At 41.4% G+C, this 72,089-nt stretch overlaps 1 protein-coding gene and 3 long non-coding RNA genes across 4 annotated transcripts; 2 read left to right on the top strand and 2 right to left on the bottom strand.

The window, feature by feature from the left end:
- Positions 1–12,051: 12,051 nt before the first annotated feature.
- On the bottom strand, positions 12,052–40,186 carry LOC125285982. Its single transcript, XM_048230613.1, has 5 exons — positions 39,651–40,186; positions 39,020–39,155; positions 38,638–38,929; positions 27,294–27,345; positions 12,052–12,543 (listed from the first exon to the last, which is right to left on the bottom strand). The coding sequence occupies exons 1-4, from the start codon at positions 39,845–39,847 to the stop codon at positions 27,332–27,334; spliced, it is 639 nt and encodes a 212-aa protein (XP_048086570.1). The 5' UTR covers positions 39,848–40,186; the 3' UTR covers positions 12,052–12,543; positions 27,294–27,331.
- A 5,316-nt stretch (positions 40,187–45,502) lies between these two features.
- LOC125286650 lies at positions 45,503–47,314 on the top strand. The gene is made up of 3 exons (XR_007192215.1): positions 45,503–45,923; positions 46,388–46,439; positions 47,023–47,314. It is a non-coding gene; the product is annotated as an uncharacterized LOC125286650 (long non-coding RNA).
- A 10,619-nt stretch (positions 47,315–57,933) lies between these two features.
- Positions 57,934–61,417, top strand: LOC125285997. The gene is made up of 4 exons (XR_007192113.1): positions 57,934–58,970; positions 59,292–59,392; positions 59,509–59,582; positions 60,507–61,417. It is a non-coding gene; the product is annotated as an uncharacterized LOC125285997 (long non-coding RNA).
- A 10,206-nt stretch (positions 61,418–71,623) lies between these two features.
- On the bottom strand, positions 71,624–72,089 carry LOC125286700. The gene is made up of 3 exons (XR_007192225.1): positions 72,000–72,089; positions 71,806–71,882; positions 71,624–71,711 (listed from the first exon to the last, which is right to left on the bottom strand). It is a non-coding gene; the product is annotated as an uncharacterized LOC125286700 (long non-coding RNA).

The raw sequence follows: 72,089 nt of genomic DNA, 5'->3' as shown, positions 1-72,089 counted from the left end.
GTAGATAATTGGAATGGATACATGAATAGATAAGAAAGAAAACTGACTAAAGGGTAGGCCTACTGAATAGTTCATGTATTTTGTTTGTTTTTGTTTGCATAGTACACTTTTCTTAAAAAAAAAGATTCATTGTGATAGTGTCTGTGTTGAGGCAAAGGCCAGGTATTTAGCAGATGTTTTTTTTTTCCAAACGACAGAAATTACAATGTTGTGGCACTTGCAGGGTAGCGTAGCAACAGTCTCTGGTTGACTAGCCTTGCTCAATTAGGTCATGTCTTCCTGGAGTGTATGCAAATAGGCACATAATAATTATCAACTGAATCAAGTCTAACATCACCAAATATCATGTAATCTTGTAATAATTTGTTGACAAACAACAAGGGACCTGTTCAAATGGGAACTGTAATTGTGTCTGAATGGGTGGGAAGAATGATGGAGGGAATATGCAGACATGCAGGTGAAGGAGGTGAAGAGAATAAAGACTATGGAGTGAAGGAGAGGACTGGCGAGATGGAGGTGGAGATAAGATTGTCAGGCCGCCTGAATATGTAGGTGAGGTGACCACTGAAAGATGGAGAACGACTAGAGTTGTATGGGAGGAGGACAAGGGCCGTATCCACAAATAATTTTAAGGCTAAAAGTAGCTCCTAAGTGGCGAATTTAAGAGCAACTCCTAAAAATAATGGGCGTGTCACTCCTAACTTTAGGACTCCTAATTTTTTTTCACTAGTAATTCACGAAGCATTTTAGACCTAAAAGTAGCACCTAAGTCTGGGACAGCTTAAAAGAAGTTGAGAGGACTCCTAACTCACTAAGCCTATTCACAAACAGCTTTTTATGGCATTTCACATTGCAATGTTTTGAAATGAGTCGCCTATGCGGCAACAGGAGCTTCCAATCGCAAGGTAACAATTTTGCATTCATAAAATGGATGCAATAACGCCACCAACAACAACCAAAACTACTCATTGTTAACATATAAATTAAATGTAACGTTTCATTGTGAATCAAATTAAAATGGTCTCCTCTTTGCAAACCTAGGCATAGCCTATGGTGACAGATTAATTTAATAATGTTGCAAAGATACTGCATCAATCCGTAGGCCTATGTTTCATTAGGCTACTAGGCTATTTGTTTTGCCTTACTCTTTATTCATTTAGGCTAGGCCTTTTTATTCAGTTATTCATCATCTTCCGTCCTTCGCACTACTTGTGTAGCGCACGCATTCTCAGACCTGTCACCTGTCACTCATCATCGTAAGCGAGGTGTTTGGAATCATTCCCGCGTTACACTCATCAGCCAATCAAGGTGGTCACTTCAGTCAAGCTCGTTCATGAGTAATGACGTCATCCATAGCAACAAAGACTCACTCTCTTTCCTTACTAAGAGTAGGTCTGAAAGGCTTTGTGAATAACTTTTAAGAGAAAACTCCTAGCTAAAATCTTTAGTGCGATTTAAGAGTACTCCTAGTGGTAAGATAAAAGGCTTTGTGAATACGGCCCCAGAAGTATAATGGTGGTCAACGAGTACAGAGCTCTGTCATTCCTCTGTGCTTTAAAAAAAGCATGCTGGCGATGACCACTGGTGGCAGCCATGGGCTTTGGTCTCCTCACTAACAAGCCCTCCTGTGCCTTACACACAACATAGGTTACATAAGCACACCCAATTAAATGGACCTGCCAGAGAGTGAGGGAAGAGAGAGAGAGAGAGAGAGAAAAAGGGATAGGAGAGAAAGTGAGAGAGGGATAGGAAAGAGAGAGAGGGATATGAGAGATAGAGATAGGAGAGAGAGAGAGAGAGGAGAAGAGAAGAGAGAGAGAGAGAGAAGAAATGTGGGAGAAGGAGCCAGACACAATTTAATATGCTGCCTGCACTCACAGTCAAGTAATTACACACTAGTTTACTTGAGAGTGAGGACATACTTCAAAAAGGCCCAAATTATAGCAACACTTCAAGATGGTGAATGTTCCTGCGGTCCATCACAACCATGTCAGAATCACTCAGTTGACATTCTGAAACCTTAATGTAAACAGAAAGTTTTAAAAAGCATATTACTGTGACTCCATCACAGAGAGTATGGTTCTACCTAACACCATGTTCTCTCCAACAGAGAGAGAAAAGAATTACACTTTTCCCCCATGACTTTCCCCTTAGTTTCCCTCCAGACTGATGAATTACATGCTGGCACAGAAAGTCACTTTGCGCTGTGTGCCGTAAAGACTGAAGACAAACAAACGTTTACAGCAGAGGGCAACATGGGCCGTATGAGTTCCGATTACAGCAGAGGGCAACATGGGCATGAGTTCCGATTACAGCAGAGGGCAACATGGGCCGTATGAGTTCTGAGTCACCCAGGGATGGGGGGGGGGGTGTTGATGAGGGGTGGGGGGGTGGGGCGGGTCTGTGGGGTAGGGTGCCATGGGGTGGGGAGGAGTGGGTCATTCATCCCAAAAGACAAATGACAGAGGGATAGCCAAAGCCAACACACCCGAGATATGTACACATATGCACACACACACACACACACACACACACACACACACACACACACACACACACTTCCTTCACATACTCATACAGTCCCCCAGTCCCTCCATGGCACTCCCAGGGGGAAGCTCGCCCATGATACACAAGGTGATGTACTTCATCTCATCTTTCATTGGGATTTTCTCATTAATTTCACCTCTCCATTCCAGCACGCTGCCCTTGACTTGGCTGGTGAAAGTGGGCAGCGTGACTTACAGACACACACACACGTACGCACGCACACACACACTCACACATACACGCACACACACACACACACACACACGCATGCACACACACAAACGCTCGCACACACACACTCACACATATGTGCACACACACACACATACACACGCACACACACACACACACACACACACACATCTAACCTTCATTAGCAGGGCTAGCTGATTAGTGGAGCTCCGTACTTCCTGTCCATCTGCTTGTGGGCCACCGGCTCGTTGTGTGTGTATGTGCAAGTGTGTCGATGACTGTGTGTGTGGCTATGTGTGACTATGCATGTGGTGGTTAGTGTGTGTGAGTGTGTGTGTGTGTGAGAGCATGGCCCAATGTGGCTGATTTGCATTCATGAGGTAAAGCTGAACATGCACTGTTGCTGAACAGTGGACTCCAGGAGAGAACGAGAGGGCTGATAAACACACACACACACACACACACACACACACACACACATTGAGTGTTGAGCGTTGAGTATTATAACTCAGCTGGAGCCCAATCTTTTGTTGTGACCTTGTGCAGCACTAGTTTGTCTCCCCCATCTTATCCATTAGCAGCTCACAGAACTAGACAAGAGCAATGGAGAGACAAAAGAATTCAGAAAAAAGAGGGAGAGATGGAGTGTTCGAGAGGGAGAGAGAGAGATAGAGAGAGAGAGAGAGAGAGAGAGAGAGATCATCACCATTCCACAAGGCATTAGCAGGCTGCTGTGAATTGTGCTGGGGAGAGGGGTTCCAGTATGCATATGAGTGTGTGGCGTGATGAATGACCACTGCATAAGAACAGGAAGGAAGGAGGGGAGTGTGTTTTGTGTGTGTGTGTGTGTTTGTGCATGTACATACATGTGTATGTATGCAAGTGTGTGTATGCGTTATGTTGGAATGCATGCATTTGTGTATGTGTGTAAGTGTGTGTATGTGTGCATGTGTGTGCATGTGTGTGTGTGTGCGTGTGTGTGTGTGCGTGTGTGTGTGTGTGCATGTATGTGTGTGTGTGTGTGTGTGTATTCGTGTTTGCATTCATGTGTGTGCATGTAAATGTGTTATTTGAGGATGTTTCAGTGGGGTAGTGGGGTAGATGAATTTCAAATCTAACAGAGATGCAACTTGCCTGGAGGTGGTTAAATATTGCTGCTGCTAAATGCTGTCTTGACACAATGAGCAGGAGGGAGAGAGGGAGAGAAGGAGAGAGAAGGAGAAAGAGAGTGAGAGGTAGAGAGAGAGAATGAAAGAGGGAAAGAACAAACCTGAGAGAAAGAGAGGCCCATAAACAGAGACAGATAGAGAGAAAAGAGAGCTTGTGTGTGTGTGTGTGTGTGTGTTTGTGTGTGTATTTGTGTGTGTGTATGTGAGAGAGAGAGAGGGAAAGAGTGTAAGGCAGGCTGTGAATCACCAGGCAATGGCTCACAGCTCCCTGAATCAATAACCATTTCTAGAAATGGAATGCAGCAGGAAAATTGAAGTGCTCATTAAAAGCAATGATGCTGGGGGCTTGTGGCAAAGTGCACACTCACAAACACATACAGACACACACCACTCTCTCTCTCTTCTCTCTCTCTCTCACACACACACACATACACAGGGAGTTGCTTTCCCTCTCACTGTTGTTTGACTTCAGGTAGGATAGGCCTCCCACATCTACTAGCTCACAGAGAGAGAGAGAGAGAGAGAGAGAGAGAGAGAGTCATAAACATATCCTAGATAATAAGTGACATCAGCATAGTAAATCACCCTCAGGCTACAAACCTCTGTCAGATAACACCTAATCACTCTCCCTCACATTGACACACAAGTCAAACACTCATACACACAAACACGCAACCACACACATATTTAGATGCAAGTGCCCAAGCATATGTACATATAGCACATGTATTTACACACATGCACACACACATACGAGTGAACACACACACACACACACACACACACACACACAAAACACACCCTTTCACCCATTCACTTGCTTCACATAGTCACTAATCCATGTTCTGTATGCCTTATCTTCGTGCCTGACTGCTGCTAGGCAACACCTTCCACAAGAAGGTAGGAGCAGTCCATTGTTTTCCACCATTCAGAGCTCCTGTCTTAAGCAACATGAAGAGAGAGAGAGAGAGAGAGAGAGAGAGAGAGAGAGAGAGAAAGAAAGAAAGAGATTCAGACTAAACTCAAAGCTCTTGAAGTATTTCCCTCCTGGTCTTACTCTTAGCTCATCTGATCTTCATTACACGAGTCTCTATTTTCATTTCACTGTTTTAAATGAATACATTCAATGAAGCGCCAGGCCTTTCTGGATAATGTATTCAGCTTAATAAATGATTTGACAATGACAGAAAATGCACTCGCTTTTTGGTTTGAATGGCATTTAGTTTTTATAAAAAATATATTATAAAAAATATATATTATAAAAAGTAATATTCACTGTGACTGTGTAGTAGTTGTTTTAGTTTAAAACATGAATGTGAAAATGAAAGTATGGTCCGGTGTTGCCTCCAGGCAACATAGCCTAATTTGGCTTGTTTAAATAAAATTAAACAACCATTTGATTGGATAATTATTCTGCAGGGGTGGTATCCCCAGTACTATCCAATGAAACTGCTAGAAAGAGGAGTAATGACTCACATTATTCATATTTTCCCTTGCGAAAATTACATTTCCCAGTCATTCTTCTAGTAAATCATTAAGAAATATGAGCAAGCTTTATTGATAATGCAATATAAGAATCATGATGGTGGGATACTCTATGGTTTAGCAATTTACCTTGAAAGTGCATTCATGACGACCCAAATCCTACAGCATTCTACTCAAGTACCCTTCAGATACGATAGTATCCGATTGGCCTCAGCATCATTAAACTAGTTCTGAGGCTCTGTAGTCGTGCATCTGTATCTTTAAATGGCATAGTGTCGTGTGGGTGTGCAGGCATTTCAATGTATGCTTATTCAGCTGAGGGCCTTCTCCCTGTAGCAACTCAAGGCCACAACGGTGACAGCCGGGAATCGAACCCATGACTTTTGAGGCTACTGCATGCTATACACCACACTATCACCGGCCATCAAGTGTTCTGAGACTGAGTAGCTGGGCCTCGGTATCTTTGTAAAGTTGTCCTGATATTCCCTCATCTGTGATGTGTGTACAGAAAGACTCTCAGGCTTCATGGGAAAGTGATAAGGCCAGCAAAGAACTCCTGCTGAGTATAATCAATTGCACACAGAAGACTTGAAACACATGTGTACACGTGTCTGCTCTCTGTCACATAGGCACACACACACACACACACACATGCATACACACACACACATGCATACACACATGCACACACACACAAATACACATGTACAAACACAACACACACACACAGATGCACACGCAAATACACATATACAAAGCAGCACACACACAGACACACAGACGCACACACAAATACACATGTACAAACAGCCACAACCCACAACACACACACACACACACACACACACACACACAGACACACAAATACACATGGACAGAAGAAAGAGAGAGAGAGAGTCTCAGTGATGTTGCAGAGAGATTTTCCTTTGATTTTCCGGCCATGGTAAAATTGCTTTGCTTGGGATAAGATTCCTCCGGCCTTATCTGCCTCAGAGCACCTCTTTAGCTGCTTCCAGCTCCAAATAAAAGCCAAGGCCTGGCCTGTCAGATAATAGAGTACTGTGTCAGCCACATTTCACAAAGACACACACACACACACACACACACACGCATACTGGCACACACACACAAACAACAACAGACATACACACAAAGGCTCCCACTCAAAAAATAAGAACATAAAAAACATGCACACACACATGCACACACATAAAAAGCAAAGACGCTGTCCACTCGCTCTATCAAAACCATGTGACCTGCTGGCAGCACACACACACACACACACACTCAATAAAATAAGAACACAATCCTTCCTCTGTGTTGTTGGAAAAAGATTAGAGAAACACTTGTATAAGAAAACAAAAAAATATAAGTGTCTCTTTCCTTCACAATAAGGTAATGAATGTGTGGTAAACTCTCAATTCTATTTGTACACTAGCTGTGTAGTACCTGTAAGTAGGATCCCCTACAGTCACTGCTGCTCAAAATAACACTGTTCCAACTCATCGTTTTGGGATTCATACTCATCGTTTTGGGATTCATTTAGCAATGGCTTTCTGTCTTATCTTTTATTAAAGTAAAACAATACCACTGTCTGAATAGTTAACAGGTGTCTTTTGATGTGTTTACACGGTTACACTTTACTTGACAGTATCGACATAAGAGTGACATGACACTGTCATGAACGTGTCATAAACAAGTCATAAACGTTTATGCACTCTAAAAAATGCTGGGTTATTTTTTCAACCCAAACGCTGGGGGTTTTCCTCATATTGGGTCATTTCTGTAACCCAGCTTGCTGGGTTGATAGTTTATCACTGCTGGGTTGATAGTTTAGGGCTGTGCCCTCCTGTCCCCCACCTGAAGTGGAGTACACTACCCAGCACCAGGGTGACTTCAACACAGCTGCATAGTTATTTGAAGGTTGAGAAAAAAAAATCGTCAAGCAGGCAGGCATATTCTTTCAACCGTCAAGTCCAGCAGCTGTCAAAATGCAATGGAAATCAGGTGATTTCGGAAGGTATGTATCTGCTTTTATTTATTTATTTATTTTTATCCAGACGGATTTTAAAAGTCCACCCAAAGACATACCCTTTGTGATATCAAGGAATATTCTGCCTTGCATTTCGTTCAGCTTCAAGCAGGTGTCATTTCCGCTAATATTAGCTATTGTTAATGTTAAATCTACTAAATCTACTAAATCTACTATTAAGTACAGACTCATAAAAACATAGTTCTGTATTCACTGGGTAGGAACTGTTGAACAGAAACAAAACGAACTTTTACAACGAACTACAATTAGCATACCAGCAGCTGGTACTGTAGGCAACGTTAGCAGACTTGGAAACTTTATGCTAATTAAATATGCTTCGTGGCTAACGTTTGTCAACTAGCTAACACAGTCGAAGTAGTCTCTTCACAACATGTAACTTACGAAAATAATCATGCTAAACAACATCTTATTAAATCATTCAGGGTAGCTTCATATTATAGCCATGTAACCTACTGGGTGGTTCTTGGTGTATAACATTAACTTGGATTCACTAACTGAATAATGTGTTACGTTAGCTAGCTAACGTAACACATAGCAACGTTAGAACTGCTGAACTTATGTTTGTCAGCCTAATGTTAGGCTAATGGTAATGTTAGTGTTATCAAGCTCATCTGACATAAACGCACGTTTTGTAGGCTATTACTGGTATTATGTTTAAAACAACTCTGTAATATTAGGTGGTCATGGTTTCCGAGTGTGTTGCACTAATAATGTGTCTCCTGGTGGATTTTTATGTCTGTCAATATAATTCACTCTTTTTTTCTTTGATTGACAGGACTGACCCCCAAAACGGACTTTGGAATCTGCCTGCCTTCGTGGAAGTGTCACATGCATTTTATACTAGGCTATCTATTCAAAAATAAAGACTTTCAAATGAATAATTGTGTCGAACTGTTGTATTTCATTGCATGGCTTTTGATGGCCATTTGATAGACTGTTTATACCATGCAAGCTGTTAACAGAAGGTGTTCTTTCAAGTAAGTAAACACAAACTTTGAGTTATTAAAAGTTTGTAACAACAGAGTATTTTAAAAATCAACCAGTAGTTTTTGGGGATTTGGTTACATAACCCAAACATTACGTAACTTTAACTAAACAGTTGTGTCAACATAACCCAACATATTGGTTAAATTTCAACCCAGTTGTTGGGTTAAATTTAGTAACCCAATTTGCTAGGTTAAGATAACCCAATGCTGTGTTGGACCCCATTTTACTCAGCGGCTGGGTTGAAAACAACCCAGTTTGGGTTGTTTTCAACCCAGCATTTTTTAGAATGTGCTTATGCGTAAACGCTTCTGTCATTAAGGGCTCTATCTTCCACCCCAGCGCAATTGACTTTGTATACTCATGCTTTTGTCTTTCCTATTTCGCATATTGGAATTTTCCCTCCACAGGTACATGTGCGCCCACGGGGGCGTTTCAGCGAAAAGAGGGGGCGTGTTCCGGGGCAAATGGTCCCTGTTGTTATTTTGCAGTTTCAGAAAACAATTCCGCCACAGACCAGGAACTTCCTGGTCTAAAGTCAGTGGCGCAAACTCAGATGCTATTTTATGGGCGCATGCATGGCCACAGGCCTGCAGGAATGAATGCTATGCACACCGATCTACAGACACCCTGTGCACAGATGGAAACATTCAAAGCCTTGATAATATTTGTCTCTCTTAGACGTATTTAAGAACACCAATAGACAAAAAAACTTTTCAGTTGATACGCAACACTTACCAGATAAGAACAAACCGATTGTTGTTTGTACTGTTTAGCTAACTCAGTCACAGCCGTGAAAATTCATCCAGCCAGCTAGCCTTTCGGAAGCGAAGCCTCTGCGTTGTGGAAAGGAGAAGGGGGCGGGTTTCACTTGACAAGGGGCGGTTTAACTCACTGAGTGGCAACTGAGTGGGCGTGCCTGACCGCGACTCTTCACTTTCACTGCGCATGCTTCAACCTTTTGCTTGCGCAGCCGCACTTCAAATTGGCTCCAAATTTTCCAAGATGGCGTCGCCTCGGCGGCTTCAATTCCATAGAACACTGTAGAATGCAGCCACACTGTCCAGTTCTATATATACAGTCTATGGTTGCAACAACTAGTAACGTTAGAACAACTACAACACCACACCAATCTAGCCAGACCGGAAACTAAACAATACGCACTGACGAATGGAATGGAACGTTGTATGTGCTGCATACACGCCCCCTTTTAGGGGGAAGATGACTGATATAATGGAAATCTATGCTGCATCAAAGTGGAGAGCAAAACGTGCTTATAGTAAACTTACTAAATCTTGAAACAAACATGAATAAAAGGCACAAAATAAGGTTGGTGTAAGAGTTATCTCTGTGTTTATGGGATTAATGTGACCATGTTCCTATGTTTTGCTCTCTCCAGTTTACTAACAGGAGTGTCACGAATGTATCGATAGGCACAGTCAAACGGCCCGTGGCTGACTAGCAAGCTTAACTTTACATGTCATAACATCAACTAAACATAAGTCACACATTCATTCTATCACTTGTAATATGAACGTAGCCTATTTCCTACAAGTAGGTGAGATAATTGGGCATGTTATACTGAAGTTCCACAGTTACAGTGTAGCTAGCTAGCAAGCTAACCGTTTTGCATGGGATATACCTGTATGGTAAGTGTACAGTTCATGCTAAATTTGTATAATACATGGGGTATTGCAAACGAATAAGGTTGGTAATGTACATCGTTTCGACATGAGTAAGTTACATAAACACAATTCTTCATAACTGCTGTGTTAGTAAAATGATTGAATGTCCTGTGAATTAATAACTAGATGTAACGTCAACGTGTGATTACTAGCTGTCTTTCAATTATATAATGTTAACATGTTTTCCGCTAAAATGGGGCGTGATGCAGATCAAATGTATCTTTATGATGATGCGCCGTTAGTAGGCTACGTAAAGGCATGCTGCACATACTTGGTTGGGCTAACGAGCCGCCAAAGAGTAGCCTAGGCTGACGCATTAGTTGTGTGCCGCCAAAGATTTTTTCACCGTCACTTGTTCTGTTATCAACATTCCTCTTTGGCTGCTACTATTTGCGATGCACTCTGCTTTCGACATTCATTTACATTAGATTCCATTATTTTCAATACAACTCCGCACACCAGCATCGCACTTTGCAGCCGTGTAAATCACGATTCAGTTATATTTGGTCGCAGCTCCATAAAATCCATTGTTCATCCAGTGTTTGCCTGTTAAAAACTTCGGCGTTGATGTGTGTGGCAAGTGACAGTGCACCATAGACTGTAGGCCTATAAAATGCCAATGCACTCATGTTGAAAAGTTCCTTATTTTCAACTGAACTCAAAGATAATGAATATAGTATGAATATAATATTTTCTGTTTGTTATGCCCTTTATAATGTGTGTAGGCCTACATTTTGTGCATGCACTTCTGCAGTAGCATTTATTTCAGTTTATATCAGCTATATTTCTGAAGAATATATTGTGTTGCCTCAGGTCTGCTGCACATCTTTTGAAATTTTATTTGAAATAATCAAATAGACCTATGTCTTAAAGTTCAGTTAATACAGTAAAGTAACTTGCTTTGCTTTCATTTGAATCCCAATCAAGATAAACAATAATTGTTTTATTGTTAATATGGACTCCTGGAAATTTCAGAAATGCAAAATAATAGAATTTTAATCATATGATAAAATATGTGATTAATCGTGATTAACTATAGGAATTCAGCGATTAATCGTGATTAAAAATTTTAATCGTTTGACAGCGCTAATTTTTATCTTACGGAGTGCCTTGGTCGAAGAGATCTTTTTTTTTCATATGAAACTACTAACCTTGGACCAAAGAGCACGCAACTACAAAACATACAAGAGAACAAAGAGGACTGAGCCTAAAGGCCCATTCACACCAAGAACGATAACGATAACTATAAATACATATCGTTCTCGTTAATATGAATGACGACGTTCACACATAAACTATAACGATAACGACATGAAGAACTATATCGTTAGGGATCACTTTCAGAGCGATAAAAAGCTAATAGCCAATCAGAACCCATAGAATTTTAACCATCACATTCATAAACACAAGGAAAGACTTTCTTTATCGTTGTTCAGTGTGAACGCTTTTATCGTTATGGTTATAGTTATCGTTATCGTTCTTGGTGTGAATGGGCCTTAACTCCAAATATATACACCCAAAACTTATATTTTCCCAGATTTCAGTCTGACTCAAAAGCTTTTTGAAGAGATCATCTGGTAGGAACACAGCAGGTTGCTTGAGTAATCACTAACACTAGTTTAATTGTATTGACCTGCAGAATTATTAACACTAGCTTATATAAACAGAGAGTTGACAATCTTCCCATGCTTTTATCACTAAAGGAGTCATATTCTAGTAGCTTCAAATTAGGGGAGCTCATTCAACTTCTTGCAGAGTTGTGCATATCTGCCTGAATATGATGCATGTTTGTATTGTAAACAAGATGCATGCTTGTATTGTTAACAAAATACATTATTGTATTGTAAACCAGATGCATGTTTGTATTGTAAGCATGCATCACCTTCAGTCAGAAATTCACCCATGTGTTAACCATATTGCCTGATGGTCAAAGGAATCAGAATCAGATCAGTGCTTTAATCAGAGAAAAGACTGAGAGAAAAGGAAAAAAAGAAATGCATTCCCATGTTTAGCCCGTCATTTTGTATTAACCTCTTCAGCTGAGGAAAATGTTGCAAAGTCGACAAGTGAACCTTGTGAAGACTGGAAATTACCACTGAGAGCACATGTATCAAATTTAGGTCTAATTCTTATCAATTTGGTTGCAAATGTATGCATTTATTGTTGCTGGTTAATTAACAAGCAATTCATACTACATTACATTTCACACATGTAATTGATATCATAGTATATGGGCTAAAATGAAGTCTAATAATCATGCTGTTAGATATGGCAGTTGTATAGAATAGCATTCTGATGCTGATTTAAACTGTACAAACTGCAAACACATAGCACATTTAAACTGGCAGAGCACTGGTCCTGCAGCTCCATTCTCTTTTTGCAGCAATCACATGTTCGGTTGACCATTCTGGATGAGCTCGCCTCGAAGCTGACCATAAAGAAAGACAGATGTGCAGATGTCAGCAGGGGAGTTTTTTAACATTCTAACAGAAGATTCTGTTCTGCAACAATATAAGGTTCTAGAATTCCTATTTCCTCACAATTGTAAAACTGCATTGAATGTGAGAAGTTTTTTTTATTTAGAAAATATAATAATAATAATAATAATACAAGGATACAAGGATACAAAAGTTTATTGTCACATGCATATAGTTACTGGAAGTAAGAAATGCTGTGTAATTATGTCTGGTGTCAGCCTATTTGTGTAAAGTGGGGGTAAAAGTGCAGTAGAAGAGGGGTTTAGTAGATTAAGTGGCAAGGGCTGCATAAGAAAGGTGGGGAGGATTGGAATTGGGGGCACCAACAAGGAGCACCCAAGAGCAACAGGGGCAAGGAAAACTCCCTTACCAAGGAAGAAACCTTGGGCAGATCCACGGCTCAAGGGGCTAACCCAACTGCCAGGGTCTTGGTGTGTGTGTTGGGGGATGACAGGGGAGATGGGATAGTGTGCTGTGTATGTGGGGGGAGAGGGCAGTGTGCAATATGTGTGTTGGAGAAGCTTCCTCATGAGACAATGTGCTTTGTATTGGGGGGGGGGGGGGACAGTGTGCTGTAAGTATGTTGGGGATGTGTGATGGAGAAGCTTCCTGATGAAATAATGTGCTGTGTATGTAGGGGAGAGGGGGGGGCAGTGTACTGCAAGTATGGTGAAGGGACTTAGGCCTAGTCCACACGCACCAAACCGATCTTTTTTTTCTCCGTCTTCCCTGGAACCGTATCAAGAATATTTGCGTCCAAACGGATCCATCTCAACACGTTACTTCATACCCCAGGCCTATAGGTGGCACTGTGTCTTTACAGAAATTCACCAAAACTTGCAAAACGTGCGCTTTAAAAACAGACAGAATAGGCTACGGCGAAATAGCTAGTGCAAGGAAACCAGAATTGTTTGTGTGGACTGATGGTGAACTGTCAACTGTAAAACTAATAAACTTTATTTTACGGTTTGTGAAGGGTGCAGTCCCGTCCTTTATTTGGCTAACGCAGGTAGGCCTACTAATCACCTTTACTTTCTTTGGTTGTAGGATAGTCCGTGATTCACATTAGTTTTGGCTATCACCGCAATTAGGCTACTAAAAACAAGGCTTACCCCAAGTTCTAGGCTATTCTGTCGCCACATTTATAATATTGCTATAAAACCTTCGTTAGTAACAGTCAATACTTTGCCTGCATCAAATCGCATTCGCATTTCAGTGTGCTACCATCGGCTTAACGTGAGTTCTAAGCGTCTTTGTATGCTTATATCTGATTTCACTCGACTGTGAATGCATGTATATATGTTGTAAGACAAGGCTAGGCAATCAAGGACATGGGTAGATGGAGGAGAAATCAAAAATAATAAATAAAAAGTTCTATGGAGATGTGCAAAAGTTAGAGAAAGTCAGATATGTGTGCGTGTGTTTTGACGTGTGATGAAATAAGAAAATAAATAAAAGGTCTGTAGCATAGGGTGAGGGATGTAAAAGTGCTAAAAGTCTTGTAGGTGTGTGTGTGTGTGTGTGTGTGTGGGGGGGATGAGTGCTGAGGAGTGAATGAGTGCAAAGTCAGTCAGTATAGTGTGAGTTCAGAGTTGGGATATGTTTGAGAGTGCTGAGGAGTGAATGTGTGCAAAGTCAGTATAGTGTGAGTTCAGAGTTCGGATGGCCTGGGGATAAAAACTTCTCCTGAGTCTCTCAGTTCTGGCTTTGTGACTACATAGGCGTCTTCTTGATTTCAGCCCGTAGGAATAATCCATTGTTAGGATGAGAAGAGTCCTTCAGAATCTTTTGGGCTCTTAAGAGTACTCTTCTGGAATAGATATCTTGTAGAGCAGGGAGTTGAGTTCTTATAGTGCGTTCAGCTGAGCTACTACTCTCTGCAGAGTACTACAATCTCTAACTGTGGAGTTCCCATACCAGGTGATGATGCTACCAGTTAGAACACTCTCAACCGCTGAAGTGTAGAAGGCCTTCATGATGGATGTAGAAACTTTGAATTTCCTTAGCTGACGAAGGAAGTAGAGTCGTTGTCTGGACTTCTTCAGAACATACTGAGTGTTAACAGTCCATGTTAGGTCTTCAGTAATGTGGACACCAAGGTATTTAAAACTTGTGACTCTCTACAGGTTGCCCGATGATCATTAGTGGGGTGTAACTGTAGTTCTGCTGCTGCCTTCTGTAATCCACTACCATTTCCTTGGTTTTATTGATTTTCAGTGTCAAGCTGTTAGATTGACACCACTGTGCCCCCTCATCAACCTGATCCAAGTACAGCTGTTCATTGTTGTTACTAATCAGGCCCAAGATCACTGTGTCATCTGCAAACTTGATGATGGAGTTATGACTACTGTTGGCTTTGCAGTCATGTGTGTAGATGTTGTACAGCAGTGGACTCAAAACACAGCCTTGGGGAGCACCAGTGCTGATGGTTAATGAGTCAGATGTCAGACCCCCCACTCTAACCACTTGTGAACGGTTGGTGAGGAAGTCAAATATCCAGTGACACAGGGTGGTGTTCAGTCCTAAGGCCTTCATCTTTGTGACCAAGGTGAGAGGTACTATCGTGTTGAATGCTGAACTAAAGTCAATGAACAGCATCCTCACATAATTTCCATTCCCCTCCTCCAGGTGAGTTAAGGTGGTGTGCATGAGGTTTGAGATGGCATCCTCTGTAGACCTGTTGGCTCTGTAAGCAAATTGGAGGGGGTCGAAGGAGGCAGGGAGGGATGAGCAGATAATGTTTTTCACAAGCTTCTCAAAACACTTCATCACTGTAGACGTCAGGGCTACTGGGCGGTAGTCATTCAGACATGATGGACTTTTGTTTTTCGGTACTGGAACAATAACTGTAGGAACTGTCTCTTGAGCCAATGATGTGTTAAAGATAAGTGAACACAGGAGCTAACTGAGCAGCGCAGGATTTCAAAACCCTGTTAGAAATTCCATCCGGTCCAGCAGCTTTTCTACAATTAACCCTCCTAAAGGCATTGCTCACATCGACCTCAGAGACACAGAAAGGTGAATCCTCATTTGCTTCACATGCTGCAGCTAGTGCAAGATAGTCTGTGTTTTTCATGTCAAAGCAAGCATAAAAAGCATTAAGTTCATCAGGGAGGGCTTTACTCACATTCATCATAGGAGGGGACTTTCTTTCAAAGCCAGTGATGGTTCGGAGACCTTTCCACACTCGTGCTGGATCACCCTCCAAGAAATCAGCTTCAACTCTGTCTCTATAGCGCCGCTTAGCATCTTTAATAGCTCTACGTAAACTATAAGATGCGGTACCACTTCAGTTATCTCAGTAAAGCATAGAATGTTACAGTCCCTGATGTCTCTATGAAACTGTATCCTCGCTCTTAGTTCATCCATCTTGTTCACAAGAGACTGGACATTGGCTAGGAGAATGCTAGGCAGTGGAGGCCTATGAGCTCTATTCCTCAATCTGTTACGGTCCCCGGCTCGCTTTTCCCCTCGGTGTTTTTTCTTCTCCGCCGAGATGCGTCTCCATGGTTCCCTGATGCATCTCGGAGAATCTCAGTCGGCCAGGTAGAAACGTCGATTAAAACATCCCGAAACAAAAAAGGCAATTCATTTCCGATGTTTCTAAGTGTAACGCCATCATACGTAATCAGTGCAGTGGAAAAGTGCAAAAAATTAGGGGTTAATAAAAGGTAAAAGAGTAAATATAAGCACAAATTAGGCGGAGCAACCAAAAAGGCGTCCGAACGCGGCGGCGCCATGGCAACCACCATGATGATTATTATTATTATTATTATTATTAATAATAATAATAATAATCTTTATTTATATAGCACTTTTCAAAACAAAGTGCTGTACAATATCAACATAAATGAAAATGCAAATAAGACATAATAATATAACAATCAAATAATATATACTAATTCAATTAGAACTTAACATAAATTTGAAAAAGGAAAATAAACTTACACTGAAATAAAACTGTCAGACACCAAACAGGATGAGGACCACAAAAGCGCCACGCTCAAAAGTTTATTTAAGGGTTGGGGGTTAAGGGGTTTCAGGGTACAGGAGTTCCAAGAGTCTGCGTGTGTGTGTTCCCCCAGTAGCCGAACAGCGATGGCAGGAGCTGGATGAACCGGGAAGTCCTGGGGGAAACACACACACACAACAGCAATTGAAACGAAGCAGCAGTACAGTCAAGGACTAGGCGGTATTCAGAGAAGAGGGACGGAAGGCAGGTCAAGATTACCGGGCTGGAGAACACAGAAGTAGTCGAAATGGTCCGGGATCACAGGCAAAGAGTCAGAGGCATTTCCCAAAACAGGCAGGTAACTGGTGCTGGTTGCAGACGATCTGACAAGTGTGGACTGAAAAGCAAGGCTTTATATACAGGGCATGATGAGTGGTGAATGCAGTGCAGCTGGTAGGTAAACGAGGGTGAGGCAGAGCAGAGCAGGAACAGGTGGAGGTCATCAGACTTCAATCAGCGCGTGTTACCAGGCAGAGAGAGAGCTCATGACAAAAACTTATTGAAATAAAACTTGACACTGAAATAAAACTTACTGAAATAAAACTTGACACTGAAATAAAACTTACTGAAATAAAACTTAATAAACTTAACACAAAATGAAGTCTATTACTTAAACAAAACTAAGGAAGGCTTGCTTGTAAAGATGAGTTTTAAGGAGGGATTTAAAAGAGCATACTGACCTGGCTGACCTGATTTCATCAGGCAGGTCATTCCAGAGTCAGGTGCCCTGACACTAAATGCTCTCTCCCCTTTAGTTTTGAGATTGACCTTAGGAATAGTAGGAAACCACTACCAGATGATCTTAAAGTACGCACAGGTGTATAAGGTACTAGGAGATCAGATATGTAGTTGGGAGACAGGCCACGTAGAGCTTTAAAATCAGAAGAATCTTGAAATCAATTCTAAAGCTTACTGGGAGCCAGTGCAGTGAGGCTAAAACAGGAGTAATGTGATTACAGTACTTTGTCTCAAGCCGGGCAGCTGAATTCTGAACAGTTTGAAGTCTCTTTATAGATTTTTGGTTCAGACAAGAAAAAAGACTATTGCAATCCAGGCGTGAAGAAATAAATGCATGTATAATGGTCTCAGTGTCTTTAAAAATTAAGATGGAACTAATCTTGGAAATATTTCTGAGGTGATAGAAACAAGACTGTATGAGCTTCTTGATGTGACGTTCAAAGCTTAAATTACTGTCAAACCAGACACCAAGATTCTTTGCAACAGGTTTTACACAGTCTAAAAATGGAAAGGGACCTAAGGATGGTATCATTTGTTTCACTATGTGCTGGGATCGAATGAGGAGGACTTCTGTTTTGTCAGAATTCAACTGGAGGAAATTGTTTGACATCCAGTTTTTTATGTCACAAAGACATTCATTTAAGGAATTCAGCATACTAGGATCAGAGGAACTAATGGGCAGGTACAGCTGTGTATCATCAGCAGGGCCGGCGCTAGCCATTTGGGTGCCCTAAGCACAAATGCTTGGTGGTATAAGCATAATCAGAAATAGCATTGCTAGCTAGCAACCTGAGGAAGGATTGCTAGTCTTATGCACCGATTGCTAATGTAACCTGCACGACAGGGTAATAATGGCCTATACTTGTGCAGGGACAGTCTATAGTCTAATATCTAGGTTCAGTGGAGATTGGTGTAGGTTTTTTCTAGACCAGATTCTAGTACTCACCCCAAAGACAACACACACACTCGTGGATAAAGTTTATAATAAAAATATGTATTTTATTTCACAGGTCAAAGTCATTCAATTCAGTTTAAATTATTTCAATATCAATATTAAAAGAGATGTATTATGTTATATCTGTTTACTATTCTATTATGCTATTTTATATGTTCTATTCTAATATTCTATTTATTGTATTTATATATCCATGTACTACTTTATATTTTTTGTTCTATTTAATATCTAAGTCTAATTGTATTTTCCTTTTTAAAATACTATTAATATATTAACCTAACCTTATACTCTATTACCTAATATCTTGTCTCATATATTTGTTATCCAATATTATTATATCCTATAAATTAAACCAAAATAAAACCCAACCCAAAACAAAATGTGAGTGCACTCAAGAAAATAATAAAGAAAAGAAAACAAATGAAAAGGGGAAATGGTTCAGTCCAACTTGTGCAAAGTGCAATGTCCAGATCCTACCACAATCACAAGGGTAAGGGGGTGTGTAGCCTAACGGGCAGTCCAAAAGGAAGGGGCAAGTTGATGTAGATGGTGACGATGGTGAATCCAAATCCAGGACGATGAGGGAAATCCAGAAGGTATCCAAGAGTTCCAGGGCAAGGCAACGGGGTTTGTTCGGGGTACAACAAAAACCAGTCTGCACAAAATTGTACAGATTTCTTATTAATTTCAATCTCTATCATAACAATAACACATACATACTAAATATAACTAATGTCCAAGTTTGAATGACAACAGCAGCATATTGCTGTAGGAGCAGTCTAATAAATGTCATTGCAGCCAGGCTGCATGACAGCCAGACAGCGTTATTAAATCTGTCCACGTATAGCTTGGTTGCTATGGCTTCCGTGGACGCCATGTAGCCTGAGTCGGCGGCTAACGGTAACCGGATCTTACAGTTCTTTTAACAAGCACATTATTATATTAAATTGTCTAAATTTCATACATTAAATAAACTCTATGGTTAATCTATGGATCGGGTGTCCTGACTGGTTTTAAATGTCTAGCAATCAAATCGGAATTACCTATACAATTTTAGCTGGGCTAGCTTAGGTTTCAAGTGTTCAAGGCTTGCTCACCAGGATTCCAGTACCATACAAAATACAAGGGAAAAGTCTTCTTTCTTCTTTTCTTTTCAAAGGGTGATCATCTGTTTTCGGGTAATTGAGATGTACTAAATAATTGGCTCTGATTACATAGAACATGCAAATCTGTTGCGTTCAGCTGTGACTTGAAAGAGGATCTTTATATTGTTTTCCAATTTTCGTTTTTAAGTATCCAAGTGTCCGTAGTTCCAAGTATCTATTATGATTTCGAAGTCGTCCGTATTTTAAATCTTCTCAATCTTTCTCTCCGTCTCGGACAGACGTAGTGCTACTTCTTCTTCATTTACCGATTGACGGTTTTCTGTTGTTTTTTAACATTTGTCTCGTGTTGTTGTTTTTTAACATTTGTCTCGTGCACGCATCTAGGGGCTACCAGGGAATTATTGCGCATCATAATGGGAAGTGGCAATTCATTGGGTTACACTAACGTTAAAGGAAAGTGTTGAATTGCATTCAATAACCCATAATCCATATCCATATCCACAACGTAAAATAACTAGCTAGCCAGCATAAAATCATTTGCAATGTAACACTTGAACATGAACATGGCTAGTAGGAGTTTACGTTACAAAGTGTATTGACGGTAGTAGTATTACCTGGCATAAGCATAGACATGCATACACGCAAGGGCTACAATTTTTTATTTTTTTTATTTATTTAAAACATTGTCTTAACTGCAAGTGAAGCGCGAGCATCATCCCGCTGTCTCTTCTTTTTCCTTTTTTCCGCCCCCGACTCTTAGTGCCTTTTCAAGGCGATGTCTACTGTCTGCCAAATTTGCGATTGAGGAATAATCGAACAGACCACTGGGAGGTGGGGGAGGGGGGCACCGGAGGGAGACTGGAGAGAGGGCTGCACAGGAGATTCACCTTTTTCTCGACTAATTTGGTCTAGGCCTATATTACTTTTGTATTGCTTTTGCATATTGTGATATCATGAGAGGCTACACGGCTCTCGGCGGGACAGTTCAGCAGTGCAAGGACACAAATTTAGGGTATAACGAAGGTTTTTAATCAAGTTCTGGGGAATTAACAAAAAGGTAACTAAGGATAAGGTTGATTGTTCAACCGTCCAAAACTTAAACAAGGTCTCTTCAAACGAAAAGTCATAGTCCCGATTCCCTCAGGTAAATCTCTTTGTGAAAACTAGTCTTCAGCCTTACTTTAGACAGCACCGCAGCCCGTGGGCCAATCCGGTGGTAAGTATTCCAGTCTTCAGGTAAGTATTCCAGTCTTCAGGTAGAAAGTGCCACCGACCGTCTGTAGCTCCTCTGAGAGCACAACTTGAGCTTGTCTCTCAAATTCCACTCTAACACCAACTGTGTCTCTGGGCCTTAAAAGCCCTTCAGCTCATCAGGCCCTGATCGGTCTCAGGTGTGTTGGGATATCGTGTGTTTGAGGGGTGGAGTTTCCAACTCCCCAGCAGATGGAGCCAAAGCTGTCCGTGACTGCAGCCATCTCAGGGGGAACGTGAGCGGCCCTCCAGAACGCAGCCTCGTGACATCACACATCCCCCGGAGACCGGCGTCCCTCGTCCGGGGTGAAGGAGGCGAAGAAGGCGTCAAGGCCGGGACAGGGCATCCGCGATGCCGTGGCTTTGCCAGCCCTGTGAACAACAGAAAAGTTAAATGCTTGCAAGCTTAAAAACCATCTGGTAATCCTACTGTTAGTCTCCCGGTTCCTGGCCATCCACTGTAGAGGGCATGATCCGACACCACCGTGAACCGTCGACCCAGGAGGTAGAACCGCCCAGGGGGATTCCAGGGCCCAGGTCACAGCGAGGCATTCCTTTTCCACAGTGGAATAGTTCCTCTCCCTTGGGAAGTAGCTTCCTGCTGAGGTAGAGAACGGGATGTTCCTCACCGTCATGTGCCTGGGCGAAAGTACAGCACCCAGACCCACCTCGAAGCGTCCGCCTGGACAATGAAGTCCTTCTTGAAGTCCGGCCCACCAGGATCGGACTGGAACACAGGACTTGCTTCAGGTCGGCGAAGGCCCGCCTCCGCCTCGGGAGTCCACCTCACCATTTGTGAGTGGCGTTTGGTTGTCAGCTCTGTTAGAGGTGCAGCAATGGTAGCAAAATCCGTAATAAACCGTCTGTAGTAGCCGGCTAGGCCCAAAAATGACCTCACCTGTTTTTTTGGTGATGGGCCGTGGCCAGTCCTGTATGGCCCGCAACTTGGCTTCCTGAGGCTTGACCAACCCCCTACCAATGGTGTACCCCAAGTAGTTCGTCTGGCTGAAGGCCAGCCTACACTTTTTGGGTTTGCCGTGAGCCCTGCTTCCCGAGTGAATCAATCACAGCCTGTACCGGGGCAAGTGGCTGGCCCAATCGGGACTTTGGATGACTACATCGTCCAAATATGCTGCAGCGCACCTCTTGTGGGGTGCGGGACGCCGGTCCATCAAGCGCTGGAGCGTGGCGGCTCCGTGGAGACCAGCGGGGCGGGTATACTGGTAGAGCCCCTGGTGTGGCAAAAGGCCGTCTTCACCTTCTGCGGGGTCAGGGGCACCTGCCAGTAGCCTTTTGGTGAGGTCAAGGGTGGTTATGAAGCGAGCATGCCCCAAGGGAGTCTATCAAGTCATCCACCCGAGGCATGGGCACGCATCAAACTTCCGGACACTTCATTTAATTTCCGATAGTCATTGCAAAATCGTACCGACCCGTCTGGTTTGGGAACCAGTACAATGGGACTTGCCCAGGCACTTTGGGACTCTTCGATCACCCCCAGCTCCAGCATCTTCCTTACCTCCTCCTGAATCACCACTTTCACGAGCCTCCGGCCGCGGGTAAAGAAGCTGGTTTACCGTTTTGCCAGGCATGGTGCGGATCGTGTTGGACCACCTCCGTGTGCCCAGGTAGGGAGGAAGACATCTCGGTTCGCGATCCACCAACTCCAGGGCCATCTGCAGTTGATGTGGGGACAGGCTTGGACCCACCTGAACCTCTTCTCTCCCTGGTTCCTTGGTCTCTGTGGGGGTAGACAACTGAACAGCGCCTCCCTGGCGTGCCACTTCTTTAACAGGTTAACATGGTAAATCTGCTCAGGCTTTCTTTTATCCGGTTGCCTCACCTTGTAGTTTACCTCTCCCACCCGTTCAATGACCTCATATGGCCCCTGCCAGGTTGCCAGGAATTTGCACTCCACGGTTGGCACCAGGACCAGCACTTTCGGTCCCGGGCTTAAACTCTCTGGGTTGAGCAGACCCTATTGTAGGAGGCTTGTTGTTGCCGTTGTGCAGTCTCCATGTGTTCCGCATCATGGGATAGACAGCCTTCATTCTCTCTCTCATGGCCCGACATGCTTTCGATCAGGGTCGCTGTCGACGCGGTTGCTCCTCCCAGGCCTCCTTGGCGATGTCCAGCAGTCCTCGGGGTCTGTAAGACAGCAAAGAGCTCAAAGGGTGAAAAACCAGTAGGCGATTGAGGTACCTCTCTCACATAAACAGTAGATACGGTAGCAGCTGATCCCAGTTAAGCCCATATTCCCGATCGCCTTCCGCAGCATGGATTTTAGAGTTTTGTTAAAGCGTTGGCGAGCCGTCTGTCTGGGGTGGTAGACCGGCGTTCTCAGCTGTTTGATTTTCAGCAGAGTACAGAGTTCTTTCATAACTTTGGACATGAATGGACTCCCTTGGTCTGTCAATATCTCCCTTCGGGAGCCCCAGACTAGTTGACAGAAGGAACAACTCCTTGGCGATCTGTTTGGGCGTAGCCTTCCTCAGCGGGATGGCCTCCGGATATCGGGTTGCATAGTCCAGGATGACCAGAATGTACTGATGTCCCCTGGAACTCTTCGGTAAGGGCCCAACGATGTCCAGTCCAATTCTCTCAAGCGGGGTCTCCGATAATGGGCAAGGGAATGGCGGGTTTTCTATATGTGGGCTTTAAGCCACCGCTGACACTCAGGGCAACCACGACAATAGTTCTCTATCGTTTTGTGCACCCCTGGCCAAAGAAGCGTCGCAAGATCCTTTCTTTTTCGTTTCTCCACCCCTAGGTGGGCCCCTAGCGGGTGGGTGTGTGCTAGGTTGAGTCACGGTGGCCGGTGGGGCTGTGGTACAAGGAGCTGTTCATGCACCTCACCATTTTTTTCTGTACCACCTGATACACTAACCCCGGTTTACTGCAAAATGGGGTAGGTAGGGCTTGTCCTATCCCCTAGCACCACTCCCTCTATCACCTGCACATTCTTCAAAGCATTTTGTAAGAGTGGGATCCTGTAACTGGGCTGTACCATACTGGCCTGTGAGAGGGGGAAGCTCTTTGGTGCCATGGACGTCTTCCTGGCTGGAGATTGGAGCACTTCCTGGGACCATGTTCTCTTCCTCCGTGTCTGGACCAGTCTCTGAGTCAGCCTGGGCACCTGCCATCCCTGCAAGAGCACAGGCTGGAGTTAATGGTTCTGAGGGTTGTATTTGCGGGTTCTCGGATCGTCTTACCTCTCGCTTCCGAGGTACTTTCGGGTCAGCCTCTCCTGAGTCTCCCTCCACAGTTGGTGAAAGGCTGGGCAGTCTGTGAATTAGGACAGGAGCGGGTGGGGAATCAACCACACCGGCTGTGCGTGGGATGGTTCCCCTGGTGGTGGTCATCCCTGAGTTTAGTGGTGGGGGTAGTCTCTGGTGTCTCCATGGACACAGGGGCCCCGGGAGGACTTTCCTGGGGTCAGATATGATGAATCCACCAGATCCTTATGCACCAGGGTGACCCGGCTACCGGAATCTAGCAGAGCCTCCACATCATGGTGATTCACCGTCACCCGGGCAGGTGGGGAGTGGATTCTTGGCGCCATCTCACGACTCCCACGAGGCCGAAGCAAAAGGTGGGCGGGTGGTGAGCTGGAGGACTCAGCAGTGGGCATAGGCTCATCCGCTGGTTTCCCACACTGCCAGGAGATGTGTCCCATCTCCCCCCTCCCGGCTTTACTGGCGGGTTTCACTCTCCCGGTGTCCTCTTCCTGGTGCCGGCTGGTTTGGGCTCCCCTGGAGCCTGGACAGCTCCCTGAAGTGGCTGGATTGGATCCCTTGGGGTTCTTTGGGCCGGCTCCTCCCGTCTGTGGCCCGGGGGCACTCTGGGGGCTCCTTCCTGGAAGCCCGAAGCATCTCTGCTGTGGCTTGGTACCTTTCCACGGCTTCCCCCACGTTAGGTCGCTGTCGTCAAGGCCTGTTGACTAATGAGCCGTTTAAGCCTCATAAGGCAGGGCCCGTAGTATTTGTCCACCACCACGGCCTCCACTACTGCAGCTGTCGTACTCTTCTCGGGTCCAGCCATTTCCTGCGTGATCCGGACAAGTTCATGCATCTGTGCACGAGGGGCTGGTCTGGTTGGAAGGTCCAGCTGTGGAACCGCTGGGCCATGCCAAACTTGGTGAGCCCACCTCTGCTGAGGATCTCCGCCTTCAGTGCCTCGTGGTCAGTCGCCCTGTCAGAGGCCAGGTCCCGGACAGCATTCAGCGATTCCCCGACAGAAGGGGCTAACAGTCCAACCCACTGTACCTTGGGCCACGCTTCCCTCGTGGCTGTAGCTCAAAGCGTGCAGAGTGCGCCTCAAGCGTCATCTGTGGCCCCATTTTGGTTATAAAATCACTTTCGCCCTTATTGGGGCGGTCATTCTGAAAACGACCAACTGTCTCTGCAATTGCAGTTCCTCTGACTTCAGGAGGTTGGCTCTCTTTGCTCCTCCAAAGAGAGCCACGTTAAACTGCGTCTGGGCTTGCTGGCCAGCCACCAGGGCTTTCAAAATGGCCTCCATTTTGTTTTGGCGGAGGTCTCGGCCAATTTAGAAAATTGGGATATCAGCAGTTCAGTGTCCTTCTCTGACATGCACTATTAGTATGAACTATGCCGCATTCTCCACCATATGTGATATCATGAGAGGCTACACGGCTCTCGGCCCGGGACAGTTCAGCAGTGCAAGGACACAAATTTAGGGTATATACGAAGGTTTTTAATCAAGTTCTGGGGAATTAACAAAAAGGTAACTAAGGATAAGGTTGATTGTTCAACCGTCAAAACTTAAACAAGGTCTCTTCAAGCGAAAAAGTCATAGTCGATTCCCTCAGGTAAAATCTCTTTGTGAAAACTAGTCTTCAGCCTTACTTTGGACAGCACCGCAGCCAGTGGCCAATCCGATTGGTAAGTATTCCAGTCTTCAGGTAAGTATTCCAGTCTTCAGGTAGAAAGTGCCACTTGACCGTCTGTAGCTCCTCTGAGAGCACAACTTGAGCTTGTCTCTCAAATCCCACTCTAACACCAACTGTGTCTCTGGGCCTTAAAAAGCCCTTCAGCTCATCAGGCCCTGATCGGTCTCAGGTGTGTTGGGATATCGTGTGTTTGAGGGGTGGAGTTTCCAACTTCCCCAGCAGATGGAGCCAAAGCTGTCCGTGACTGCAGCCATCTCAGGGGAACGTAGCGGCCCTCCAGAACGCAGCCTCTCGTGACATCACAATATTAACATGCTTTAGACATATTTTATTTGTTATTAATACTAGTAGCCTATTGTGGTGATTTTTCACAACCCAGATTTTTGGTTTTTCTCTTGGTTTTTGATTTTTTGCCCTACGCGCAGTGCGTGATGTGCGTGTGCGGAGCGCCGACACTGATCATCAGCATAGAAGTGGAAGGAGACACAGTGTTTCTGGATAATGTGCCCAAGAGGAAGCATGTATTTAACAAAATAAGATTGGTCCTAAAACTGACCCTTGAGGTACCCCATACTTGACAGGAGAAAATGAAGATGTGTAACTGTTTGCAGAAACATAAAACTTCCTATTTGACAAGTAAGATGAAAAACCATTGTAAGGCTGTACCAGAAATTCCCACCCAATGTTCCAGTCTATGCAGCAGTATGCTGTGATCAATAGTGTCAAAAGCTGCGCTAAGATCAAGAAGTACAAGGACAGAACACATGCCATCATCAGCTGTTCTTAAAAGGTCATTTGTAACTTTCAGCAGTGCTGTCTCAGTGCTATGATACTTTCGGAAACCAGATTGTAGCTTTTCAAAAAGATTATTATTTTCCAGTGCAGAGACAAGCTACTTGGACACTAATCTTTCAAGAATCTTTGATACAAATGGTAACTTGGAAATAGGTCTGTAGTTTTGAGGTAGAGATGGATCAAGTCCTGATTTCTTTAGCAATGGGCTCACACTTGCAGTTTTAAAGTAATCAGGGACAATGCCATTTAAAAGTGAACTATTAAAAATAGAAAGCAAACAGGACCCAACAGATTCAATTACTTCTAATAGGAACTTTGTTGGTACTACATCAAGAGGACTGGAAGATACTGTCATATGTGACACTGTCTCTAGAAGTTCAGACAGAGTAACTGTATTGAAGTGGTTTAAAGTATGCCTATCCTGTAAGAAAGAGACTTCAGAGTGCATAGTATTAGGAGTGATAGAGGTTCTAATTGACTCTACTTTCTCAGTAAAAAAGGACAAAAACTTTTCACAGTCAGCATCACTTTCCACTGGGACACAGGGAGTAGATGGCTTTACCAGCTGCTCTACTGTTTTACATAGAAATCTAGGATTATGCTGATGATCAGAAATAAGTTCTGAAAAGTAAATGTGATCATGCATCCTTAACCAAGATGTTATAGTGTTTAAGTGATTCCTTCATAATGTCATAATGAACTTGAAGACCAGACTTCTTCCATTTACGCTCAGCTTTCCTACAATCCCTTTTACAACTGCCACTATTAATCCAGGGCTGCTTAAAAACAACAACAAATAGATAGCTAGACTACCCACAAACAGCAAAGAAAGTATACTTTGAGTTTTATCATTTTTACCATTCAAGAATATAATCTAAGTGAAATATGTGATAACTTCAACCTTGTGATCAGGTCAAAGAGATTGGCCTACTCACCAATTTCATGACATTCATTCTCTGCCCCAACTGGAAGCCTACTGCCCAGATTCTGTGAGTGAAGGAAATTATGTATTGCTTAAGGATGAAAGAAAACAATTGCAGCCTTCTCCAAACATTCCTACGATAAGCATGATAAACTTACAATAATAAATGCCCCTTCTATACAAACTGGCCAATGACAATGTCATTATAGATTTAGGTACTATAAATCGTAGGCCTATTATTAAGAAATAATTAGAAATTGGGAAAAGCTACATATTGCAAACTATCACATTAATTTCACAAAACGCACATAACGAACGTAGGGTGTCGACTATACAGACCTTCGCAAACCCCAAACCCGCTAGGATTCTATGGTTCTCTGTGCATGCACTTCAGGCCCTCTTTGCAACTCCCACCCAATCCAAACTGTCCTCCACTGGGCTCGCCCTTCACCTGGGCCCAAACTTGACACCTCATAACAACTCTTGCATAGCAGAGCCTGGCTGGTCGTGGAAAAGAGGATAATCATTTGGAGGATGAGAACGTATTTTGCTAGAGGATACATCCTGAATGAGACCCGGAGGAGACTGTAATAACCCTGGACTTCCTATTGGTTTCCGAGACTGTTTTGAACTTCTAAATTCATGCATCTCTCCCTCTCTGTCTCTACTTATCTCTGGTCGTTTTTATGAAATACCATTGCGAAGTTGGCTTTTTTGATCCAGCCCTGGTGTCACGAGGTGACATTCAGTTGTAATGAAGTTGAAGTAAATGATTAGATGTATACATACATTTTATCATTTACATCACACTATGCTGTCACTGTATTAGCTTCTTATCGGACGAAATTGTTGCAAGCCCAACATGACATGTTGAGTGAAGAAGAGTTAATGATTAGATTTATGTGCACAGACCTCTATCTCTAAATAAACTTTCATCCATCTGGGGCAGAGTCAAGGCCGTAGTCATGATGTCAACATTGGGGGGGACCAAATCTGTGGCGGGGTTTGGGGGACCCCCAAACAGAATTTCTAAATATTTCCTTGCATGCAAAAATATTATTAAAACTCACAAACAAGTAATTAGTTAACTTAGTCAATTAGGGTATTCCAAACTGTTGACGGACATATGGTTAAATGCAGTTAAGATAGGGGGGTCAGGGGCCTTGCTCCCCTGGAAGATTTTTTAAAAATTACCCTTTAAATGATGGCTTCTGGTAAGTTTTGTGGAAAGAGAAGAGAAGAGTGGAGAAGAAGCAACTTCACGCAGAGGCTTGGGCTTCAGGGCCCCCTGAGCTCTTGGGCCCAGTAGGCCCATTCAGTAATCCATCCCTGGACGTAGACGTGTGGAATGACTCCATTTGTCTCCCAAATTAATAATTTAAAAGAAATTACAAACTAGTATCTTTATTAACCTATATTTTACACAGAATGCAATGGCTCTTTGACTAATTACTTACACCTGAAGATATTTTTTTTAAACTAAGGCTTAGACTCATAGGTTTTGACCTAAAGCCTAATAGGATTTTGTATTTTGATTTTGATTATATTATGCTGGTGGCTGGTGACAATTTTAACGTAGTTTGAAAGGGACAGGATTCAGGAATAGGCTAAGGCCTCTCTTCTGCCTGAATCACCTCACGTTACCCCATGCATTATAGGCTCCTTTCTGACAGAAATGACGTTTTGTGCCAACATGTACTGTAACACTAGGTCTACTACAGCCTTTACTTGATTAATGGTGGTGCAAATTCCTTTCTTTGGTTATTGTCCGCGATTCACATTAAGTGTAGGCTATCACCGCCAGTGCATTGTAAAAAATGTTTCACAAATTGTGTGCTGTCGCCACATTTGAGTCGTAGGCCTATACGTTTGGCCTGCGTGGATGCGCGATTGAGTGCACATCTAAATGTAACATGCAAGATGCAACAACTATTTCTAAGAGGCCTATAAACGGGATCATTTCTGACATTACTACTAGCATATGAATGAAAATTATGTATGTTGTAAGACGTGAAAGAAATCAGCGACACATGCACGCACAAATTCATCATTTAAAATAAATGGGCACTATTTCATTTTCGCTATCATTGCGAGGAAAATAGCCTACAATATGGAAAATGCTTCAAAGTTCCCTTTGAGTCGGCTCCAAAAAAAATAATGGGATTTCCTTAGCCTGTGCTCCACCTTTCCAACAAGATTTGTGAGTATAGGACCGGTAGCTTTAGCGATATTGTTGATAGCCCTACCTCACCGCAGTAGCCTGCCCTATGGTACAGTAAATAGAAGCTTTTGATAGCGCACGCCACTAACGAAAAACGAAAAACCACCAGAACAAACCACTCAGGGGTGTAGGCTACTCTCTCTGGAACCATAGGTCACTAATGTGTGCGTTATTTACAGTACGTTTGACTACATTTCAGATTGTGGTGCTTGTTGGTTTCCTGCAGTATAGCGTTTTCTTTATTTATTTTTTTATGTCCGTATATTGGGGGGGACATTTTGGTCATATTTGAATATTGGGGGGGACACGTCCCCCTCAATGACTATGGTGACTACGGCCCTGGGCAGAGTGGAGGGACATCAGCTTTTGTTTACTGAAATATTTGATGAATGTGTCTGTTTGCTGTTGTAATGTCTAATAATGCTAGGTTGTTTGTTTCTGTGGGATGTCTGTTAGAGTGTGGCATTAAGGTGTTTTCCATAATGTGAAGATGATGATTATATTTTTACTTCTTCATCCTACAACAAAAAGAGAGACACAGAGAATTGTAAAATGCACAAAGTGTACATATACAAATGTAGAAAGATATGGGAAAAGTCCATGAACTCTACTCAACCTCATAGCCACATCGGAATGTAGGAATGGGCCCCGAGATGAAAACAGCTTTGCCAGTTCACTTGAACCATACGGTCACATTAGCTACAAAAGACAGCGACAACTCCAGCAACTTGCCACTGAGTGGGCATTTTGAGCTGTTAAACTGGGCTGTGCTACGCAGGTAGTGGCTGGCAGATAGATCGTATATGAGCTCAGACATTTTAGAGTCTCAGAGTTTTAAGATTAAATAGTTTGCTTAATTGTTGTTTACTTTTTCAAAATATAAGGGCACAAACCTTGAACTTATTTGTTAATATGTACAGAAATACTACTATTTATGAGTTACCTCCGCCATCTTTGATAATTTCTTCAAGTTAACTTTTAGGCAACGTCAGGTCACCCCATTTGTATAATAGACTTTGCCTAGCTGCTGGCAAAGCTTTGATTTATTCTGAGTGGACCCAGGCAGCGTCGCTTGTTCCTACCTGAATAGTGATTCTATTTACTGTCACGAGGAGAGAAGACAGTATATCTTGGAGTTTTTCCAAAATCACAGAGACAGTAGGCCTAGCACCAGAAGCATACTGTTCTAATTGTGGAGTCACCCCTGTTATAACACAGGGGCCATATCAATGCCTGGCTTATCGTGGCCAAATGGATAATCATTTGGATGAGTACATATTTTCCTAGAGGATACTTCCTGAATGAGACCGGAGAAGTCATATGGCGTGTCCTTAAATATTTTTGAATATTGCGAGATGTTCCTGGGATAGAACAACTTCATGACTTGATGAAATCTTTATGAGATATCGGTCTCATTTCTTATGCGGTCATCTGCTGCCAAGCTACTTGCATGAAACTCTCTGACATGTCCTTTAAAAATCTGAAGCAGCAAGCACCCCCACCCCCCCGACACACACACACACACACCTATTTTATTTACCCTATTTAATCTCTTTAATTTGCGGAGGTCCCGTGCAAGGCAGTGTACAGCAGTGTGTAATTATTTCTGTCAGTGCAGATGCATTCAAAATGGCCTTCTCAGCACTTTGCTCAGAGTATACAAGGGTAACACTCCAAAATAAGGTGCCATAATAAATTAATAAATAGCAAACTAGTAATTACCTAACCCTTTGTTAATATTTGTTAATTATTACTAAAATATCTATTTGGCACAAGTTAATAGTTTTTTAAGTTAATATTTGTTGTTTGCATAAAATCTGTATGTTAATGTTTTAACAAATCTATTAACTAATATTGTATTAACATATGTTAATAGTTAACTAAATATTTGGCACTAATTAACAGTTATTTCTTACATCATTTAAATGTTAAATGTTTATTTACAAACTATATGCTAATATAAAAGTTAATGACATATTATTATTTATCTAGCTGATTAGCTTTGTGGATAATTTATGGAAATGATGGTTTATGATCTTGTGGGGTGTATAAGACACCCTACTGCCAGTGGTTGGTTGTGTGAGAGTTTGCGCTCCTCTTCTTCCACTTCATCCTTATTGGATACCTCTGTGGTTGGCTGTCCTGTAATTGGTGACTCTCTGTCTAGTGTTTAGTGTTTAAAAAGTAGTGTACTCTTTGCCTTTGGAAGTACTATTTGGTTGCTGCTTGAATTTGGTGAAATTCATGGGAAGGGGGGTGTAACAGAGTTAGAAATGTAGTTTAGTGTTTGTATGTGATTTTCGTACTTGGAGGTTGGGATTTTCGCCGTAATTAAGCAGCTTTATTGAGATTGGTGTTTTGGAGCCCCCTTTGGAGAAACGCTATACTGCAGCTCTGCTGCGTTTTGTCCTTGTATTGTTGCCATAGCCGTTTAGAAACGGTATGCTTTGCATTGCGGAGGTTGACTGTATAAAGCTCTCACCACTTTGTTTTAATTTTGTAACTGTAAAATGTTGTTTAAGTTGAAAACTTTGATATACCACCTCTATTATGTTACTTTACATGTATTGTTAAGATTTGGGTGCAATTCTAGCAACTTAGAGAACGTTTATTAATGTTTTCATTATGACCACGAGTTCATACACACTGAGTCTAACGTGACAGCTGTAAACTCCGCTAGCAACTTTCCATGCATTCAGTGTAGTTTAGCTTAGTGTGCATGGAAAGTGCAATTCAGGAAATTAATGTACATTTAGTTTAGCATTATGTTTATGCATTACCTCCGTATGGTCTACGTCTGTGAGTGTTTAGTGAGTCTCAGAATATTAATAAACTGTCGTTCTGTGCACCTGAACATTCAATGTCGCATGTCCCTTGCTAGTAGGGCTGAAAGTGATGGTATTCACCCCTTGCAGACGCGTGACTTAAGTCACGTGACGGCTCCATGCTGGACGGCAAATTACATTATGTCATAAAGATTATGATGAACTGAACACCATTACTATAACATCTTTGTAGTTCAATGTATTGCTGTTTGGGGTCTGATAGTCAAAGAAGATGCCAGTGGTGTTGTTAGATGAAATGGGTCATGATCGTAAATGTAAAGTTATTAAAACTGGTGGTAACAGCAAGGGGAGATAACGTTAAGTTAGGCTACTGTAATTAACATTATGGTAAATGAACACCCATAAGTATTTCTGGACTAAAATATTGCAAAGCGATTTGGTTACTTTATTTGTCTTGCTTTTATCAGTTGTAACATAGTCAAAACGTTAAGAATGTCATATCAGAACATGAAATAATAACTAGCTGCCACACTTAGAAGCTAGGTATTCTAGCTAACGTTTATCGTAGCTCATAGTGCTAGGGCTAATGTAACTCGTCAGTTTGTACGCTGCCCAGCTTAATAAACTTACTTCTTACATGTCTTAAGTTAAAGAATTGAAAGAAATAGGAAATTAAAAAAAACTTGAACGGTATTATCTGTTTACATTCAGATCTTGCCAACGACTTTGCCTAAGTGCTATCTGCCGTCCTGTTCAGAGTCTATGGTTGCTTTAGCAACCGCTGCTGTGCTTCATACACTGAGGAGATAAGCATGCAATTGTGGTTGAAATACTCCCCGAACACAAAGAAAACAAACCAAAATATATCTATGCAAGAACATGGGATGTTGTTGTATTCCAAACAATAAGCCAACAGTCGTGGAAGGGCATTACTACGGTTAAATCTCACTATAATCTCCTAGCTGTGCGATATGTCCCATTACAACCCATTGATTTGATTCGTGCCGTCCACTAGGCTATTTTGCTGTGGCGCGAACAAAACGTGACGTCACTTGCAAGGGGTGAATAGGAATGATGCATGTAATATAGCCCATTCAACTACTTGTTGTTTTGTTTTAACTTTTCCTAAAGGAATAAATGTGATAAGCCAGTTTTGGTCTCAGTCCCTTCACCGTCTGACTAGTTATATATTACTAGTATATTAATTAAGCTTAACCAACTTTAATGCAAGCGGTTCAGGCGCCGACAACAGTGGCAGCATGTCAAGGTAGCTCCATGTTTTTTTCTTGAATTTCCCCCTGGGGATCAATAAAGTATCTATCTATCTATTGTAAGGGTCCTATGGAGAGCGGTTCATATTGGGATAGGCAGAAGCACAGTTTAATATCAATTAGTTAAATAATAACAAGTCATTACCTTTTCTATTAACATATAGTTTGCAAATAAACATTTAACATTTAAATGATGCAAGAAATAACTGTTAATCAGTGCCAAAAAGACATTTAGTTAACTATTAACACATATTAATACAATATTAGTTAATAGATTTGCTAAAACATTAACATACAGATTTTATGCAAACAACTAATATTTAATGAATGATTAAAAACTATTAACTTGTGCCAAATAGATATGTTAGTAACAATTAACAAATATTAACAAAGGGTTAGGTAATTACTAGTTTGCTATTTGTTATGGCACCTTATTATGGAGTGTTACCCAATGGGGGCACAGACTGCCGTGTTGTGCCTTTTTCTGCTGCTGCCTACGTACGAAGCCAACGGCTGCACAACTGTACCCAGTGGTGGGGAACCACAGGAACAAGAACCGCTCAATATTTCCCTGTGCTGCAGAACCAGCAGAGGGGAGGAAGAGTGGATCAGGGCTCAGGAGTTTGAGCAGATTATTATTCCTGTCTTTTTACATCGGTCAGATTTTCATAATAAAAATGTTTTTGCAAAGTCTGTCACTTACACTGCAGGCAATGCATTCAAAACCAACATCCCTTGAACCTTGCCATACACATTTTATTGGATATGACATATGATATTTTAATTTGTCTCAAAGAAATATGCTGTCATGTTGCCATCATTAGGGGAACACATGCCATGACATCTTTCCTGATGTCTGATAACATTTGCTCATTTGTGTGTGACATATGCCTGTTAGAGGCCCCCTCTGTCTTTACATCTTGACAGTTATATCACTGGATATTTGCCATCATGATGGTATGAAATGGGATGGTATCTTCTATTATGACATGGGTATGACATGATTATATATGTCTTGCCAATGTCAGAACATTCAAGTAATGTCATCGATAGCAACACCTAGACCATAATCGTTAGGTGTCAAACCGATATCAGTCTAAATATAGATATAAATAGATATAAATCAGTGCTCAACACTTAAGTGGAGATTCAACAACCATAATCACGCCTTACTACATTTCCCCCATAATCATGCCGTACTACATTTCCCCCCATAATCACGTCTTACTACATTTCCCCCCATAATCACGCCTTACTACATTTCCCCCCATAATCACGCCTTACTACATTTCCCCCCATAATCACGTCTTACTACATTTCCCCCCATAATCACGTCTTACTACATTTTCCCAAATATCGATCTTGACCAGTCTGTACCTGTATTACCCATGAAGTGCCCTGGAGGTCCCAGTGATGAACCCTTCCATCTGTGTATCTGATGCAATACAAATATTATATAATAGGTGTTTTGACATGCATGTCGATGAACTCTGGTGTGTTGCCACTTCACAAAGAATGTTCTGTGATGTACTCTCTCCCAAAGGCCTCTTGTAAAGAAGAAGGGGTTGATGGATGAAAATTGCTTTGGGTTACATTAATGTTTTGACATGAAATGATCATAATGCATTTGAAAAAGATATTTATCTCTGCAAACTGTGTGCCATTTAATCATTGATGTGATTTTCAAATTCACAATGCTTTGTTCCCCAGTGCAGGTAGTTTCCAAGGATTCAGTTTGCTGTTATTTTTTTGCTCCCCTCTTCCGACACACTTAGTTTACTTTGTTTTCGACTTTATAAGTGCCTCTGCTTAATTAGCTAACTAAATCAGTCCCCCGAAAATTAAAAACCAACCAATTAGTCACAACCTTCAGAAAAAGTCAAGCTAACAGAAAAAGTCCTTCACAGTGACTTTTTATTGCAAGGCCCCAATACAGCCTAATTCTCCAAAAGACTTATTGACCTTAGCTCAAAATTAGTGCGGGGCAAAGTTTAGCTTGAACAGAGCGATCGGATTTATGAGCTCAATATTCCACAAGCCTCACTCAGCACCAGTATAATGTTTGTTTATTGCACCCCTTTAATCTGCTCCTGTAGCCAATTAAACCATTAACAGTGAATGACAGTCCACATAACGTTAATTACGTCACCAGCATTTTGATGCTATGCTTTAGTCCCGATTTGATTGGTGTTGGGGGTGGGGGGGGGACTGCCTTCATTATGATAAAGAGGACACTTCAGCGGGGGTTCAAAAGACTATTTTGAAAACATGAAAGTTTTAAATGTGCAAAACCAATAATTACAATAACAGCGGGGCTGTTGAGCTCTATATTCGCAAGATACATTTGGATGGCGACCCATCTTTAATGTTGCATAGCCTATCTCTAAATTTGATCCAAGGTGTTTCTGAAAATACATGAATCTTTTACAGTAGCTCTATAATTTTGAACAATCTGTTTAAGAGCTTAATAGTCCTGACCTATGAAAACAGTTGTGTTGATGTGGATATGTTGTCCATTTTCTTTTATCTATTCAATCATGTCTGGTCTATTATTAGGCCTACCTCTTTTCAATCCATTATTATTAGATATTTCTTTTGTAAAGAAATAGGCCTACATCTATCCCTCATGTTATGCCAACATATTTAATTCACCTGAATATAGGCTGCAGTAGATAGAGGATTATTGACATCTGCTGCATCTAAGGCTATCCCTTAAAGGCAGTTTAAAGGTTCAGCTAAATAAATAGCTCAGACAATGGCAGAAGTGTCGTTCGTCATGTTATATTTACAATCTATGGTTATGAGGTTATGTGCCATCAAAATGATTTTGGAGACGTAATGTTAAGGTAAAAAAACTCTTGTCACTTGTCACTCTTGTCACTGATGAGCTCTCACCCCTCGCTGCCGTTCGATGCTTTGCTGAACATTGTGTAGCCTACCTGTAGGTTGTTGGCACCTTTATTTGCGACCGACGCGTAAGTGCCTGCTTTGCAGGTCCGGCACTCAGCTTCATGTTGATATCGACCGAGACAAAAATATGGAAATTTACATTTTAATTCGTCAGTGAACTTACACTAAACAAGGAAGTTTGCGCTATTGAGGTGACTGACTGACCAATTAAATGTTTTTGAGATTACTATCGACCAATGACGGTAGCTAAGGTCAGGCTCAACACCCTACACCAGGGGTCTCAAACTCAAATGAGCTGGGGGCCACTTCTGCCAACGTCATCTGATTGGAGGGCCGGCTATTTCTGAAAAAGCAATGTTCTTTTTTTCAAATACCACACAAAACTGCAAACAGAAAGTGCAAGTGTTTTTATCTAGTTTTAGACACCTGTGCTAGCAACCTTAGCTTATAAATAAAATAATGATAAAATAAATATTAATACAAATTATAAAACAAACAAAAAGCATAAAAACGGGTATGTGTGTGTTTCACACCAAATACAAATATTTTCCTCTCATAACTTTTTTAAACCTGGCAAACTAGGCGTCAGGGTTAAGAAAGCAACACCATTGGATTTTTATATCAAAATTTCAAAAGGTCATGGCTTGAAAGTGGTCAGAGATAAAGTCCTACTGTAAATATAAAAATCTTTGAGTATAAACAAAAGTTTATGAAGGGGGTAAATGTACCCATCACTGGATGGCAAGCACCTCAAATTATGCACCTTTCAGTAAATACTGGATGAACATATTTGAGCAGGTTTATTTCCTTTTTTCATATTACCCACATAACAAATGAACAGGAAAACACCTAAGATGTATATGGTTTAGTGATGTATTACTAAACCACAAGGCCTACAATAAAGTATTCTGGTCAAATCAGTTCCTATCGCGGGTAATCTGAGCAGAAGTTCGCATCATATTATGGTGACTTTGTAGTTCTTCGAGCCCTGTTTTTTACTGCTGTCTGTACCACGTCCATTACGGACACGATTACCACTGCAACCTCCAAACTATGTTGGGCAGAGGGTCGAAATAAGCATGGTATGCTTAGTGGACACCGTCATTATACACTCAAAGACGACCTCCATTCACAGACACACTGTGACTATCACTGTCAATAGACGATCGATCATAATCTACAAAAGGATATTCTCCTTCAGAATCAGAATAGGTGAATAACATAGCCTACCTAAGACTTCATCACACGCGAACGCTTTTTCAACATTAGGTGTAGGCCTATTTCTGCTTCAATTTGTGCTAAACTATGGCCTGCATCGCCTCCGCCATTACAAATGCACGCCTTTGTGTTTCTCGCGGTAATACAAGTATTTCTGGAAACTTTGGCGCAGCGATTTTGGGTTTTAATCAAGCTCTGGATGCCTAGCACATAGTGGAGCAGAGTAGGCTACAATTGAGATGTCACCATACTTGGATCTATCGTCTACTTTAATCAGTATCGTTGTTTGTCGCAATTAAAAATAGCCCCAAGGGCCGGATTACATTATTATTTTGACATACGTCGCGGGTCGGAATTGGGCAGGACGCGGGCCGGATTTGGCCTGCGGGCCGGGTGTTTGAGACCCTTGCCCTACACTTTCCACTCAATGCAAAGCGAACTGTAGGGGGAGGCCGTGACTAGTATGTGAATGAAAGACATAGATATATATCCATGAATGAAAGAGAGAGCAATGCAAATTCGCTGTAAGGCTAGAATAACAAAATCCCGGACGACTTTGAAATTCCGCCCGGACACATTTTTAGGTTTCAAAAAGAGGACATGTCCAGGCAAAAGAGGACGTCTGGTCACCCTACCTAATTATTTTTTCGACATGCACTCTGACACGTGCTATCTTTTGTGTCTGGAGGACACTCTGAGCAGGCATCTGTTTTTTGTAGAAAGGGGGGTCAATAAACCTTGCACTTCACCACATCTGAGATCAAAAATCCCTTATCGACCATGATGGCCATGTCATCCGTGAGTAGGTCTGGCAAGCCTGAACGCCTGAAGAGATCTTTGTCACTGATAGACCCCTCATACAAGGGAGACACAAAGGTTATTGCACCATGGGGGCCATCCCAATCAGTCCCTTCATGGTGCAGTGAGACTTATAATTTGAATACATCTCACTCTGTAGGAGCAGCGATGATGGCGTCTGACATCTCAGCTCAGTGCAATCCACAATGACCTGGGTGTCCGAGAAGTCTTGGAACACTTTGGGTAGATTGGCTTGCACATCCTCCTTTTCCATCCAGATGCCCACCGAGCCCAGGATAGTGTAGAGATAGTTTGTCCATGTAGATATTATTCGGCTAACAGTGGACTGGTGCACTAAAAAAAACCTGTTTGCTAGGTCCCTCTCCTTTAAGCTAGCAACCAGGTACATTAAGAAGAGAAAGAACTCATCTATGGTTTGTAATGACTGTGGAGGGAGATAATGTGTGTTAGAGGAATGCAGAAAGTTGCCTGAGCTTCTAGAGGATCTATATGCAACAATAACACAAATACAAACCGTATGTGCAGGACGGACCACAGAGATGGTTTCCTTTTTCCTTTCAACCGCTTTGGCTCTTGATGTCCGAATCATGAGGGGCACTGATGGCTCGATGAGACTCCAAAAAATCATTAAATGACGATAACCGGCAAATCTATAACAACACAGAAGATACAAAGAGAAGACAATTACAAATAACATTACTGTACATAACATTTACATAGATACCGGACATCCATGTCTGCTTTTCTTTGGCCTAAGTTGTACCTCTCTATTGGTGTCTGTGTTTCTGTGTCTCACTATCACTAGACGTAACTGCAGCTCTTCTTCACAGGTGAGTCAAAGGCAAGGTGTGTGTGTGGAGTGAAATCATTAAGCTGGGGAACAATACTGCTGGACATGACAGGTAAGATATAGGTAGCTCTTCGTAGGTGAGGAAAGGTTGTGTGTGTGTGTGTGTGTGTGTGTGGAGTGAAATCACTAAGCTGGGGAACAATACTGATGTAGATGACAGGTAAGCAGTGTATATAGTTAACCATCAGCACATAACTTGTTTACAAGGAAAAATATGAGTATCTAAATTACAGATGGCTTAGGCCTACTGCAGCTAGCCAATGTTAAAATCAAGTTTTGTAACATTTGTACTTACCTTGTGTAGAAACGGATGTCGTCGTCAGATCCCGCGAATCTATGTAATCCAAAAGTGGCCTGGATTTTCAGTTCCCCCATTTCTATACTCATCAACCTAATTTGTTCTTTTAGCTGCAGGTTTTCAGTTGCTGTCATGTCCAAAGCCATAGGGTCTGGGACAGAAGAATCGTGGGCCACCACTGCAGTGCACTCCATAGGTTGTTCATCAGAGGGCTCGTCAAAGGACTCTGGTCTGACAATACGGTCCCACACACTGGCTCTCGGTGGGGGGATTTTGAAGTTGTTCCATTTGAACAACACAGGGACAACTCCCTTCTTCAAACGTCTTTTCCCACCTTCTGATTTAGCCTCAGATATGTCCCCGGGGAGAAAGTGACGGCTGCTGTGTGAAGTAAAAACAAACTTATCCCACCCAATTAGTATTAGCCATCGTCGCCTCAGAGTTTCGTCTCGTGGAAAAGCATGAAAACTGAGTCCAGCGCTATATGTTGAAGACGCAGTGCACTCCGGAACACAACAGTGTTCGTGGTACTGCTTCTGTTGTTTTTGAAAAGCAAATTTCTTGGCCTGCGGTCCTATTATTTCGCCTGTCCGCCATTGTAAACAGAACGTCCGGAAGCTGGCAGAAGTAGCGTACCCGTATCATTTGACATCGCAGCGAACGTTCTACTGACGTGCATAGAGCCAAGAAAACTGTAAGAAGAGGGGATAGATTTAAAATGCTGCTGCAGCGTGAAACTTTTTGGATCTGGAAGTTTAACGCAATAGAGAGATAAGGAGATAGTCTATAGGCCCTTTTTGTAGAAATGTCTATTGTGTAGTCTACTGTGTTTGCTTTTTTTCTGAGTAACTGCAACTTCTATGTGATATTTCCTCTCTATATGGACATATTTACTTACCTCTTATGATATAGTTGTGGGTGCCTGTACAATCTGTTTTCTGTTTTTCTTTTTACAATTGTGTTTGGCATGTGATTTCTCTCTAAGATCTGTGAGAGGGGCGGGTCTTAGTAATTGGTTGCTTCGGATCTAATTAAGCAATTAACACCTGTGCTCTATGCCTGCACTAAAACCATTCATTCCTGTGTTGTCTTACTATGCCCTGACCCACACAGCAGTAGACTCCTAGGTGGATCCGCCTTCAAGTCGCCAAACCCGCGTGACTGTCGCATTCGTTTTGGTGCCGCACAGAGGATCAGCTCCGCCTCCAGGCGGCCCCGTAAATTCTACTGTCAAACAGGGGATCCTGAGTGGACCCATGTCGGATCCGCTGGCGCGGACGCGCCTTTACTGTAATGGTTGAACATGACTGTACACCAAGAGCCAAGAAGAGTCATACTAGTGGATATTTTCTTTGCTGGGACACGGTTGCGCTGAACCCTCTTGAGTAAGTGATATTTATTAATATATTGCGACATTCACAATAGCTAAACATTGGCCTTTGTGGTTTTATAATCATCATGTTTATTGATTGTAATAACGTTGTTTGATATTAGGACTAACGTTAACGTTAGTGCAACCAGAGACGTTTGTCATTTTGTGCAACAGGCTAAGTTAACGTTATTGTTAGCTGTGATGCTCAAATGAGTCTGTAGCCTATCTGATTTAAAATGGGATAGCAATTTCGGCAGAATATGTTATGGTAGTGTGATTTAAAAAACACACATTGTTATTTAACATTAGTCTGGTCTTGTCTGTTTTAATGTGTCGCTGTTGTCCATATAGTGCTACTATGCTAGCGGCATATAGCTGCTAGCTAGCATGCTGCTAGGCGCAATTGCATAAGTTATTGCTAATGTCTATTAGTGCTATACATATATTGAAATCACGTTTGCGATGCAAACCTTGATTAAGGTGATACTGGCACTGGTATTTCAGTCAATGAAGTCAGTGAAGCACTCGTCTGCTATGATAGCTACCTACAACTTTAGCATGTCGACTCACTGATAATGGTTTAGCCCTAGCCTCTAGCTAGCTGTGCATTAACGTTTGCATTTTGCCAAGTTTGGTCTCATACGTAACTTTAGTGTCTATCTGCCATCTTTGTAATGAAAGCCTCGGCATTTTAATCACCGTTTCAGTCGGTTCAGACAACTATTGGCATCTGTTTGTGATTTATTATGCTAACGTAACTTAACTGTATGGAACTTGGTCCCCATCTTCTATTTTGTTTGTTCTGCAGCGTCAACTTTTATCGGCTGGATTCTAGCATCTAACGTTACGATTGCCTCTGTTGGGTTTGCTTGATCAAGTAAGATACTTTCTGGGTTGTTAAAATGTAATGTGAACACATTCCCGTAGCATTCCAAAATAGACCAGAGATGCTTGTACTCAGTCCCGGCGGCATGGGGGGGCTTTGGGGGGCCAGGCCCGTCCTGGAAGTCATCTGTGCCCGCCCTGGACGAGCTTGGCTGCTCCAACCAACCCCAATCCCATAGATTGATTTTGAACACTTATTAAATGTAGGCCTAGCCTATACGTTTGTCAGTCTAGCAAGTAGCAAATAAAACTTGTAAAATCTGTATTATTCCGTAGCTAATCAATCAGGAACATTAGGTAAGCCCATCACCTAAATGGAGAGGAGGTTACGTTAGGCAGTCTACTTCACTTCTGCACTAACCCCTGTCATCCGATGACAAATATAGCTTATCGGCTCGCAGGTAGGCTATATCTCATATCGTAGTTAGTAGAAGTATGCCTAGTAGTTTCTGGGTTTGTTTGATAGCGTTAACCTGTACAGTTTTTTTCTTCTGACCTAGTCGGAGAACAGGGAGCTTACCACTCCAGGGCCGAAGTTATCCGTAACTTTGGGGCTAACTCCCTAACACTCTATCTGAAAGTGGTTAGCAAATGAACGAGGATTTTGGTTTTATCTGCGGATTTATTTTTGCATTTTTTTTTTAATATGACTAGCTCCAGTCTCAACAGCCTGTCTACTTTTTCCACACTTATCTCAGTTCTAACACACAAATCCCCTCTCGCTTTCTCTCTCTCCATCCCTGCGCACAGGGCTCTCTTAAAGGAGCTGCACCATTTTACAACAATTGGATCTACATTTTCATATTGGAATGTTTTGTCAAGTGTAAGCTTAAACTACCGTGATCAATTTAAGTTCCAGTGCCCCCCCTGGAAAGGTGTAATGCCCGTCCGTGAATTTGTGTCTGCCGCCGGGTCTGCTTGTACTATATGCATATTTGGAAATTTTGGGATTGCAATAACCATAATGATATCGTTATGTAACAACCATCGTTTCGGGGACTCTGATGACAGTGAAGAGACAGAAAATGGTGACTTTGCATCTCTGAGGTACCTTCCAACTCGCCTCGTATATCAGTTGAAGCCTCAAGCCCAAGCCAATTGCACTGGCAAAGTAAGTAATAATCTCTTAACATTGAAATAACTAAATCATAATATTAATATTAGAGATATGGTTAACATTCTTAGAGCTAAAGACATTCCCCTCTCTTTGTATCTATTCCTCCAGCTCCACCATCTCGCCGAGTGCCAGGCAGCCGAGTCACTACCCCTCAACCAGGAGAAAACTGTTAAGGTAAAGACTGATCTCTGAAATAATATTAAATACAGTGGCCCCATCTATATTAACACAGCAGTAGTCACTCCATTTCAGATCAACAGATTGCATCTGCATTACCATCTCAGATTTTCTGCATACTTTATCCATTACTTTCAAAATCTCAGCCAAATATTTTGTCAGTTAAAACATCTGCATTCATGCAATATTGCCTGAAAAGTTCATTCATTATTATCAGATTGTATTGAAACACATTGATTTCAATGTCAATCCATTCATGGAGTTGATATAGATAGTGCATACCAAAATATTGAAACATACAAATTTGTGTCCAGCATGACCAGAGATTTGTTTTTGTTTGCCATTGTTTGGCCCTGTAGCTCTCAGCCTACCATGGTTAACAGATCACAACCATTTATCTCCCTTAGCAGCTCACCATGGGGCAGGACCGCAACACTCTTCACCACCTCAACTCCCTGCACCTGCACCTGCATTTAACATACGGAGAGTTACTCAAGGTAGGGACTGATCTCTGAAATATTAGTAGATTATTATTATATTATATATATTATATTATTAATTATTAGAATAGAAAGGCCCCATGTGTATTATCAGTCATGGTTAACAGATAACTACCATTTAATAAAAAAAAATTCCGCCTCTCGCACACCGCCCACCTCACTATGTGCCAGGAACGGCAGTCCCTCCACAACTCCCTCCACCCTCACACCAGCCCTCAACGTGCAGCGAACAGAGGAGCTTTGTAAGTCATGTTTCTTTTTAAATTGAATCTCCTTAATACCTATCTCATATATTGTATTGTGTAAGCATACTTGGCTTTGGATGCTACATACCATAAACATAAACATATCTGTCTGTTTGATTACAGGTGCTGTGAGGGAAAAACATGGTGACCACGGTCTGCCACGGACACTGAAGTCACCAAACACGCAATCAGGTGTTTCAATCGGCGTGGATCGGGCAACGAGGAGAGATGTGTTCCGCCTCCATCCACACAAATGGAGTAATAGGAGAAATAAGCATTAAACAATCTTTTATTGAACTTCTTGTCATTCACCAGTTATTCATTTTCTGATATTTTAGCTGTGCATAGCGCAGTATTTCATTGAAATTGTAGCCTATTAGATAAAATATTTCATGTCTGCACTGACCTAGGCCTATAAAGCACTAAATTAGGTTTTGACCACAAAATGAATGTAAAGTAGCCTAGGCAATGTAGGCTACTTAAAGGAGAATTCCGTGTGATATTGACCTAAAGTGTATTGAAACATGATACCGAGTGTGAACGTATGTCTCATAGCCCATCTCGGCTTGTCCCCTGCACTCCAAAATCTGCTTCGGCATCGGGCTAGCCATGCAAATAAATCACTGTTTTACACCCATTTACGAGGCTCAATGTATCTCCACACTTCATTGGTAGACTTCCGAGGGCCCTGACATTAAAAACGAGACATTGAGAACTTTGAAAAAGCACTGGTAGTTTACTTACAAGACGATTTATACAGACAGTATCTTCACGTAGTTTAGCGTTTGCAGCCATCTTGAATTTAGTCCCACACAATAAATTAATTTATATTACTATACACCAACTGGCGATAAATTCGAGCGACGAGTAAGAATGAACAGGTATGATAAGGGATCAGATTCCAAAAATAATTCAGTGGAAATGCATGGATTCCAGTTTCTTCCAGTAGCAGCAACTGGAACCTTCTCAGAGAAGTGATATTTCCTCTCATTTCCTCTCTGATAGCCCTCCGGTGTGGTCAGTGTAATTAATTTGTGGTCTGTTGTGTGCACTGTGGACCTCGCTTTAGCACAAAGCCGTGAGGTCATGGTAAGATGTTGAGTTATCAGATACCACCTTCCAACTTCAGACCACACATACACACACAAACCCCCCCCCCCACACACACACACACACACACACTCACTCACACACACACATGCATATGCACACAGATACACAAAACACACCCACCGACACACACACATATGCATATGACAAATACACCAAAGACATAGGCATATAGAAAATTCACAAAATACACAAGTTTATTTAGAGATGGAGGTGGTCTGTGTACATACATCTAATCATTAACTCTTCTTCACTCAACATGTCATGTTGGGCTTGCAACAATTTCGTCCGATAAGAAGCTAATACACAGTGACAGCATAGTGAGGTCGTCTGTGTGATGTAAATGATTAAATGTATGTACACATCTAATCATTTACTTCAACTTCATTTCAACTGAATTTCACCTCGTGACACCAGGGCTGGATCAAACAAGCCAACTTCGCAATGGTATTGCATAAAAACGACCAGAGATAAGTAGAGACGGAGAGGGAGAGAGACGCATGAATTTAGAAGTTCAAAACAGTCTTGGAAACCAATAGGAAGTCCAGGGTTATTACAGTCTCCTCCGGGTCTCATTCAGGATGTATCCTCTAGCAAAATACGTTCTCATCCTCCAAATTATTATCCTCTTTTCCATGACCAGCCAGGCTCTGCTATGCGAGAATTGTTATGAAGTGTCATGCGTGGATCCTACGGACTGCAAGGGGGGGCTGGTGCCTGATCTCTGCGGGTGCTGCAAAGTTTGTGGCAAGCTGAAGGGTGAGCGCTGCGGAGGACAGTTTGGATTGGGTGGGAACTGCGAAGAGGGCCTGAAGTGCATGTACAGACAACCATGGAATCCTAGCGGGTTTGGGGTTTGTGAAGGTCTGTATAGTCGACACCCTACGTTCGTTATATGCGTTTTGTGAAATTAATGTGACTGTTTGCAATACTTAGCTTCTCCCAATTTCTTATTATTTCTTAATAATAGGCCTACGATTGATAGTACCTAAATCTATAATGACATTGTCATTGGCCAGTTTGTATAGAAGTGGCATTTATTATTGTACGTTTATCATGCTTATCGTGAAAAAGTTAAACATGACATAGGCCTATCATGATGAACATGCCCCACCCAGAAACCAAGTAGTCAAAAAACAGATGCACAAAACTTTGCAGGAGAAAGGTTCAAAAACAAGGAAACTCAACAAAACAAAAACCCCTGCCGTGGATTTTTTCAAAGTTTACACTAACAGAACCCAGACCTAAAACTGTGATAGGAATGTTTGGAGAAGGCTGCAATTGTTTTCTTTCATCGTTAAGCAATACATAATTTCCTTCACTCACAGAATCCAGGCAGTAGGCTTCCAGTTGGGGCAGAGAATGAATGTCATGAAATTGGTGAGTAGGCCAATCTCTTTGACCTGATCACAAGGTTGAAGTTATCACATATTTCACTTAGATTATATTCTTGAATGGTAAAAATGATAAAACTCAAAGTATACTTTCTTTGCTGTTTGTGGGTAGTCTAGCTATCTATTTGTTGTTGTTTTTAAATAAAAAACCTTCTCACATTCAATGCAGTTTTACAATTGTGAGGAAATAGGAGAGCCTTATGTATTCTGCACCATGTCAGTGAAGTGGGAAAACAGAATTTACAGACCAACATACATACTGTATAACTTAATTCAGTTCAGAAGCAATCCATAAAAGACAAAACATGTGCACATAGTTTTAACAATTCAGCTGGTACCAATGCACCGGTTGAACACAATTGAACATTCTAAAGAATATATGGGTTCATTCTGAGCCTGATTAGGGCTCTGGGTTCATTGACCAGAACCTCTAATAGACCTCTCTCTAGGGCTCTGAATTCAACATGGAATTCTAGAACCTTATATTGTTGCAGAACAGAATCTTCTGTTAGAATGTTAAAAAAAACTCCCTTGCTGACATCTGCACATCTGTCTTTCTTTATGGTCAGCTTCGAGGCGAGCTCATCCAGAATGGTCAACCGAACATGTGATTGCTGCAAAAAGAGAATGGAGCTGCAGGACCAGTGCTCTGCCAGTTTAAATTTGCTATGTGTTTGCAGTTTGTACAGTTTAAATCAGCATCAGAATGCTATTCTATACAACTACCATATCTAACAGCATGATTATTAGACTTAATTTTAGCCCATATACTATGATACCAATTACATGAGTGAAATGTAATGTAGTATGAATTGCTTGTTAATTAACCAGCACCAATAAATGCATACATTTGCAACCAAATTGATAAGAATTAGACCTCAATTTGATACATGTGCTCTCAGTGGTAATTTCCAGTCTTCACAAGGTTCACTTATCGACTTTGCAACATTTTCCTCAGCTGAAGAGGTTAATACAAAATGACGGGCTAAACATGGGAATGCATTTCTTTTTTTCCTTTTCTCTCAGTCTTTTCTCTGATTAAAGCACTGATCTGATTCTGATTCCTTTGACCATCAGGCAATATGGTTAACACATGGGTGAATTTCTGACTGAAGGTGATGCATGCTTACAATACAAACATGCATCTGGTTTACAATACAAACATTCATCTTGTTTACAATACAAGCATGTATTTTGTTAACAATACAAGCATGCATCTTGTTTACAATACAAACATGCATCATATTCAGGCAGATATGCACAACTCTGCAAAAAGTTGAATGTGTTCCCCTAATTTGAAGCTACTGGAATATGACTCCTTTAGTGATAAAAGCATGGGAAGATTGTCAACTCTCTGTTTATATAAGCTAGTGTTAATAATTCTGCAGGTCAATACAATTAAACTAGTGTTAGTGATTACTCAAGCAACCTGCTGTGTTCCTACCATATGAAAAAAAAAAGATCTCTCCGACCAAGGCACTCCGTAAGATAAAAATGTCTTTAATACAAATTGGACATTTCCAAAAAGGACCTTATTGGCATGAAATTAGACTTACTGTAGGTTTGAAAGGTGTCTTGGCACCAACAATGGGATTAGAATTCATGTTGCCTAAGATCCACAAGAATCTGGAACACCCTGAGGGGAGACCAATCATCTCAGGCAATGGATCATTGACAGAGCCCTGTTCCCAGTTTGTGGACTTTTTTTTATAAAACCTTTAGTGCGGGATATCCCGTCTTTCATTGAAGATACCACTGATGTTGTATGCAAACTGATGAATATTACCAATGCTACTGACTGTTTTAGATGTAGCCTCTCTGTACACTAATATTGACCACCAGGAAGGCCTATCAGCTTAACAGCATTACTTGTCATTTCAATTTCAGCTTCAGCGTTTAAGACGCATCTGCAGTAATAACTCTGATTTTGAAAAAACAGGCCAAAGATATGAAATTGAGATTTTGTAAAAGAGGTTATTCCCCAATTCTAATCGACAGTGCAATAGAAAAAGCCCGTTCTCGAAATCAGCCTGACCTCCTGAAGAAAACAAATATGGCTAAAAACAATCCCAAAAGAGAAAAACAAATAATTAGGTTCAATTGGAAAATGATTAATAGTGATCCATTTTTAAAGGACATTTTCCTAAATCCACCTATGACAGTTTTCAGAAAAGCATCATCTATAAAAGACAAACTGTCAGGAACCTGGCTCAAAAAGCATGGTTGCAAAACCTCTCTGGGGAACCTATACATGTGAACATGGTTGCTTAAAGACCTCTGGGGAACCTATACATGTGAACATGGTTGCTTAAAGACCTCTGGGGAACCTGAACATGTGGGTCATGTAAACACTGTGAGGGTGTCATTGGGGGCAGCCATGGCCTACTGGTTAGTGGCTTCGGCCGGTTCGAACCCCGACCAGTAGGAACGGCTGAAGTGCTCTTGAGCAAGGCACCTAACCCCTCACTGCTCCCGAGTGCCGCTGTAGCAGGCAGCTCACTGCGTTGGGATTAGTGTGTGCTTCACCTCACTGTGTGTTCACTGTGTGCTGAGTGTGTTTCACTAATTCACGGATTGGGATAAATGCAGAGACCAAATTTCCCTCACAGGATTAAAAGAGTATATATACTTATACTTACTTACTTATTCAGTGCAAGATATTCCTTGATCTGAAAACCTAAAAGGAATATAAAACCAATGGCTTTATCAATTGTAGTTCTCAGTTTGTTATATATCGCCTACAGTGCCCATGTGGGTGCTGTATTTAGGACAAAGAGGAAATGAAAAGAAGGCTTTTCCGAACACAAATATGCAATACGGTTCAACAATAAAGACTATCCAATGGCCAAACACTATAGAGAAATGAATCACTGCGACCCTTCATTCTTGAGAGTCCAGGGTACTAAGACGATCACTGCGACCCTTCATCCTCGAGAGTCCAGGGTACTAAGACGATCACTGCAACCCTTCATCCTTGAGAGTCCAGGGTATTGAGACGATAAAGAAAACTGTAAAGGGATAGGAGGGGATAGATTTAAAATGCTGCTGCAGCGTGAAACTTTTTGGATCTAAGATAAGGAGATAGCCTAGGCCCTTTTTGTAGAAATGTCCATTGTGTAGTCTACTGTGTTTGCTTTTTTTTCTGAGTAACTGCAACTTCTATATGATATTTCCTCTCTAAATGGACATATTTATCTCCTGATGATATGATACAGTGTGATTATGATATAGTTGTGGGTGCCTGTACAATCTGTTTTTTTGTTTTCTGTTTTTAAGTATATAAGTGTATATTCTTTTGATCCCGTGAGGGAAATTTTACTCTGCATTTATCCCAATCCGTGAATTAGTGAAACACACTCAGTGAGGTGAAGCACACACTAATCCTGGCACAGTGAGCTGCCTGCAACAACAGCGGTGCTCGGGGAACAGTGAGGGGTTAGGTGCCTTGCTCAAGGGCACTCCAGCCGTGCCTACTGGTCGGGGTTCGAACCGGCAACCCTCCGAAGTGTCCGAAGTGCTAACCAGTAGGCCACGGCTTTTCTTTTCACAATGAATTGTGTTTGGCATGTGATTGCTCTCCAAGATCTGTGAGAGGGGCGGGTCTTAGTAATTGATTGCTTCGGATCTAATTAAGCAATTAACACCTGTGCTCTATGCCTGCACTAAAACCATTCATTCCTGTGTTGTCTTACTATGCCCTGAAGAAGGCCCAAGCTGCTACGCGTGGGCATTTTTAGGTCCTTTTTGGACATTTCCAATTTGTATTAAAGACATTTTTATCTTACAGAGTGCCTTGGTCGAAGAGATCTTTTTTCTCATAAGTTTTGGGTGTGTTGGGAAATGATGATGAATAGCAAGGTGGCGTTGTGCTTCTCAGAGAAGTGATATTTCCTCTCATTTCCTCTCTGATAGCCCTCCGGTGTGGTCAGTGTAATTAATTTGTGGTCTGTTGTGTGCACTGTGGACCCCGCTTTAGCACAAAGCCGTGAGGTCATGGTAAGATGTTGAGTTATCAGATACCACCTGCCAACTTCAGACCACACATACACACAAAACACCCCCCACCCCTACACACACACACACACACACACACACACACACCACACACACACACACACACACACACATGCATATGCACACAGATACACAAAACACACACACACATATGCATATGACAAATACACCAAAGACATAGGCATATAGAAAATACACATGTGTATGTGCCCGTCAATGTGTATGTCTATATACATATACATACACAGACATACACACCAACATATACACACACACAGAAGAGACATTGTGTCTCAATGGGACCTTCCTGAGGGGTATTTCTAGGTTTACTGGCTTAACTGGGTATGTTAACCCAGAGTTAGCGGTAAACCTGGGATTTCAGTTCCAGAACGCTCAAATATGATCAGGCTATGTAAGTAACTATGGTAACATAGGCTCTGAAGTTAACTGGGTATGTAAACCCAGAGTAAACGGTAAACCTGGGATTTCAGTTCCAGAAAGCTCAAAAATGATCTGGCAATGTAAGTAACTATGGTAACATAGGCTCTGAACTTAACCTGGTAGGGGTAGGTTTTGTTCAGTTTATGTTCAATTATGTTCGGTTATTTCAGTGCATGTTCAACCAGGCCGCTATTTTTACACTTGTCACACAATGACGTTTCATTTTGAAGAAGGTCCGATTGACAAAGAAGCACAAAATCATGTAATATTTATCCGTGGAATTAGCTGTGAGAGGGCTATAAGACCACGACATCACATGATAGCCCATCCTTTCTTTTCCAAACGTTATAGTTTTTCCGCTGAATCCTAAATTGGGCTAGGCTACTTGAAAAGTATTCTCTACTCCATCCCTACATTAGGCTACGCATGGATTAGAATAGAATAAAATAAATCTTAGCTAGCCAACACCATAGGACATTTGCCTTTGGCTCACCAGACATCGGATGGACAAAAAACATCTCAGACACACTGAAGATATAATTACAGTGCAGTAGGCTAAAAAAAAGGGAAAACATATAGAAAATGAATAAATAAGTTTAAATATAGACTAGGCCTACACAACAGCTCAGCCAGGTATGTGTGTTGTCACTAGTTTGGTTAAGAATGCCGATGGAATTTGGGATAAAATAGTTTTTCAATAGGCTACACTTTTTGCCTCTCTCCAAATACTTGAAATTATGTGCATCTATGATCGCTCTCCGACTGGGAATTTAGTATTGGAGATGCAGAGCATATCGGCAAGCTGTCGGTCGGTGCGTAAAGTTTGCCTTGCGCTAAAGCAGTTCCTGCGCAACTTCATTCGTTTTCCTGGACACAAACCCACGAGGATCATTAGAGTGTAATTTCACCAACTGGCAGGTCAGCATCACGTATTAAATTTTCCAAATGTGCACCGAAATGTGTCCAATAGGCTACCCATGCCTTCCGGCACCCTTCCGATGATGGAGGCGCAAAAGTTTAACTTGGCCCACAGCAGAACCCACGTTAAAATAGAAAATTACATTTGTGGCCCACTCAATCTGTGACAAGGTAGGTTAGTTTAATAAAGCATCATTTAAAGCAGTCAATACAATAGCCTATGTGATGTCCACTGAATTATTTAATTGTGCTTTTGACATTAAATAGGCTATCCTAAACGTAGGCCTACGCATTTCAGTGGTCAGTTAGGCTATTCTCTGCCAAGCAAGGTCTCGGACGCAGACGCTTAAGTATTGCTCTTTTTTTGTTATTACAGTTCTCTCCTCCTTGTAAGCCTCACTACTCCGCCTCTGAAAAATACGGTGCTCTTCATTTCGCCGATTTCACTCATGGTTTCGACTCTCAATAGATGATGCCTTTATAAGTTCGCCGTGAACGTGCACAACTCTAGGTTATCTAACACAGGGTTAATTGAACTAACTGGTAACCGGTGTTTTGGAACCGACAGCTCGGGTTTAGTCGCCACAGGTTCAGACAACCCAGAGGTTAAGTTTTATCTCAGTGTTTGTTAAACCTCCTTTCTGGAATACCCCTCTGGTAAAATAAAGGTTAAATAAATAAATAAATAACAGGTGTGACTCCACAATTAGAAAAGTATGTTTCTTCGACGCCATAACTCACTGGTCCCCTGCTACTACTCTCCCCGTGATTTTGGTCCAAGTCCAAGATATACTGTTTTGTGGTGTCTCGCTGAAAAACAGAATGGCTGAATGTGTGGACAAGTTAACCCTCTAGGCGCCACGGTCGAGTTTACTCAACAAGATGCGGTACTGAATAAAACGGCCGATTTAGTCAAATAGGGTGTCATATTTCATTCGACCTCCACTCCACTAGATGGCAGACATGTCATACGTCATCCCCGAGTTGAAAAAACGGCATGCTTTAAACAAAACTTTCTAGCTACAGCGCATTGAATCAGTGCGCGAAATACCGGAGCTAGTGTGCGTGTGAGCCACTTTGTCAGAGCGATATTGTCAACGTCAGCAAGTATTTGCATTAAATTATCGTCTAATGGCATCAAAAAAGTTTACCTGAAATGAAGTGTTGGGTTTTCTATTCGCGGACCCTGATTCTGAAGGGGAATATCTGCCTTCAGAAAATGACGGTGATTCGTTTAGTGAGGCTTCAGATGCGTCCCTGCCTTGCAATGATGCAGCTGGACAAAGTGAGAGTTTACTCCATAGTTTAGCTTACACCAAGCACAAACGTTGAATCGTTTGCCCAATGTCACTGGTGGGAATAATGTTTCACGGGTTCGGAGTGTTCATCGGGAAGTTAGCAGGTAGGGCTGCACGATTATGGCTAAAATGATAGTCACGATTATTTTGATCAATATTGAGATCACGATTAATTATCACGATTATTTGCTTATTTCAACCAAAACAAATTTTATTGTCACATATGCTTTCACATCCATATTTTGCCTTATTACGCTAATGTACAAATATGTGCGTTAAAATAAAATAGGTCCTCTTATTCACCAAAATTCAGTGCATCTTAAAAAAATAAATAAAACAATAAAGAAAATGTAACAAAATTTCAACAGGGCACTAGTTTCCATTTTACATTGTGTAAATATATTTTAGGAAGCAAAATATAAACTTGTTGTACCTGCATAATGGATGTGAATAAAACTCAAAATATACAATTATTAAAAAAAAGAAATATTCCATAACAGAATGTAACCAAATGAGAACATTTCAAGGCAGAATTATGTAGAAAAGACTAGTTTACAGGTTTTTGGAAAGAAACACTAGCCTGTCAACATTTTCTGGCTTGAGGGATGAGCGAAGGCAGGTCACCACATTCCCCCCTGTGCTGAACACCCTCTCAGAGGGAGAACTTGTAGCCGGGATATAAGTACTTCTTCGCCAGTTTTGAGAGATGTGGGAAGAGTCTCTGATGTTCCCTCCACCAGTCAAGTGGGTCGTCCTCACTGTCTAGGTTACCTGATTGTAGGTACGACTGTAGCTCAGAAGATATAGCTTGTTGCTCTTGGAGAGGACTGGATCTTTGTGTGGCTCCCTCAGCAGTCTTGAAGAAACTCCCCAAGGTCTTTTTCTTTTTTGTAGTAGGTGCATCCTCAGCAGTCTCACCATGGGGATCAGTTGGGCCCATCTCCTTGAGGAGTGCAGTAAATAAGATATGAATACTGAATAGCCTTAATAATCTAAACCTATCCAACACTCATTTCCAGAGAGTACATTACACCACTGGATTTCATTTTAATCCACTTAAAAACATTATTTTATCATACATTCTGTGTATCTAACATCAATATAATTACTTACAGCCATGGCTGCAGGTGTAGTCCTCGCCATTTCAGAAGTCAGTCTGGCATGAATTGGTGCAACATTGTCCTCACTGACGTATCTCAGCTTGAACCGTGGATCAAGCGCAGAAGCCATATCAAGCAGTTCTTGTGTCAGAGGATCATTGTATTTTTCTTCCAGATAGCTCAGGATCTTTGTCTTGATGGTGCAGGTTAGGTCTGTCTCGCCATCATTCACTTTCAAGATGGAGGATCTAAAAAGGTGGAGGACTGGTTTCACAAAGGAAACACTGACATACTTCTCACTGGAAAGCGCATCTGTAAATTCCGATAGAGGGCTGAGGGATTTGTTGATGGCCTCGAGGACGTCTGTGTCCTGCCAGGTGGGGATGAGGTGTCGGGCTTTTCTGTCATCGGACAAAACCTGAGAAATCGCCCTCTGCTGCTCCAGGACTCGTGCGATCATTGCCTGCCTTGATCCCCACCTTGTGGGACACTCGGTCTTCAGTGTATGCTCTGGAAGCTTCAGTTCTCGTTGTGCCTTTGATAGTTGCTTTTTACGTCGCCAGCTGTAAGAGAAGCTGCTTACCAGCTTTTTGCAGAGACCCACTGCTCGGTCAATCCGAGGATCTCTCATTGCATACTCTAAGAACATTAACAAATCATATGTAAAATTAAACCACAGATTTGATAAACAACCCCAATCATATTATTCAAGATTTAAGTCAAATGCTATGTCAGACAACATAAGTAAAGCTGTTTGATTTTGGTTTCTCAACACTAGCAGAAATAACAGTTATTATATTAGGCACACATTAGTAAAATAAGTACTACATTACTACAATTACAACTACAATTATCACAAATTGCATAATAGTTCAATGAATTATATATATTTTTAAATTAATATACAATTATTTTATTTTATATATATATAACTTTTACTCCCCTATTGCTAGATGGAGTCTGTGGCCAAAGCACTGGAGCCTAGTCCAATTATTTAGAGAAGCTGCCTTCACCACATTAGCTCCGTTGTCTGTTGTAATGCAGACAAGCCTCTCTTCCTGCGAGCTCCAAGATGCCATCGCCTCCCTCAGGCCCTGAGCAATTGACTCTCCCGTGGGATCTTGCGGGAAAAAAGACGTTTGCAAGCATCGACTCTGCATGGCAAAATCCTCGTTGATGTAATGAATTGTCAAACTCATGTACGGATCCATTGTCCTGCTTGACCACAGATCCATTGTAGTTGCAAAGTACTTTACATTAGCAAGATCACTCTCTATTTCCCCTCTGCGTTTTCTGTACATCGCAGGTAATGCCACCTTGGAAAAATAATTGCGCGAGGGGATCACGTATCGTTTATCCAGAGTGTTGACCATGAATTTGAAGCCTTTGTTTGTCACCGTGTTTATTGGGCACATATCTTTGGCCAAATGAAATGCGACTGCATTCGTTATTTCACGGTGTCTTTGGTTGGTGGATGGGTATGGTGATGCGCTAAAGAGGCTCGCTTCGATGGATGCCTGAGTTGATGTTGTGGGTTGATTAGTCTTTGCAACACATTTCTTGGCCGTCATACATTCATCGTAATGAACTTTATGGTGTTTTTTTAAGTGGTTAAAGAGGTTCGTTGTGTTGCTTTGTGGCGCCAACACAACTTTACGGCACTCTTTGCATATGATCTGTTCTTGTTTTGTGTCACTTGCCTTGAACCCAAAATGCTTCCACACAATGGATGACGATCCGATTCTCGGGACAAGCCCCTCGGCTTCGCCCTCTGCTACGTTTGACATGTTTTTGTTTTCTTTGTTAAGATTGATAGCCTTTCGAAATTTCCCCCTCTTTACTCTGGTCTCTGTCACTGTCTACATCTAAACTAAGCTGCGCAGTGCAGGGACCAACTCTGACTGGCTCATGGAGGCACGTGATCAAACCGTGGTTACGGAGCGCTAGAGTGGCTTTGCAAAAAAAAAAAACATTGAACGGATGGAATTAAACATTTTAAATATCGCTCGATCACGCAAATTTGATCGTGGGAAGCCAAAATCGAGATCGTGATTAAAATTCGATTAATTGTGCAGCCCTATTAGCAGGGTGTTAGTGGTGTGGCGAACGAGGCTGGAGATAGCCTAATGTCCATAGCGCTAGCTTCTGTCTTCTGAACGTGTGCCTCTCCGCAATCGCGGCGACAGTAACGTGGTGGAGCCTTTGTCTAATGCCACTGGGTATGTTAGACGAGGTCGGCGCTCATAGGACAGTTAGGGGGAACGAGAGGCAGTGTGGGGAGTCGCAATGAGAATGACAGTAGACCTAGTCCGAAGCTGCGAAATTCTCTCCACTCGACGCAAGCCTTGAGGCAGATCTGGCCATACTGCTCGCAACAGGAGCAGAGGTGGTGACACGGGGCAGGAGAGCCATTAGGCCATGCATAGTCTATCACAAGATGATGGGAATGCCGGCCCTGTATGGATAGGATATGGATAGTCATTATCTCTACAGCAAAAGGCCTGCTACATAAAAAAAAAAAAATTGTCAGCCATTTATTAGTAATGATTTACACTGTTGATTATCTATTTCCCTGACCATTTAGGACATGTGTTCTTTTTTTGTGTGTTCATGTCCTTGTGATGTGTGTGTCTTTGTCAGCTAAGAAAAAAAACAACAAAAAAAAAATCAACAAAAACAACAAAAAAGAAAAACAAATACTAACATTGTCTCTTGTCTTGTCTCACATCTCACTCCTGATCTGTGCCTTGCCGTGGCAAGTGAGCTTTTGAACTAAACAGGTCTTGTCTACTGTACTTGTGTTTGTGTGTCATCTGAATAATATATATGTGCCCCATACATGGAATCAGAGTGCCTACTGTATGTAGTAAATGGAAAATCTCTACAGCAAAAGGCCAGCCTACCGCTACATGCATTTGGTTTGTTTCTGCCATTTATTAGAAATGATTTATACAGTTTGTTTAGTACTTACTATTTACCTGAGCATTCAGTATTGTGCAATATAGCATACAGAAGGTGAGGGACATTTTGGGGGGAAAAGAAGTGGTGCATTTTATCATTCAAACATGCAACTTTTCATGAACATTCTATAATCCAAGATGGCCGCCACCATATGATGTCATAATATGTAAATTAGATATAAACATTTAATCTCTACATAAACTTTGGGTCATCCTTAATATTTCTCTAATTTACAGAAAGTCTCTATCTCTTATCACTTTTAAGATATAGCCTTTTGAAATGAAGATGTCAAAATCGAACGTTTCAAAAAAAACCTCTGGCGCCTAAAGGGTTAAGATTTTGAGTTATCAGATAGGCCTACCACATGCCAACTTCATACCACACATATATATTATTAGATAATAAAGTGTAGATTCATAAATAGAATAAGTAATAAGTTAGGTCTAATAAATAGAATAAATAAGATTTTAAAAGGTTAAAAACATTTAGAAGAATATAACAAGAGTTTAAGGTATATATTGTGATATGTATGGAATTTCATGGTTATGCATTGGTTTATAAGAAATGTAATGTTTGTTTCTAATTTCATAGCTAAAGAAATGTTGTTAGGATATTATGTTTTGTATCTAAAAGAGGAAATGCTGGAAACATGTATTTTATGTTACATTTGTATTATATGAGCCAATGAGTGTTTAGCTAGAGGTCAAGGGTTATAAGGAAGTAACTGGGAGAAAGGATGACACGAGGTGTGTGCGTGAACGAGAGGAGAAGCAAGCGAGGACGAGAGTGGAAAGAGTGAGAAGTTTGCCATAGTGTAACACAAGTATAGCGGATCTTTTAGTGGGTAAAACACTCACATAAGTCTGGAAGTGTTTATAGACGGACGGCAAGTGAGTCTTAGTGTAACATTCAACAGTGGTGTAGTTGTGTTCGTGAACTTCGAGAACTCTGACCGAGAGTTTCCCGCGAGTGAAAGCCATATGCTAGTCAACAAGACCTAGCACTACTGGATTGTGAAGGACTTTGCATGAGGGTAGCCTGATCGGCTACTTATCCACGCACCATTCAACTAACTCCGAGCTCCGGATCTCCACGACCAACAGTTAGGCCTGTCGCGATATTCAATAAATCAATTAATCGCATGATAATTAAAATTAGCGCGATCATTTTTCTGGCCGCGATAAATGCCATTTGCATGCTTGTTTGTTTTCCTCCTCTCTCTCTCTCTCGGGTCCTTAGAGTAACGATGAGTGAACCCTGATGTCAGTCACTTGTCAGTCGCATGGTGTGTGGCGAGGCGGGACTACTGGCGTAGCCTACCACAGAGTGCAGCTAAAGAGCCGCGTGAGAAGTATACCGGTAGGCACTAGGCAGAGAGAAAGCGAGTTCGAGTAGGCTACAAATAAAGACAAAAAAGATGGAATTCACCTTTGGCTAAGCCACACCCTAGAATGTAGATTGACCAATCACAGCGCAGCCAACAACGAGCTCCCATAGAGGTCCGACACTTTTTCACATCGCTCCATTGACTTTAATGCAGGCGTCTCATATTTTCGGTCTCTGCAGGTAGTTTGATCAAAAATATGGTTAAACGTTGTGCCTGGGGCATTTGTAATACAGATACGCGTTTCCCAGAAAGGTTGGAGGGGGGTGTCCGTTTTTTTCCCCTTCCCAAAACCGAAGTCAAATCCTGACAAGTGTCGTCTTTGGATTAAACTCTGTGGACGTCCTCACAGTCAGCTAAACCCCTCGAGGATCAACAAGCACACTTTTGTGTGCTCTAAGGTAAAAATTTTCTTTTAACCTTACTGTGAAGTTATATGATATACTAGTTAGACAATTTTATGCTGTGTTAGGTTATGATTTCGGTTCTCTACCCTAATTATTGAAGAATCAATGTGCTAGCAAGCAAGCAAGTTTAGGGATAGCTTAGCTATCTCGTAAATCAGGATTGTTTTCTTTGACTAGCGGCTGGATGTTAGCTAACTTCGTTATTAAAGATACAAACACCTAACGTTAATGTTACAGATACGCTGTGGTAGTTTTTAAGGTGACTACCGCCAGCGTGTTGCCACAGTCCAACAATATTTTACATCACTATTTCAGCATTTTGTTAATGGAGAACCAAGTCCCGAATCCTCAAATCCAGTCCCTGCTATTCCTGGTGGAGGAAGTGCAGTCAAAAGTCGAAGACTGCCAACTAAGAGGTATAATTAAATAATTCAATCACAGAAAAAATATTAGTCACAACACAGTATCAGAAAAATATCAAACACTTTAATCGATTTTACATATGTATTTATTTGTATGTATCTATTTACAGAGGCATCTCCACAGTATCAGGCTCATCAGTGCAGGACATCACATCAGAGGAGTTGTCCATGGTCATTGAAACAGGTAGGCTACAGTTCATGTGACGGTTGTGGACTGTCATTGCACATTGTAGGGAGAAAGTGCTCAAAAAAGTACCAGTCAAGTTTATCTTTTATTTTCCTCCACATCTCGAGATCAAAACAAATTTGCTCCAGGTGATAGTCACTTTCACATGACACAAAAAGGTCACACCATGGCATCCCAGTTATCCCCAATTGTCCCATGATTTGGAAGTAATATTCGTGAGTACGATTGAGCCTGTAGGTGTCATCGCTACCCTTTTTAAGGTACTGGCAATCGGTGTAGCTGATTTTCATTGGACATTTAATTTCGAGTAGTCCATAGGTCTCACTCTCACCACTCTGAACCCTTCTGTCCGGGGATGTACCCAAATAGGGGGCGTTAGGGTTGATGACAAACCCACACACTTGCACATCATTACCAGTGATGACCGCATACTGGGCTGCAGCGGCTGGCTCAAGCTCCAGGCCTCTCTTCATGGCTTTTGTCATGATGCTCTTCTTCTTCCTCTGCATGATGATGGCAAGTTGTTCAAAGTCAGCTCTTCTAGAGAATATTCTTTTGAAGGACGATGAGGTTAGGCGAATAGAGCGGACATGATGCCAGATGTTGTTGCTACTCTGCTGTCTGGTGTTTTTCTCAAATGCCTCTGCCTCAGCCTTTGAGAGACTACTATGGTACTGAACCTTTCCATTTGCTCTTTATTAAGGACAGTACAGAAAGAGCCTGGCTGTGGTGGCAAAGGGAATGCTGGGAAGTCACTGGAGTTTGATAGGGAGGATGCTTGTGAAGTGTTGTCCAATAGTGGGAGCTGTATGCATTGAAGGGGAAAAGAACATTTATTATTTACATTACGTTTCTTTTTTTTTTTTTTTTTTTTTTTACTAGGCCTCATTTTATTAATGTCATTGTTATGTTTTTACACAGAAAACCAGATTCACACAGCAGACCAGATTCCCACAGAGGATCCACACCAGGATCGCACAGAGGACCAAGAAGAAATAAATCAATTAAAGAGGCAACTTGCCGATAAAGAAAAAGAAAATGCTTTGCTGAGGGAAGAGATTCAAACTCACTCATCTCACTCACCCACACCCACACATTACCAACTCACACCAGAGACTATATCTAACTGCAATGTGCCTGAGTACTTTAAGTACAGCTACAGGTTTTAGTTATGATGAGTTCAACAAGCTGTGTGCTTTTTTTAGGATACCCAGTACTTCAACGGATACACAAACACTTAGACCTGTGACATACCACAGAGTAGATCAGCAAATCAACCTCATGCCTTTAAGACAACAGTTCCTACTTGTGCTTATGAAGCTGAGGCAAAACTTTGATCTGAAAGAGCTGGCCTTCAAATTTCAAATTCCAGAACGAACTGTTAGCACTTTATTCAATTCATGGATTGATTTCATGTATGGTAGGCTAGGCAACATGTCTATTTGGCCACACGGACACAATAACAGAAAACATGCCTGACAACTACAGGGCAGAGTTCCCAACAACATTTGCTATTCTTGATGGTACAGAGATTAAGACAGAAAAACCAACATCACTGTTACTTCACTGTTACTACTGTTAAGTCAGACTTACTCAAACTACAAATCTGCCAACACACTTAAATGTCTTATTGCCTGTGATCCTCGTGGTGCCATTATCTTTGTATCCACACTTTACACGGGATCAATCTCAGACCAAGAGCTATTTAGACAATGTGGGATCAAAGATTTACTGAAAGGTCTGCTTCAGTGTGGCTATCTTAACCCTTTGCAGACGGCCCATTCTAATTTCGGTACCCCAGTACCGATGACGTTCAGTCTAATAACTCCGCCATACCCCAACCAATTTTATCACTGAAAACGTCCTCAAAAACGTCACATCATAGGCTTTCTGGTGATATGATTGGTTAAGGGATTTGTGGCGCGAATTTCTTTTACTACGTGAAGGAAAAATCAAGAGTTGACGTCTCCCTCCACTAGAGGAAAAACAGCAGGAAGCACTATGCATCGTTGATCTTGACGTCGTCTAAAGGAGAAACTACTGGATCATCTGAGGTAAAAACAAGTCTTTTTGTGTTGTTATTACTTGTTATCCATGTTATTACTTCAAAATCGTTTTTAAAAGTTATTTTTGCTGGTAATTACACCTTGTATGCATGGCCGTAACATAATGCGTGTGTGTGTTCACTTCAGCTGATGATGGCAGCTGGTATTTTAGCACACCGTAATCTTTAGTAAACTCATCATTTTCAGTCATTTTTGGGGGGCTACTATATGTCAACCAAGATTACAGACCTACTAAGACTGAAACTTTAACGATTTGTTCTATTTTGAACGATGTTGCTTGCTTGTCATCTGATAGAAAACTAGCTAAGTTAGGTAACGTTAGCATCAGGAGAGGCTGCAACATGTCCTTGACGCGTAGTCGCGATAAAGTTCACTCCCGTGCTTCATGACTGCCAACTTTATGTCAAGTAGACCTAATCGGTATTTTATTGTCAAATAAACCTTTCATTCCTTCGTAATATGTATAACACATTTTACAGTTGTTTGTAGCAAAGTTGCTTAGATAGAAACATCTGACATGAATGACAACGTTAATGTTACGTTACCGACGTGAAGACTGTGTTGATCACCGATGGTGTAACGTAAGGATTTTATTCATTGACTGCTGTTTTCATGAATACATGACTGAAGATTTGTTATAAATGTGTTTTAGTATTGTTTAGCTTTTAGGCTGTAAGGTTGGCTGCTACGATTATGAGGTTTTTGGGTGGCTAACTATGATGGGAGCTCATACACCCAAGCCTACTCGTCAACACATTATTTTCTAAGGGGGTGTTTTGTCTTTACGCAACTGCAGTAGCCTATGCACGGTGTGTATGTGTATGCATACGCTGTTTAGATGTTTTCTGTCATATCTCCTGACTCATGTTAATAAATCAATTTTTGCTTTTAAGCTGGTATGCTATGTATGGTTTAGCCAAGGCAATAACACTTACTGTAGTGAGCTCTGAGACTAATGTTACCTCTCCAAGCAATATTGGAGTCCTCCAGTGACAATAATACTTTTAGTGAAAAGAGTCATGGTTGGTGGTGATTAAGATTATGTGGAAGTAATGTAAAATAAAACTAAACAACCTATTCACTATCAGACCTGTGATTTGTTATTTTAGATGGAGGGAGAGAAGTACGTGCAACTGGGGTGAAAGCAGCCGACTGCTGATGGCAAATATGACTCCAAGGACCACGATGGCATGGACATGGGACATGGATGGGTAGCTTCTGGATGAAGAAGAAGACAATGATGTGCGACAGGAGGAGATAATCTTCCATCATTCTCAGCTGGGTAAGCATGTTTGTGTGTGTGTGTGCGTCCATCTGGGCGCAAGCACATTTCTGGTTGTGATAAGAGTGTTGCTTATAACAATAATGAGAGGGATTATAGTGATAATAGTTTGGTTAGATTTGTAATTCAATTTCTATATTTCTTATCTGACAATTTCTTTATTTTGAGTTTGGTCGAGTCCCATGTCAGGTAGAAAGCATACACTTTGCCTATCCTTCCAACACAGACAGAGACACCAACTCCAATAGCATTTACACCCCATCGTCTGCTAGGCTTAGATGGACACACACACACACACAACCATGCCACAACTGTGACAATGCACACACCACGGATCTGGTGTGAATGTGGCGTTAGTGTATCACCTTATGTGTGGGGCAAATGATAGGATAATTATATATTGTATCGAATTATATGCTGTATGGTTGTTAAATGTATTGAATTTCTTCTAACGTTTTAATTGTTTATATATATGTGTGTGAATGTTAGTATGAATTGATGTTTTGTTCACCATGTAAGATTTGTTGATCTTTGTTATACTGTTGTCTTGTCATTCTTGTAGTTCTAATAGTTACTGCATGTTTGTAAACATATGTTTATGTTATTTACCTGAAGTTGTTGTTCCTGGTTATTTAATCACATTGTTTAAGACTTTTCTAAATAAAATGATTTATTTCCCCTTTAAAAAACCTAACACATGTGCCAGTGTCTCTATATTCTTGTTTTCATAGTAGAATGAAGCACAGAGAAGCAGTTACAATCAGCTAGTCTGTCTTTCAGCCTTTATCTGTCCTCCCCACAATTGATTTAGCCTCTTCAGAGTACAGTAAGACATCCCATATTGAGCTTGTTTTTGATGGTAAAACAGCTTATTTTTTTTCCATGACCATTATATCTGTATTTTTAGGTCAGATGCCAAACCGGAAATGAAAACATTCTACTCTTTAAAAAATTCTACTTGTTACTGTTATGAGTAAATTAATCATAACTTCTGAACCAAAGGTGATAAATTGATTCTGTTTTTTTTTCACTGAGGAGAACACAACACTGGCTATCCTTTGCACACTATATCTACAACAGACATTAGGGGAAAAGAAAGATTCATCTTGACATTGATATTTTCACGTTTTTTGATGTTGAATTTTGAAGGTTTTGTTTAAAAACAATGTGTGTTACCCTCAAACTTATTAACTATGATATGTACCATTTTAAAGGGCTAGTTCTCCTGAGTTCTCCTCTCTCTCTACAATAGAAATTGGGAGAAAAATTAGATTAATCTTGACAAACTGATATTTTCGTGTTTTTTGGGGTTGAATTTTAAAGATATTTTTAAAAAATTATGTATGTTCTCCTCAAACTTATTAATTATATTTTATACCATTTGAAAGGGCTATTTCTCCTGATTAGAGTGGTGGGTATATTGTATCTTTGTCATGTAGCATAATCATACAATAAGCCTTTTTGTGCCATAAGGCCATCGAGTATGAAAAAATGGAATGTTTGGCACAGTCTGCAAAGGGTTAAGGCAGGTGATGGGCTCATGGTGGATAAGGGTTTTCTTATTGAGAAGGATGTAAAGGAGCTTGGGCTTAATTTGAACATTCCCCCCTTTGCCAAATCAAATAGTCAGATGCCAGCTACAGACGTTGAGATGACAAAGAAAATAGCCAAACACCGAGTACATGTAGAAAGAGCCATAGCCAAAGTGAAGAAATTTAAAATGGTTTCTGGACGGATCCCTAATGTCAGGCTTGGAAACATAAATCAGATATGGTTCGTGGTCTGTATGCTGTCCAATTTCCAGCCGAACATTATAAAAGCATAGGATACAGCACAATGATCTGTCTACACACAGCTAAGCTCCTGAATTTGATTTTTTTTTTTTTAACATGGTTCATAAATCAATTATTGTGTTGTTATTGTAAATTAAATCAAATGTATGTTGGCTATGTGACTGTAATAAAATGTCTTCCTGCAAATGATAAGAAATTAGTCATTATCTGTAACAGTTTTACATAATCTGCTTTACCTAGTAGCTCAAGCCACTTCCAAGAGGGTACTTCTCCTGACCTATCACTACATCTATCTGGGGTTTGCTTGCTATGTAGCTCATAGGTGTCCCTGTCAGCTGTCTCAATAACAACAAATCCTGATCTGTTACCTCCAGAGATGGCCCTGTGAGATGGAAAAGTCACACATTTCTACGTATGTCAAGTAATCTGAAATACAAAATACATTTCTGCTTATGTCATGTGCTCTCAAACACAGGCTACATGCAATTAAGTTGGTTATGGTGGAAGGACACAATGGGATAGCCAGCCCACATGGTGTTAAAAATCAACATAGCTGTGACTCACCCGTCATTGCTGTATTGGCAGAAGATGGGTCTCCGTTTTCGCTCTGTCTTGGCCCTGGCCACAACGACTGCTGTCACAGGCTGTGGTGCTACTTTAGCACCTCTTGGCTTATGCCATTGTTGGGGTAAGAATGTGGAGGACTGAACTGGCACAGCGTTTATGTGTTGTGCCTTGCAGAGATCCAGGGTATGGATAAGCCCAATGATGTGCGCGCAAAACCCTGTGGAGCTAACCATAACATCACCTTAAGTTAGAGTTTAAGTTGAATAGTCTACCGGTTGTTGATAGCACACGCTGAATTAATACAACGTAGAACTATACGTGCGTAACGTTAGTCTGTTTGCTTCGTAATAACGATTTTAGAAGTGAATAGAGACGTACCCAGCTTTGCATGAACAGTGTTGCTCCTTGATATTGTCAGTCCCAGCCTCCGTCTCGATTAGTAGGATATGCGGTGGTTCATTTTTTGACTGTGACCGGTATGCTTTTGCCTCTATTTGGATGCCTTGTTCTTTGCGTTTCACCTGTATGTCCTGAATATAGCCTTCGAACGCATATTGCAGACCCTTTTGTCTACTCCTATCGGACACTTTATTTGCTGCTTTATAAAAGTTTGACAAAAGTTCAGCAGGAAGAGCTGTCACAGCATAAGCCATGTTGTTGATCCCTAACCAGAGTCTTAGGATAACCAGTCAGAAAACCAGAGCCCAGAAGTTGTCGGACGTAGCAACAGTAACTAAGGGGGGCGGGGCTTAGCCTAAGGTGAATTGGTTTCTAAGCCAAACGCGACAGCTGCAGTGTGGGAGCATTTCGGATTTAAACCGAATGCCCGTGGTGAACCACTGAACGTGTGCGAGTCGGTGTGTCGCATTTGTTGGAAAACAGTCGCAATTAAAAGCGGCAACACAACAAACATGCATATGCATCTAAAACACAATCATCCGCTGCAGTTTTCCCAGTTGGGGAAAAAAAAACACAACAAGTGGGCCGTCTTCCTCTTCCCGAGGAAAATTCTCAGAAGGACAATATTATCGCTTATCGCAATAATTTCTGAGACAATTTATCGTCAAGCAAAATTTGTTATCGTGACGGGCCTACCAACAGTGAAGACGTTCGTTCACCCATTCCAACAACACCACGCTGCTGTGGTAAGGACGACAGTCATCTTGCCTGTGAGTTTTTGTTGCGCTACTGGCGCGAAAGAGCCATTTTGGTTTGAGGCTTCCACGCACACTAGCAACGATACAGGCCTTCAACACGAACTCTGACAACTGGTTGGGTACTCATTTTTGATTCATTTAGTTAATAATTGCCGGCTATAGGGTTTGGTATTTTATTTTAATTCAAAAGGAGTATTGTTTCTGTATACTTGAATGTTGATTGTATTACTTTTGATACCTGAAACTGAAGGTTGAGAACTATTGAAGGTTGAGTGTAATGTATGGGTAATGCATGTGTAAATAATAGTAAATAGTTATTTTTGCATATAATTGTGTGGTTATTAAGCTAAGGGGATATATTTCATTTAAAGGTGAAGTGATTCTATTCATTTAGATTAACCTCGCTATGTGATTAGTTAAAGGGGCCCTATTATGGTATTATTTACTGTTTATTATTTAATTTGTTGGGTCTAATAGAATCGATTTACAACGTTGAAGTGTCGTCGGCCATATTATTTTTCATCATACGTCTATCAGTATTACAACCCCTATGTGAAACGTCCGGTTGCTGAGAATTTTGAGGGAGTTAGAATCTTGGCGCTGATAGAAACGTCTCGTCAGACATTTGTAAGTTAGGCGATTATGGCGTCAGTGCTGCCTTACCAATTTGAACCAGAATCCGACCCCGAAAGCGATAATGGAGCCGATGGAGCCAATGATGAGCGCGATGTTAGTCGTAGATTGGACCAAGACGTTTCACTGTAGTAAGTTTTTAGTTTATTCCATTATCCACACCTGATTTACGAAATGTATCTCTATAGCCTAGCATCTAATTTAGCCCGAGGCTAGTAAGCTACTCGTACTAACAAGCTTTATTTGCCTGCCTGACATGGAATATAAGTGAACTGCTTTTGTCTGCCAAAAATAGTTAGTTCTATAACTTATAACATCTTTGTTACTTAGGTGCACTTGTGAAGTGGAGAACGTCTGCTGCAGAGAAATCACAAAGGTAAAACTGATTAACTGTAACTTTATGCTAGGCTACTACACGGTTTGGTGTTTATTTCTATGGACTGACCTAATGTCCTAGCATAACATCCCCTTTAGATGAGTAGCTTAGGCCTACTAGTGAACTAGGCTACGCATGTTTATGACATCTCTAGCATAAAGCATCAGCATTACACTTGTAATGGTAAACGAGTGATCTCACCAGTTCATTGTAGTCTCAGCCAGGTGCATACTGTATTATAATCATTGTTATGTAAAAAAACTAATCAATGATACATTTTTATAATTAATATGTAATGGTAAACGAGTAATCTCACCAGTTCACTGTAGTCTCAGCCAGCTGCATACTGTATTATAAATCATTGTTATGTAATAAAAAAACTAAATCAGTGATAACTTTTTTTTGTAAATAAAAGTCTGACAAGAAAACATGTTGCTTCCTGAATCAATATTGTCCATGCAGTCATGTAGCACTCTGAACAATGATGATGCCAAGGTCACTTGTTACACAGTAGTAGTTCTTGTCTTATTTTCTTTATTAGGTAGTAAGACGAATGAGCCAAGTGCCAATACCCATAATGTGCATGACCGAACATCCAGGCCTAGAACCTGTGTGTCTAAACCCATACAGTCTGCAAAATATCTACAACATTTACAAATATGATTACGGACCTGTTAGGCACAGAACAGAAGAAGAGTAAGTTACTTTGGCTGTAATAAGCTCTTACTAAACAAAATAAAAGCATTATTCTTATGTAATTTGTATGCATGTAAACATTGATGACAATAGTGCATAGCTTCTTCCATAGAGTATGAACCTTTTGAGGTAATATTTGAAGAGTTTGGTTTCAAAACGCTATATCTCCATTTTAAAAAAATTAAAAAGTCACGTTATTCAATTGTGTATTTCAGATAATATCAATCAACTTGCTGTTTTGTTGTTTTGATTGAGTAAAGGTAAATCAATTAATGCCCAATTACAGTTCTACTGAAATTACTTGCAAAACAAATTGTAAAAAAATAATTATTATTTATCAAAGTTCTTTAAAATGGTCGATGTAGCGTTTTGGAACCAAACTCTTCATTTGAAAACAGTTGAACAGAGAACTGTGCCTTGTCCCTTCAGGCGTTTGAGGTATCTTGCCTATCGCAGCTTTGTAAGCTGGTGCTGGGGTTACTTAGGACCTAGTCGTCGGGTCATCATCACGTCATGTGTGGTGCAGCGGATACGGCAGCAGTTCCCGTCTGGTGATTACATAGGCTTCAGACCACCTATTGATTGAAGCGGGAGACGTGACGGGCAACCAGCTCAGCCTTTGGAGTTTTCGGGAATTCTGCTGAGAGGTCTGGAGGGATGGGGATGGTCTTCAATTCCTCTGCAAAAGATGTAGGGTCTTCAAAAACTTCCTGCATGAGCAGCCTCATGAGTCAGGGATGCAAACACGGCGCTTTTCGGCGCCTACCGCTTTTTTCATGTCACTTTGGGTGACTTGTGTGAATCGTGCAGATCCGAAGAGTTTTTTTTAATGGGGGTGGTGTCTGATCATCAAGGATGCTTTCCGGCGACTCTAGCTTTTTTCACGTCATCTACTGCAGGCTACAAGAGGAACCAGAGCGTTTCTCATATGGGTCTGCTGGTTAATGTGCTTCTGATAACCTCCACTCATCGTTGATCATGTAGCAAAGGAGCTGTAGTCTATCGTTCTAGCAGCTAAGAAAATATAGGCTCTGTTAGGAGGCAACTCTCTCAGTTTGTATAGCTACTTCAGGTGGAAGTTTCAACACACAACACGCTGCCATCTGACTGATCATCCCGAACCGTACAATAATAAAAATTTTCCTGTCAGTGACCTAGGCCTAGTATTTAATGTTATGTGGGAATTGCAAGAATACGGGTAAAAACAATTCCTTACTTCAACCACGGAATTGCGTGTGTCATTAATTAAAACGGTAGGAAAACTGAATGAAAGACGGCGCCATCCAGCAACAAAAACAGCACAAAGTCAAAACGTAGGCCTAATTTAAAGTCCCAGACATTTAAAGGGACAGCGATAACTCAAGACAGATGCCTACACCACGAGTGATGAACGTGAAATGCTTTGAATAGCCTACTACAAAACACGAAAAACAAAACAAAACAAGCATTTATATGACAACTGCGTATAGAACCATTCTAATCTAGCTAATGGTAAATTAAGTATATAGCATTCACAAATAAAGCATTCAATAGCCTGATGAAAACTTGTTCAGTCAGTTAAATTGCTCTCATAAAAGGAACAGCAGGCCTACAGAATATTCCAAATAGGCTAGTTTCCTTTCACTTCGACTGCAACATAAGAGTTAAACCATGTTAAATTCAAAAGCATCTGGCAAGTGACAGGAGGTTTTGAGGGGAGGAAAAGAGAAAAAAGTGTGTTAGCTGATTCCACAGTCAATGTTCAGTATTTGGCCTATAATTAAGCCTATCATATTGAAAATTAATCAAAATCTATCATTTCCTATGAACAACAGACCCCAGTAACACATGGAATTGCTAAAAATTTTGAAGGATCGAAAATAATCAAATCATTGGCTTAAAGAATCAATATTGTATCGAATCGTGATGAAACTTGTGATTTACACCCCTATGTGGCATCCTTAGTTACAATTAGGGAAGGTTTTTGGGAAGTATTTTTCATGCAAGCACTTGTGCAACCATGCTGAGTAATGCAATGAAATCATTGTAATAGTTTGCAATTTTGCATTAGTAAAGCAGTCCACCGATGTGCATGTTTTCACTTACTGCTTTAGTTTCAATTGTGCAACAACAAGACCATAACAATGATAATGGTTTTATATATCCATAAAGATACATTTCTGGAACTATCTTAGACTGTTTTTTTGTTTTTTATTACGGGGGTTGGTTGGTAGGTAATGTTTCTCTCTTTTTTCACCTCACATGTGTTTGCATCACTGCCAAGGAACTGGGACAGTGTATTTTCATATAAAGAACATTTTTGTGTGAATAGGGTGAGCCCTGGATGGCAGAGGTGGTGGCAAAATGTAATTATATGATATTTCCTGCGGGGGTGTGGGCTTCGAGAATCTCACTCCTTTTTGACCATACCTCTGTTTGCATCCCTGATGAGTTCACGTACATAGTCTGGAAGATATAGCATTCAAATCCAATAAATGTATCCATAACAATCTGTAAACTGTTGTGGCTGTATTTAAAGAAACTCTTTAACAAACTTACTGAAGGTTGGGCTTCACAATGCCTTCCCCCCTCTTCGCCTTTGGAAAAACAACCTTGAAAACGGCCTGTCCTGTAGATGTTGTGGCTTGCTCCCGCATAGCATTTTCATTGTGGTGCATTGCTGCTAGATACAACCTATGGTAACAACACAGCAAAATGATTAAATACATAGAATGACTGAAAGTCATCTCAATCAGTCACTTTTAAAATAATGACATTGTGTATTACCTGCACAACATTCCCATGAAGGGGAAACTTACATTCTTTGGTGCAAAACGTAGTATTAGGCTGTGGAAGGACTCTAGTGATGAGGTCTGGTGATGGTGGCTGAGTTTCTCTACATCCTTCAGGACTCTCTTGTTGAGCAGTATTTTCTCAGCTTCATGAAGTGCAACTGATCCTTCAGTAAAATAAGAACACGTGGTGAAATATCAACCCCCCTGCATCACAACAAAAGACTGGAAAAATGTAATACTCGATTTTCTGAGTAAAGATAATTTGGAACATACCAGGTTGTAACCATTTGCTAGGGTCCCTTGAGACGTGGTCGGGATGCAGACATTTGGGGAAAAGGGGGTCTTCATGAACATGAACATTTTGAAGGTGGTTTAGCAGTGATGTCCATTTTGCCACCTTTTCTGGTCCAGTGCTTGATGACGTGGCACACCAGTAGACATGGTTTTTGATGCTCTGTAGCCACTTCTTCAGAACATCAGTCTTCATTGTGCGAAGCTTTCTCAAGTTTCTTGGACAAACCTGTTTACCACACACACTGATTATACAATCTGTTAATTGCTAACTTCAAAGTTTAGGATATGAATTAGGAAAACACTTTACCTTTCTCAAAGTGGCAAACGTCATAGAACTGAGTTACGCTGCGTTCCCTCAGAAATTTCTGGATCTGTGGATGACGGTCTGTCACAATGTAATCCACCTTCAATCCATTCGACTCCAGATGATCTAGGCATCTTTTCAGTCCTTCCTTCTCCATATGATAGCTGCCACCTACTTCATTGCTCTGGTAGTGAATGGTCATTACAAACAAAACACATTAGACAAAATCACACACTTTTAAGATTCAAATTCAAACAAATCCAAAGAGAGAAACAAACCTGAACAAGTTGGATGTCCATAATGGTGTTACTCTCCAGATTCATTAGAGTGTAGCTGCCAAACTTTGCGGAGTGCCCTAAAAAAATGTATTACAGAGTGTGTAAAGCTTTTCAGCACACCATCAAAGGATGTCATATGATTCAGAATGCAAACTAATAATTTAGTTGCCAGACTATTTCAAATTTCTACAAACCTGGAGAATCAGCCCTCATGTCTCCTCCTACTGCAACCACCCCACCAAGGTGCAATTGATGCTGGAAATGACTCTGCTGATCCATCTTCC

Source organism: Alosa alosa, chromosome 21 (assembly GCF_017589495.1).
Source record: "Alosa alosa isolate M-15738 ecotype Scorff River chromosome 21, AALO_Geno_1.1, whole genome shotgun sequence".
Lineage (NCBI taxonomy): Eukaryota > Metazoa > Chordata > Actinopteri > Clupeiformes > Clupeidae > Alosa > Alosa alosa.
The sequence above is the reverse complement of the archived record's forward strand: the minus strand, read 5'-3'. Positions and strand labels throughout refer to the sequence as shown.

Excerpts from the sequence above, each read along its gene's own strand:
- LOC125285982 (XM_048230613.1), bottom strand. The coding sequence starts at position 39,847 with ATGGAGTGCACTGCAGTGGTGGCCCACGATTCTTCTGTCCCAGACCCT. Across the intron at positions 39,156-39,650 it reads GACATCCGTTTCTACACAAG|ATTTGCCGGTTATCGTCATT; the intron begins GTAAGTACAAAT and ends GTGTTGTTATAG. Across the intron at positions 38,930-39,019 it reads TGGTCCGTCCTGCACATACG|TCATTACAAACCATAGATGA; the intron begins GTTTGTATTTGT and ends CTCCCTCCACAG.